Raw genomic sequence first — 71,587 nt, forward strand, 5'->3', positions numbered from 1 at the left:
GGGCCGCAAAATGGTTGTAAACTCTGTGGATTAGGAAACTAGAAGTGCCCCTGAGTAGAATGGACCCACTTTTACTGTGACACAATGTACAGGCAATTATATACGGTGTAATAAGTGATTATTGTGACTTTTAATTCTTCTTTGTGTGATAAGTAGTATAAAATATATAGATAATTGTGCACATTTACCATCATTTTTGCCCTAATTATTCATTTACAAAGTAAACAGGACAGTACTCTTATTCTGAAAGATTAAAAAAATCCATGATCCGGAAGTACTTAGTTATTCTTGCCTGCTTTACGGCTGTCAAAACACAAAGGTAGCTAGCTGCAACTTGAATTATCTAAAACTGTCTAAAATACAGTTGTTGAGGGTGTTTCTCAACGACTCAATATATATATATATATGTACAAAATAGAATGTTTCACAAATGCACAAAATATCATCTCTCAAATTACATAACTGTTACAACTGTTCAATAAACCAGTATTGTCTCATTAATAAATTGCAATGGCTCAATTAATACTTTTTTATTATCCCTCTTTTTAAATTGACACTATGAAATGCAAAGACAAACCTTTTAACCTTTTTAAATGCATCACATATCCCACTATTATCACCATGAATTAGCCTTGTATATGCTGTTCCTATATTTATTACATATGTATTAATTCCTATCAGTATGGAAACTCATCCATAAACAAAGAAAACATGTACAGTAAGGGAAAAAAGTATTTGATCCCCTGCTGATTTTGTATGTTTGCCCACTGACAAAGAAATGATCAGTCTATAATTTTAATGGTGAAATCCAGAAAAACGCATGTAAAAACGTTATAAAATGATTTGCATTGTAATGAGGGAAATAAGTATTTGACCCCTCTCAATCAGAAAGATTTCTGGCTCCCAGGTGTCTTTTATACAGGTAACGAGCTGAGATTAGGAGCACACTCTTAAAGGGAGTGCTCCTAATCTCAGCTTTTTACCTGTATAAAAGACACCTGTCCACAGAAGCAATCAATCAATCAGATTCCAAACTCTCCACCATGGCCAAGACCAAAGAGCTCTCCAAGGATGTCAGGGACAAGATTGTAGACCTACACAAGGCTGGAATGGGCTACAAGACCATCGCCAAGCAGCTTGGTGAGAAGGTGACAACAGTTGGTGCGATTATTCGCAAATGGAAGAACCACAAAAGACCTGTCAATCTCCCTCGGCCTGGGGCTCCATGCTAGATCTCACCTCGTGGAGTTGCAATAATCATGAGAACGGTGAGGAATCAGCCCAGAACTACACGGGAGGATCTTGTCAATGATCTCAAGGCAGCTGGGACCATAGTCACCAAGAAAACAATTGGTAACACACTAGGCCGTGAAGGACTGAAATCCTGCAGCGCCCGCAAGGTCCCCCTGCTCAAGAAAGCACATATACATGCCCGTCTGATGTTTGCCAATGAACATCTGAATGATTCAGAGGAGAACTGGGTGAAAGTGTTGTGGTCAGATGAGACCAAAATGGAGCTCTTTGGCATCAACTCAACTCGCCGTGTTTGGAGGAGGAGGAATGCTGCCTATGACCCCAAGAACACCATCCCCACCGTCAAACATGGAAGTGGAAACATTATGCTTTGGGGGTGTTTTTCTGCTAAGGGGACAGGACAATTTCACCGCATCAAAGGGACGATGGACGGGGCCATGTACCGTCAAATCTTGGGTGAGAACCTCCTTCCCTCAGCCAGGGCATTGAAAATGGGTCGTGGATGGGTATTCCAGCATGACAATGACCCAAAACACACGGCCAAGGCAACAAAGGAGTGGCTCAAGAAGAAGCATATTAAGGTCCTGGAGTGGCCTAGCCAGTCTCCAGACCTTAATCCCATAGAGAATCTGTGGAGGGAGCTGAAGATTCGAGTTGCCAAACGTCGGCCTCGAAACCTTAATGACTTGGAGAAGATCTGCAAAGACGAGTGGGACAAAATCCCTCCTGAGATGTGTGCAAACCTGGTGGCCAACTACAAGAAACGTCTGACCTCTGTGATTGCCAACAAGGGTTTTGCCATCAAGTACTAAGTCATGTTTTGCAGAGGGGTCAAATACTTATTTCCCTCATTAAAATGCAAATCAATTTATAAAAAAATTTACATGCATTTTTCTGAATTTTGTTGTTGTTATTCTGTCTCTCACTGTTCAAATAAACCTACCATTAAAATGATAGACTGATAATGTCTTTGTCAGTGGGCAAACGTACAAAATCAGCAGGGGATCAAATACTTTTTCTCCCTCACTGTATTTAGGATTTCCTAAATATGACAAACATTCTGCTGCGCACTACGGTCTTTCCGAGTTCCTTAAATGACAGAAGTTGTGGTTGAACATAGCACAGTCCTGGTAACTGTGAGGATTTGGAATTACTGTTAATTCTTTTACAGGAGATGTGGTGCATATTAGACTATTTTCTTTAATTTTATTGTAATATATTGTGCTCATCTATACCAATCATTGTTTAACGGCTCCTTCCATTCCCTTTCTTCTGCATTTGGTATGGCTCTAACATGTACAAGGTTTAGTGCATTTTCCCAAGGAATAACTACTTCTCCAACACTTCCCCCTGGAAATGTAGCACTAAGTACTACATCAAATTGTTTATCTAAGTCTTGGGCGGTTATCCTTACAGTGGGGAAAAAAAGTATTTAGTCAACCACCAATTGTGCAAGTTCTCCCACTTAAAAAGATGAGAGAGGCCTGTAATTTTCATCATAGGTACACGTCAACTATGACAGACAAAATGAGAAAAAAAAAATCCAGAAAATCACATTGTAGGATTTTTAATGAATTTATTTGCAAATTATGGTGGAAAATAAGTATTTGGTCAATAACAAAAGTTTCTCAATACTTTGTTATATACCCTTTGTTGGCAATGACACAGGTCAAACGTTTTCTGTAAGTCTTCACAAGGTTTTCACACACTGTTGCTGGTATTTTGGCCCATTCCTCCATGCAGATCTCCTCTAGAGCAGTGATGTTGTGGGGCTGTCGCTGGGCAACACGGACTTTCAACTCCCTCCAAATATTTTCTATGGGGTTGAGATCTGGAGACTGGCTAGGCCACTCCAGGACCTTGAAATGCTTCTTACGAAGCCACTCCTTCGTTGCCCGGGCGGTGTGTTTGGGATCATTGTCATGCTGAAAGACCTAGCCACGTTTCCTCTTCAATGCCCTTGCTGATGGAAGGAGGTTTTCACTCAAAATCTCACGATACATGGCCCCATTAATTATTTCCTTTACACAGATCAGTCGTCCTGGTCCCTTTGCAGAAAAACAGCCCCAAAGCATGATGTTTCCACCCCCATGCTTCACAGTAGGTATGGTGTTCTTTGAATGCAACTCAGCATTCTTTGTCCTCCAAACACGACGAGTTTACTTTTTACCAAAAAGTTCTATTTTGGTTTCATCTGACCATATGACATTCTCCCAATCCTCTTCTGGATCATCCAAATGCACTCTAGCAAGCTTCAGACGGGCCTGGACATGTACTGGCTTAAGCAAGGGAACACGTCTGGCATTGCAGGATTTGAGTCCCTGGCGGCGTAGTGTGTTACTGATGGTAGGCTTTGTTACTTTGGTCCCAGCTCTCTGCAGGTCATTCACTAGGTCCCCCCGTGTGGTTCTGGGATTTTTGCTCACCGTTCTTGTGATCATTTTGACCCCACGGGGTGAGATCTTGCGTGGAGCCCCAGATCGAGGGAGATTATCAGTGGTCTTGTATGTCTTCCATTTCCTAATAATTGCTCCCACTGTTGATTTCTTCAAACCAAGCTGTTTACCTATTGCAGATTCAGTCTTCCCAGCCTGGTGCAGGTCTACAATTTTGTTTATGGTGTCCTTTGACAGGTCTTTGGTCTTGGCCATAGTGGAGTTTGGAGTGTGACTGTTTGAGGTTGTGGACAGGTGTCTTTTATACTGATAACAAGTTCAAACAGGTGCCATTAATACAGGTAACGAGTGGAGGACAGAGGAGCCTCTTAAAGAAGAAGTTACATGTCTGTGAGAGCCAGAAATCTTGCTTGTTTGTAGGTGACCAAATACTTATTTTCCACCATAATTTGCAAATAAATTCATAAAAAAATCCTACAATGGAATTTTCTGGATTTTTTTTCTCAATTTGTCTGTCATAGTTGACGTGTACCTATGATGAAAATGACAGGCCTCTCTCATCTTTTTAAGTGGGAGAACTTGCACAATTGGTGGCTGACTAAATACTTTTTTTCCCCACTGTATGTCTATTATCCACCTGTCTTTTTCTTTGATTATCTTATGGTCACACTACCCCATGTAATTTCCCCATAACCCTTGTGCTGGTTCCTCCTACACCAATAACCAGTCGACCCTCGTATTTTAATAGCAATCCCTTTCTGTATTTTAGTTATGGTTCCTGCCTGTGCAGGAATATACATTTGAATCCTGTCTATATCTCTATGTCTTGATATTTTGCTCTTCACTACTGTCAGTATGCTATTCCCCTTATTTTTAGGGGAACTAATCAAGGGCAGAGAAATCAATGATGAGGATATCTGGTGCGTCTTGGATGTCTGGAATATCTTGGAGGTCTAGGATTTCTTGGAAGTCTTGGAGGTCTTGAAGGTATGGGATGTCTTGAAGGTCTGGCTCTCCGCCGAGGGAATCAGCAAGAACACGTAGCTCATCAGTAATTGCCATCCTCCCCCATCTCCTGATTCTTGCCAGCTCCAGCATCCTCAGCTCCCTCATCTCTAAGTCATCGGTTCCCTCGTGGTACTCTGGTACAATGGTTTTAGATTATACCCGTCACGCTCCCCTCTATCCGTACCGCCGTTGGTGTAACCTGGATGATGATATATGGTCATTTTAGCTGTTAACCTTCTTCCGTCACTAGGGTCTCCGGATCAGCCAGAGTCCCTCTCAATCCATCGACATCGGTCTGCGAAGAGTGTCCTTCTATCAGCCTACCCATAGGGAAGCTCGGAGTTACTACTGCAAAGACACAAACACAGACAAACACAAAAGACAACAATGCTACCCAATGGCGGGGCCATCTTCCTCTCCTGGGGTTGGAACACTCCTATAGTGGGAAACATGGATCTAAGTATCTGTGTCTGCCACTTTTACCATCATTGAGGTAGCCAACAACACCTTTTTATTTATTTTTTATTTTTTATTTAACCTTTATTTAACCAGGTAAGCCAGTTGAGAACAAGTTCTCATTTACAACTGCGACCTGCCCAAGATAAAGCAACCTGGTACGGGCCCCTCCACATAGGGTCTTTCCAGCTCTTCCTTCTGTAAACTTTTACCGTCAGGGCGCAGAAAATGCTCAGATTCTCCTACTCAGTTCAGCAGAGTTACCTTCACCCATGGGAAGAAAGTCTTAAGAACATTGTTAGGTTAGGTGAAACACAGAATGCTACTTATGTCCTCTCTTCTGTCAGGAGAAGCTTTGAGATTATGAAGCGCACCTGCTTGCAGCTTGTTGCAGTCCACTCATTTCATAGACAGACCACCTCTACACCCTGCCTCCTATCACAAAAAAAAAGATTTAACCTAACCCATAACACATTATTACTACTGCTCATATCCTTAATACAGTTTGCATATTTTACCACAAAAACATTAAAACCTCTGTAAGCCCAAAATACATTACAACCATTAAAACCCCTGTAAAACCCCTGTAAGACCAATTTTCCCCCTTTGGACACATGCATCACATCGTGATTCATGTGTTCAAAAAACAAAACAACAACAATATTGCTTGTTAAACCAAAAATAATAACTGAACTGTTTTCTTTTTGTCCTTTCTTGTCAGCTCTTCCAGCTGCAACTGTCCTAGTTTTCTCAGAATCTCTCTCCACTGTTTCGCCAATTTCCGTTCATCCCTCCTATATTTCTCCATTGCGTGGATAATATGGTCACATAATTCCTTGGGTGATTCTGACGTTAGTCCCTCTGTCTCACTCTGTCCTTGATCAGAGTCAGCATACTGTCTAAATTCTTCACCTTCCTCATCACTTGTCCTCTCCACATCCTTTTTCCCCATCATACTCTTGTTCATCCATCCCATAATTTTCCAGTTCCTGTAACATACCCCTCAGTCCTCCATAACAGTCTATATCTAAATGTGATTGTTCTCCTCTTCCTGGTGTGAAAACCTGCTGCTTCCTTTTTTCCTCTTCCATCTCTACATTCCCTGTTATTGAGACTAGACCTGTGACCTGAGAATACTGCCCCCTTCCATGTATGGTGGTGGTGTATTTAAGCCATCCTTTTTTGGTTCACTCTCCCTCTCCATTATTATCCTTCTATCCTTGGCTATGCTGTCCCTCCAACTCTTTCCTTCCTCACAGAATATTTTCAAGATTTCTCTCTTTCTCTCTCTTCTTCTTTCCAAAAAACGAGATTATCCCTTGCCTTTCTTTTAATATTCTTCTTATCCTTTGTTCCCTTGTCTCATCTCCCATTAACATAAGACACTCACTCCCCTGTGCTTTCAAACTATACTCTTATGTGCTTTCAAACTATACTCTTATTTTCCTTTGTTCCCTTATCTTATCCCAAACCTATAAAATAGCCCCCTCACTTTTCCTGTCCCTAGGTATTTTCCCAGTACCCTATTCGTTCTAGGTCGCTAGACCACACCCTACTTTCCCCGATCAATATCCTTACTCTACTTTTCAAAAACCCTCTCGTTGTATTAACGTACTCTATTTTCCACGTATCTGAACTTTTCTATCTGTTTCCCTGGGGTTCTCCTTCTAATCTTCCTTTCGGCTTTTATTCCTAAACCTTGGCTTTCAGCTTTCTCTTTTACTTGTTTATATCTGGACTGCTAGTCCCTATCCTACATTCTCCTATCTAGATTTCTATTATTCATCTAATCCTGGTCTCATTACCTAGGTAATAGCTGTTTCGCATTAGCTTGTGCCTTTTTCTGATAACGTTATAATTGTAGCCTATTGGATTAATTTAGTTAAAATATAAATGTATTGTTTAACAAATCTAGGTCCCACTATAAATTAGTGCTATTCCATCAGCATAATAGCTAAAGCTACTTGCAATCCACTGGTCCACGTAACGAAAACAAATTATTGTTTTTGTCATGAGCCTCTCACTCCACCGGGTTACCACCTTTATTTTCTTCCACTCTGTTCACCACTCTCTCTACTCAGCCTAACTAGCTCCACCTGTCCCTGCTCTGCTCTGCTCTAATTACTCTGCCAGCTGCGCTGCATTACCCACTACCTCTCCCAGTATTTGAGGCCCTGTCTTTCAGCTCTCCGGTGTCAGATCGTCTGCAAAGCTCACACCCGGAACCTGGTTGCTCGCGCTTCTGGCTCACCCTGGTTTTGTGACCCCGGACCTGCCTGATTTTTGGATACTCTTCTGCCCCAGGAGATCCAGACCTGCTTCTGCCATAACGACTCCTGACTACTCTTCAATCCCGGTAACTCTGACCAGCCTTCTGCCTTGCTACTACGTATTTTGGATTTCCCTTGAACTGTACTGCTGCCTTGTTTCATTCCGCCCTGTTGTGTCTGTGTCTCCCCCCCCCAGGACTTCTGGACCACCCACCACCGGCTTCATAGGACGCATCGCTGCCACTGGGGGGGGCACAGACCCAGCACATTGGACGGGATCCCTGTTACCCCTGGAGCCTTCATTCACTCCCTACTTCCCTTTTCCCTTAAGTTTTAATAAACTTTCTGGTGTGACGCAATTGTGGTCCTCTGGTCGTCTGTCTGAACCGTGACAGTACGATCTGACCATTATGGACTCAGCGCACACTTTCCCCGACATGGAAACCGATGAGCATGAGCAGCAGTTCCAGCAGCAGCAACAACAACTCGCCATGATCATTCAACTCCTCACCAACCTTACCCCAGCCAGTCTGCCCACCAGCCCTGCCCCCGAGTTACCTGCCCCGGTCATTGCAGCCGCTGCTCCGGAACCCAAGATTGGAAACCCCGAGCGGTTCAACGGCGATTCAACCCAGGTCCGGCCATTCCTGACTAGCTGCCGACTTCAGTTCTCCTTGCAGCCAAGGACCTTCGCCACGGAGGGGGCTAAAGTTGGGTATGCCATCACTCACCTGACGGGCCGAGCTCGACTCTGGGGAACAGCAGACTTCGAACGTCAAACCCCCGCATGTGCAACCTTCGACCTGTTTGCTGAGGAGATGCTGAAGGTGTTTGACCTGGATTCACCAACCGCAGAGGCGTCTCGTGAACTGTTCAGTATTCGACAAGGCAGACGTACAGTCGCAGACCATTCCATCGACTTCCGAACCCTGGCTAGACGAAGTTCTTGGAACACACCATCGTTGGTGGACGCGTTCTTCCATAGTTTGGCTGACTATATCAAGGACGAGTTGGTCTCCCATGAACTGCCTTCCACTCTTGATGAAGCCATCGCACTGACTGTCAGGATCGACAGAAGGATACAGACCCGTCGTCGTGAGAGGGGGCGCCAAGGTCCACCTACTACCGGCATTCGGAGAGATCCGACTGGGCTCCTGTCATCTACTGCCACTCACCCAGGTCAGCTTGATCAGTCTGAGCCTATGGAGATTGGGCGAGCCTCTCTCACTCCTGCAGAGCGCCAGCGCCGCTTCACCTCAAACCTCTGCCTCTATTGTGGAGGTGATGGGCATCGTGTGGTAACCTGCCCTTTAAAGGGCCGAAGCTCACCGGGCATAGGGGGAGTCCGGTTGAGTTCAATGACCATCCAGTCCTCCGACCGCAAACCCCTGCTGCAAGTTCACCTCCGCCTCTCTGACTCAACTCACACCCTGGCTGCTCTGGTGGATTCTGGCGCCGAAGCCAACATAATGGACATCAAGCTGGCACGCCAACTGGGACTGGAGAACCTCCGTTTGACACCTCCTATTCCTGCCCGGGCACTGGACGGACACTTACTCGGATCGGTCACTCATGTCACGGCCCCGGTCTCGATGGGTCTGTCCGGAAACCATCAAGAAACTATCCAGTTTCACCTGCTCCCCTCTCCAGGCCAACCCCTCATCCTGGGTTACCCATGGCTCCGCCGGCACAACCCTCAGCTCGACTGGGTGACCGGGGTGATCAGGGAGTGGGGAGAGGACTGCCACCGAACCTGCCTGCTTGCTGCCGCACTACCCCCTCGGCCAGTACCTACTAACTCCGCTCCTGACCTCTCCAATGTCCCAGAATGCTACCATGGTCTCAGAGAGGTGTTTAACAAAGCAAGAGCCACATCTCTGCCCCCTCACCGACCGTACGACTGTGCCATCGACCTCCTCCCTGGAACAGCCCCTCCAAAGGGTCGTCTTTATTCGTTGTCTGCTCCTGAAAGAAAGTCCATGGAGGACTACATCAATGGCTCTCTGTCCGCAGGATTAATCCGTTCATCTTCATCTCCTGCTGGTGCTGGCTTCTTCTTTGTGGGGAAGAAGGACGGATCTCTTCGCCCCTGCATCGACTACAGGGGACTCAACGACATCACAGTGAAAAACCGTTACCCTCTGCCTCTGCTCACCTCTGCTTTTGAGTTGCTCCAGGGAGCCACTGTTTTTACCAAGTTGGATCTCAGAAACGCTTACCACCTAGTGCGGATCCGGGAGGGAGATGAATGGAAAACCGCATTCAATACACCAACAGGCCACTACGAGTATCTGGTTATGCCTTTTGGCCTCACCAATGCTCCTGCTGTGTTCCAGGCTCTAGTGAATGATGTACTGCGGGACATGTTAAACAAGTTTGTCTTCGTTTACCTGGATGACATCTTAATCTACTCCAGAAACCTGTCTGAACACACCCGCCATGTCCAGCAAGTCCTTCATCGTCTTCTGGAGAATTCCCTCTACGCCAAGGCAGAGAAATGTGAGTTTCACGTCAAGACAGTGGCCTTCCTGGGGTACATAGTGGCAGAGGGAAGTATCCAAATGGATCCTGCCAAAGTATCAGCAGTCACTTCATGGCCAGTTCCGGAGAACAGAAAGAAGCTGCAACAGTTTCTGGGGTTTGCTAACTTCTATAGAAAGTTTATCCGGAACTACAGTACCGTTGCTGCCCCTCTCACTGCTCTAACCAGCACCAAGCAACCCTTCACCTGGACCCCAGCAGCCGACAAGGCCTTCAGTACCCTCAAGGTGAGGTTCACCTCCGCTCCCATCCTCCAGATGCCTGATGTGGACCGGCAATTCATTGTGGAGGTGGACGCCTCGGATGTGGGAGTTGGTGCTGTGATTTCTCAGTGGGCTGCGGAGGATAGGAAGCTCCATCCCTGTGCCTTTTTCTCACGTCGGTTGTCCCCCTCTGAGTGCAATTACGACATAGGGAACCGTGAGCTGCTGGCTGTGAAGCTTGCCTTGGAGGAGTGGCGTCACTGGCTGGAGGGGTCCACCATTCCATTTCTCGTTTGGACCGATCATAAGAACTTGGAGTACATCCGCACGGCCAAACGGTTGAACTCCAGGCAGTCCCGCTGGGCCCTGTTCTTCACCAGGTTTAATTTCACTCTGTCATACCGGCCTGGATCACGCAACACCAAGCCAGACGCCCTCTCCCGTCAATTCCAGAAGGATGACACCCCCTCCAAGGACCCTGTGTCGATTCTGCCAAGTCCCTGCATCGTTGCAGCTCTGACCTGGGCTGTTGAGGAACAGGTGCTGGAGGCTCTCCGTAACCAGCCAGGTCCCAGCACTTGCCCAGCTGACCGCCTTTTTGTCCCCGAAGACCTGAGGTCCCAGGTCGTTCAGTGGGGACATGACTCCCGCCTAGCTTGTCACCCTGGCTCCACCCGCACTTACAACCTGCTCGCCCAGAGGTTCTGGTGGCCCTCTCTGAGAAAGGATGTACGGGAATTCGTCCAAGCCTGCCCCATCTGCAACCAACACAAGTCGTCCTGCCAGCCCCCAGCCGGATTGCTGCAGCCCCTGCCTGTGCCCAGACGTCCCTGGTCTCACATCGCCCTTGACTTTGTCACGGGGCTGCCCCCTTCAAGTGGCATGACCGTCATTCTCACCATAGTTGACCGTTTCAGCAAGATGGCACACTTCATTCCCCTCCCCAAGCTCCCAACCGCCAAGGAGACCGCCCAGGTGGTCCTGGAACACGTCTTCCGGATCCACGGACTGCCAAAGGATGTAGTTTCTGACCGTGGTCCACAATTCTCCTCCGCTTTTTGGAAGGAGTTCTGTCACCTGCTGGGAGCCACAGTCAGTCTGACTTCCGGATTCCATCCCCAATCCAATGGGCAGTCAGAGCGGGCTAATCAGGAGCTCGAGAAGGCACTGCGATGCATGACTTCACGCAACCCCCACTCCTGGTCGCAGCAATTGACATGGGTGGAGTACGCACACAATTCTCTGACCTGCTCTGCCATCGGTATGTCCCCTTTCCAATGTGTTTATGGATACCAGCCTCCTCTATTTGCCAGCCAGGAAGAGGAGGTTACTTGCCCATCTGCACTTGCTTTTGCCCGTCGATGTCGCCGCACCTGGTCACAAGCCCGAGCCACACTCCTCAGATCCGTTGCCAGCTACACTACCGGGGCCAACCGTCGGAGAATTCCTGCTCCCACCTACCATGTTGGTCAAAGGGTGTGGTTGTCATCGAAGAACCTGCCACTCAGGGTGGAGTCGCAGAAGCTGGCACCTCGGTTCATTGGCCCATTCCCTATCATAAGAGTGATTAGCCCAACTGCTGTCCGGCTCCAACTGCCTAATTCCCTGAGGGTGCACCCCACTTTCCATGTGTCTAAGATTAAGCCCATCCATGAGAGTCCGCTGGTCCCTGCTGCGCCTTGTCCTCCTCCTCCACGGCTCGTCGATGGTGGTCTGGTTTACACCGTCCGCCGCCTGCTTCGGTCCAGACGGAGGGGTAGGGGTCTCCAGTACCTCATTGACTGGGAGGGCTATGGACCTGAGGAAAGGACCTGGGTGCCAGCTAGTCGGATTGTGGATAGGACTCTCATCACCGCTTTCCACCAACGGCATCCTGATCAACCTGCAATCCGTAGGGGCCGCCCCAGAGGGGTCCCTAACCGTCCTGCCCGCTCGGCTTCCTGTCCTGTGCCTGATCCTGTCTCGGGACCTGTCCCATCTCCCGACCACGGCCCTCCGGCTTCCTCCGAGGATGAGGACGTTCACTCGGACCGTTCGGAGGAGTTCTAGCCCTCCTCCGGCTCCCCTCCTCCCGCCCGGCGTGGTGTTGCTCTTGGGACTTCTGGGGCCGTCCCTTGGGGGGGGGGTTCTGTCATGAGCCTCTCACTCCACCGGGTTACCACCTTTATTTTCTTCCACTCTGCTCACCACTCTCTCTACTCAGCCTAACTAGCTCCACCTGTCCCTGCTCTGCTCTGCTCTAATTACTCTGCCAGCTGCGCTGCATTACCCACTACCTCTCCCAGTATTTGAGGCCCTGTCTTTCAGCTCTCCGGTGTCAGATCGTCTGCAAAGCTCACACCCGGAACCTGGTTGCTCGCGCTTCTGGCTCACCCTGGTTTTGTGACCCCGGACCTGCCTGATTTTTGGATACTCTTCTGCCCCAGGAGATCCAGACCTGCTTCTGCCATAACGACTCCTGACTACTCTTCAATCCCGGTAACTCTGACCAGCCTTCTGCCTTGCTACTACGTATTTTGGATTTCCCTTGAACTGTACTGCTGCCTTGTTTCATTCCGCCCTGTTGTGTCTGTGTCTCCCCCCCCCAGGACTTCTGGACCACCCACCACCGGCTTCATAGGACGCATCGCTGCCACTGGGGGGGGCACAGACCCAGCACATTGGACGGGATCCCTGTTACCCCTGGAGCCTTCATTCACTCCCTACTTCCCTTTTCCCTTAAGTTTTAATAAACTTTCTGGTGTGACGCAATTGTGGTCCTCTGGTCGTCTGTCTGAACCGTGACAGTTTTAGAATTCCTTAACTACTTACGCAAACTATAGAATAACGTAATAACAATTAGAATTCGTCAAATAAATATTTTCCATTCAACTATTCAGACTTCTACTTCAATAATAATAATAATAATAATATGCCATTTAGCAGACGCTTTTATCCAAAGCGACTTACAGTCATGCGTGCATACATTTTTGTGTATGACTTCAAATGGCTCTTACAGCTCGATTCTTACTTGCTAGACTGTCTCTCTTTTACCCGCGAACTAAAACATGGCATTAGTACAGTCTATTCCCAAACCACCAATAACTACTAGTATATTTGCATTCATATTACTAAAAGACATTACTTTCCTCTGTCTACCCAAACAATTCACTGTTGAATATCTAACTTCCCTATTAAATTACTTTCCTTTGTTATCAATTCAAATCACGGCCTCAGCTCTATCGCAATTGCCAGTCCGCTATCCAATTCCTGTAACTGTCCTTTCTGATTACGCCCTAATTAATAAAACAAATACTTGCTATCATTGACAAGCATACATTTAATTCACATCCATATTCAATTCAATATTCCAACTTACAACTATTTCCTCAGTAGTTTTTCAAATTATCAACTCATTTGGCGCCACAGAAAATAACTATCTTTCTCCCCCCCCCCACTATTCCTGTTGAATACGGGAGTCGTTCACTTCAAACCCCGCAAACTTCTAAATCCCAGTCTTACACTCTAATCAGAAAATCTAAATTTTTGTCAGTAATGCAGAACTATGCTTCATTGAAATGACAAGTAAATCCTCCTTTATTCAAATGATAAGGATCTGTAGTTTCAGTATCTGGCACCTACCATAATAATCTGAAAATAGCTTTAAAGGACACAGATCTCACAAGCTCATCGGAAATAACTTCGCAGTCAACGAGTCAAACCTACATTCATTGATTTGAAACAGATCTAACGAATTTACTCAACTGGATTACGTTCTTCCCCCCTAATATACTAAAATTCCTTTACTATATCACCTCTGCTTATGAAATGATATAGTTATTATAATGCTTAATTTTATTTATATCACATGATCTATGTATAGTCTCCCACCCCCCACGTACGTCTACGTGTTTGGGCGTGCAAGCCAGCACTTATATACAGTGGGGAAAAAATGTATTTAGTCAGCCACCAATTGTGCAAGTTCTCCCACTTAAAAAGATGAGAGAGGCCTGTAATTTTCATCATAGGTACACGTCAACTATGACAGACAAATTGAGAAAAGAAATCCAGAAAATCACATTGTAGGATTTTTAATGAATTTATTTGCAAATTATGGTGGAAAATAAGTATTTGGTCACCTACAAACAAGCAAGATTTCTGGCTCTCACAGACCTGTAACTTCTTCTTTAAGAGGCTCCTCTGTCCTCCACCCGTTACCTGTATTAATGGCACCTGTTTGAACTTGTTATCAGTATAAAAGACACCTGTCCACAACCTCAAACAGTCACACTCCAAACTCCACTATGGCCAAGACCAAAGAGCTGTCAAAGGACACCAGAAACAAAATTGTAGACCTGCACCAGGCTGGGAAGACTGAATCTGCAATAGGTAAGCAGCTTGGTTTGAAGAAATCAACTGTGGGAGCAATTATTAGGAAATGGAAGACATTCAAGACCACTGATAATCTCCCTCGATCTGGGGCTCCACGCAAGATCTCACCCCGTGGGGTCAAAATGATCACAAGAACGGTGAGCAAAAATCACAGAACCACACGGGGGGACCTAGTGAATGACCTGCAGAGAGCTGGGACCAAAGTAACAAAGCCTACCATCAGTAACACACTACGCCGCCAGGGACTCAAATCCTGCAGTGCCAGACGTGTCCCCCTGCTTAAGCCAGTACATGTCCAGGCCCGTCTGAAGTTTGCTAGAGTGCATTTGGATGATCCAGAAGAGGATTGGGAGAATGTCATATGGTCAGATGAAACCAAAATATAACTTTTTTGGTAAAAACTCAAGTCGTGTTTATAGGACAAAGAATGCTGAGATGCATCCAAAGAACACCATACCTACTGTGAAGCATGGGGGTGGAAAAATCATGCTTTGGGGCTGTTTTTCTGCAAAGGGACCAGGACGACTGATCCGTGTAAAGGAAAGAATGAATGGGGCCATGTATCGTGAGATTTTGAGTGAAAACCTCCTTCCATCAGCAAGGGCATTGAAGATGAAACGTGGCTGGGTCTTTCAGCATGACAATGATCCCAAACACACCGCCCGGGCAACGAAGGAGTGGCTTCGTAAGAAGCATTTCAAGGTCCTGGAGTGGCCTAGCCAGTCTCCAGATCTCAACCCCATAGGAAATCTTTGGAGGGAGTTGAAAGTCTGTGTTGCCCAGCGACAGCCCCAAAACATCACTGCTCTAGAGGAGATCTGCATGGAGGAATGGGCCAAAATACCAGCAACAGTGTGTGAAAACCTTGTGAAGACTTACAGAAAACGTTTGACCTGTGTCATTGCCAACAAAGGGTATATAACAAAGTATTGAGAAACTTTTGTTATTGACCAAATACTTATTTTCCACCATCATTTGCAAATAAATTCATTAAAAATCCTACAATGTGATTTTCTGGATTTCTTTTTCTCATTTTGTCTGTCATAGTTGACGTGTACCTATGATGAAAATTACAGGCCTCTCTCATCTTTTTAAGTGGGAGAACTTGCACAATTGGTGGCTGACTAAATACTTTTTTTCCCCACTGTATTATTCCACTTTTATCCACTCTCTACTAATCAATTACCCGCACATAACATACATAATATTCTAATATATTCATATTAACCAAACCATTCGTATTTCTAATAATTCTTTATCGCCACAAGTTAGTTTACCCTAATCTAGTCCCAGCGGAACATCAACTTAATTACCTAGACCCCCGTCCCTCAGTCATAACATCCTCTCCATCCCATTATCCAAACCTCAGAGTATGACTCATTTTCCACATTTATCCCATCCTCATTTCACATTCACACAACGTTGTTCTCAAACACGCTTAATCACTATTTGCATAACCTACAGGAATATTTTATTCTACCAACGGGCCCCAATTTGGAATGTTAACCATATCACAGTTATTATTTTACTGTGGTCAATTTTACCATAATCCTATATTACTTCTACATTTCCCAACTTTAATTACCCCCTAAAAGCTTGACCGAAATTCTATGTGTTGACGTCATATGATCACCCCCGTACACGTGACCTGTTCCTCCAACAGGATTTGTCATACCCCTCCGAGAAAAGACACACACACACACACCTTCTGATCTTCTCCTCCCAGTAACTCACGTTAGAAAATGAATATCCACATACTATTCATTCTCCTCTTCCTAATGGGAATGCCCTTTCTCCACCAGCTTTTAGAAGCTTCAAACGACCTCAAATATAGTCCCTTTCCTGTCACTTACAGAAAAGACTATTATTTGCAGGATTTCTTTTTATTGTCCGATCACTCACACAGATAAACAGCCACTCGCACTTAAATGAATCAGACAGAATGACCCGCAGGACGACCAAATGTATCAGGCGTTTGAACAAAGCTAATTGATCAAGCTGACCATATGAGCAACCTGAATGAGACAGATGAAACATACAACTTAATCACAAGTGAATGAACCACAGCCGCTCAAACAAACCATTCCCCCGTACGAGATGAGCAGACCTACTCTATCTTATTATTTCTCTATACTTTGAAGCCCTGGTGGCATTCACAACCGTTCACCTACCTGAGATGAACGGCGCGACTTCCAATTTATGGTGTCACCTACAGCGGATGACCTACTTTTTTACCCGATTTAGCTGTCTAATTTGTGCATCACCTCAACCAGGATAATGCACACAGTTAGCCACAAAGAATGTTAACTATATGTTCATGATTAACTCAGTTTTATCTCATAGTCCACTAAACAATTTCCAACACTGTCATCAAGGCAAAGGGTGGCTATTTGAAGAATCTCAAATATGAAATATGTTTTGATTTGTTTAACACTTTTTTGGTTACTACATGATTCCATATGTGTGATTTCATAGTTTTGATATCTTCACTATTATTCTACAATGTATAAAAATAAAAATAAATAAAAAACTTGAATGAGTAGGTGTGTCCAAACTTTTGACTGGTAGTGTATGGTGCTTTCAAAACAAGGTCGAATCATGATGACGTCATTGATCTTCAGGTCGTAGCTCTAGAAAGAGACCCGACTTCCGGATTTACAATTCTGAGTTGGATGACCGTTCAAAATGTATTTTCCCAGTCGGAGTTCATTTTTTCCCAAGTTGTCTTGAACTCACTGAAGTCAAGTTTTCGTAGTGCCGAGTTAACAGTTGTTTTGAGGGTGGCACAAATCATGTGTGGTATCTGAGGAATTTATGACTTTGCTAACGTTTTCAAATGGTATCTTGGAGGATGTTGATTCAGCTTAGGGAAGCATCTGGGGAGCAGTTTTATAGGGGCACCCCATAAAACAGAGGAAGTCTCATGGGATTGGTCTGTATGGGAAACCACCCATATCATGGTAAAGATTATAAATACTTGGTTGAGACAAAGGAGGTCAGAACAACATTATTTTCGAGTCATTGTTCTCCAGATGCCTGCAGACGTCTGTAAACTTATGCTGAAATCTTGTGATATAAATAAACCTTTATAATCAAAGTACAGTGTAAGCGGACTCCTTGGTCTCACAGCAAAGATTAGCATTATTCTTTATAAACAACACATGCTTCATTGACAGCATGGCCAATGTTGAATGTTTATAATTTTAAACTTGGAAAAGAGACCCTTAATCCCAGATTTGGGACCACACAGCCACTCCACTGAATAGCAGGCTAGTGATTGCTTTGCAATGCTTGCAGTTAGCCACTGATTCCTTCCAAACCACTCATTATTGAATTTGCGATTTCCAACTTGTTGTGTAATGTTTATGTCCAATGGCCGATGAGCACCGATATGTTTTATCTATAATTTATGTTCATTATTTATCTTCATATGACAAGGAATAAAAAGGATTTGCCAGTAGATTGTCAACTTGATTCATGATGATGACTGCTAGCTAAGATTTTGAAAGTATGATGTTGACATGATCAGGCCAATCAAAGCTACTGTAGATATAACGTGATTTGACATCATTTTATCTGTGGCCAATGACCTTGAGCCTTCTTGGATGGGCACTTCTAATGTAACTCTATGGCAGCACCCAAGGGGCTTGAATTTTCGAGCTCTACCCTTAGACTTGGCGGTGAGGTACTATCCCCACCAGTGACAGAACACTGAGCAACTAGAGAACATTACCAACACCTACGCTCTGTATTTTCCGCTGGCTGCCCCACCACCACAGAAACCACTGATCTAGGCTGAAACACCTGCATTTTGGAGCTGCCTTACTCAAGAAAGCAAAAAAGAGACCATGTTTGTATGTGGATTTATTAACTCAATGATAAAAATAAAAATACATGTTTTACATTGTTTGCAAACTGATATGTGACACGTATTAATGCCAAAATAACATGCAAAACAGGCAAGCCAAAACATAGATATATTTTATATTATTTTTTATCTAAAAATGTGGAGCAGAACCACCGGCCCTGAACGACGGGTCGCCACTGGTCATTTCAACACATTTATTTTATCAAATCGTAGCCTACAGTAGCCTACAATGGCATATAAATTAATAGGCTACTTGATGGCCAAACAATAATTCTCCACATTTAATGTCGTTTCATTGAGGACTTTTCCCCATAACAGAAACACGCGAGGGAATTCCATAACTTCCATTTCACATTTACACTCGCGCATAATGACAAGTTAAATAGCCTGGCTACAATTGTAAAAAGTTGTCACGACCTGCATGTGTGCTGCTCTGTCTCCTCTCACTCACATGACTCAGCCGATAGTGTATTTAGCTACACACACAGCCCTCCGGCACCTCCCCACCACTCAATCAATCACTCACCAACAGCATTGCCTGATAGTCAGCAGCAGCATGTCACAGTGAAATACATTTTTTTTTTAAAAAGAGAATTGCCATGGCGGTCGCGGTGTAATTTAGAAGTAGGCCAAAACCCTGCAACCCACGACCAATACATTAGGCCAATTGACAGTAAAACCACGAATTCCTATAGGAATTCCTAGGTATAACGAATCAAACCCAGATCAGACATAAATACAGCACAAATATCGTATTATCAACATTTCAATAAATGAATAGTATTTTACTTACTGGTACGCATTATGATTATGTATTATTATTGTGTTATTATTAAGGCACTTTTAATTATATCACACCGCCCTCCCGTCAAAGTATCCACATCTCATCTGAGAAGGTCACATTATAGGATTAATATATAATGTACAGATATGTGATTAGTGATACTTCAGTCAATATAGGATATGTCATGGGGTGCATTTTGTATTTAAAAATATTTCCATAAACTGAACGCTGAACCGATCTTGTCGTACTCCACTCCAGCAGGTGGTGATAAAGCAAAATGTGTTACCTCCTGCCAGATGAGGTGCGCGCGGAAACGGACAGAAACCAGGAACTAGCTAGCTCGGATGCTACTAAACGTAATCTAAAATGTCTAAAATACAGCTGTTAAGAGTGTTTCTCAATGAGCGATTAAGTGCTGCTGCTGAGGAGATATTAGGGGCAGTTGAAAAAACGATAGCAGAAGAAGTTTCCCGTTCAAATGAGGAAAATGACCGTCTACAGAGGCTGCTTGAAATAGCTCTCATAAAGCTAAACAGATCAGGTTTGTAATTACGTCTGTCTATTAAACCGTTATTGTATGGAAGTGGATAGAAAATATCACATCAGCTTTTACAGGTACATAGTTATGTCGTTGATATCTGAATTGGCATAGAGCTCGCCCGTTTGTAGTCCTAAAAACCGGAAATGAGTTATCTCTGGTTCGTTCAGCCGTTCCTACGGAGGGACATGAATGGGGAAAGAATGCAGGAACGGTAGGGTCTGATGCTTCTGAAATAATGGGGTTTTGGGATAAACGCCGAAAATAAGGTCCGAGGTTAACACATGCGTAGGAGATCTTATACAGTGCGTTTTGTTCTATGAGATGATATCAGTCAGTTAACATAACCTTTATGAATTAAGAAGCCTTTATGTGCTTCTTTTGATTACAAACATGCTTCACAATTCACAAAAACTGATTTTAGCTGATGAAGATGATCTCATAGAACAAAACGTATAAGATCTGAGCCTGTGTTTATGACAGACCTCATTTTCTGTGTTTATCCAAAATCCCTACCAAAAAAAACCCATTCATTTCCCCCATAGGCTTTGGCCAGCAAGCCATTACTATTGCTCTCTATTGTAGGCTTACAGGTTTTCTATATCGCATCCTTCCTTTCTACTTGCCTCTAGACATCCTCCAACAGTCAGTCTCGGAACAGGTTCCCCCTGGGCAGCAGCACTGTGTGCAGGAATGGAGCCCCAGTCTCGGACAGGAGGACCCAGAGCCTACGCAGATAAAGGAGGAACAGGAGGAACTCAGGACCAGTCAGTGGGAAGAGCAGCTTCAAGAGCTGGAAGATGATACCAAAGATGCCATATTCACTTCTGCCTTTATGGAAACTGACTGTGAGGACCCAACTCTGCACTCATATCTTTATCAAGCCCAGAATGAGGGAAAAGAAGAGAGAGACTCTCTACCCAGCACCTCAACTGCACATATCAAAACAGAAACTGATGGAGAGGACTACAGAGTATCAGAACCAACCAGTGATTCTCAGCCCATCTATGCAGGAAATCCATACTGTTTTGCAGCTCAGAGTGAAAACGTTGATGGGATAGGAGTCGGAGGGCCTCCGTCAGGTTTTAAACCAGTCAAATCAAAGACAAGATGGACAGTAAAAAGACAAAGCTCCCACATTAATACTAAGGGTAGAAAATCCACAGAGTCATCCAATCTGAAATCACCCAGGCAAAGGGATAATGCTCCTTGCCGTTGTAAAGTGTGTGGAAAGTCTTTCCAGTACATGGGTTCATTAATGAAACATGTGCAAACTCATACAAATGAGAAAGAACATATTTGTGGTGTGTGTGGAAAATGTTTTGAGTCCACAGAAAGTATGAAACATCACATCCAAACTCACATTGCAGATAGGATGTGTTGTCATGTTTGTAGTAAATGCTTCACTAGCAATAGGGATCTGATTGTGCACATGAGAACCCACACAGGGGATAAACCGTATCAATGTTCTGATTGTGGCAAAGAATTCAGCGTTCGCAATAGTCTGAAAAGGCACATGAAGATTCATGCAGGAGGTAAAGGATATAGCTGCAGTCATTGTGACAAGTGTTTCAGCACTAGCTTCCGTCTGACATTTCACATGATGAGGAGTCACAGGGGCGAAACCATACAGGTGTCCTGTATGTAGAAAAACTGCTTTACCCAATCATGTGTAATCAGAAAAGTCACACTGGGGAAAATGTGTATGAGTGCAATGATTGCAGTAAATATTTCAGTGACAGTGGCTGCTTAAACTTCTAAAAAGTCCACACAGGCCACTGTCATGTACGTTGCTCACCTAGATCTGTGTAGTCCTAATGCTGGAGTAACTCGCCATTGTGAGGCCTTTGAATGAGCCTGGCTCTCAAAAAGAGACAACCTGTGTGTTTTTGGAGTTATATTATGGTGGGAGGAAAGGAAATAAGCTACTAATGGTAATACATCTGAAAAATAATAAAAGTACTGTGAATTCAAGTATGTTTTATTCCATTGAAATTTGTTGAGCTACTTTTGAATGCCCAATAACTATAATAAGCACAAAGCATATACTCAGTTTGGACAGTATGTGTAGGGAGTTGAATTTTAGTTAGTGGAATTGTAGACAAGAATAATTGTTGGCAAAGTACATAGTCAACCACCAGGCTCTGTACATATGGACAGTAATTTAAATGGTTATAGACAAAATATACCACAGTGACACTTGTCTCAATACTATGCTGACACTGATGTTCTCTTCCAGGTATGTCAGGCTTAAAAATATTTATGTAAATGTGCAGTTAGTTGCTATTCCAACTGAAGGAACTCTTGGTCAGGCAGCAGATACCTCTGAATGACGGCCATCACATCTTTTTCAGTGCTGTGTTCAAAGTCATGTCTGTTCTTGAATGGTAAATGTCCAGCTAGCTCCCACAGAGCCACATTGAAGGCAGATTCATAATTGGCACCAAAGCAGGACCTCTTGGGCCACACAACAATAGGCATACCCCTCCTGGCACTCACATCAGACTCCCCACCTCAGATGAAAAACAGGTTGTGCGCCTTGTTCCCATCCACCAGTGAGTCTGTGACCAGACTAATGGCATGGACAACTTTCTCAAGGTCCTCAGTTTCAGTGTAGAACATAAAGCCGGTGGGGAAGTCTGTCAGACGGTAAGCGTACCTCCTGGTTCATGTAGTATCCGTGGAGATGATTGACCGATGCAAAGGCGTCAAGACTATTTAATCCCACCCAGAAGCTCGGGTCAGAACACAAATTCAAATCCGATTTGGATGGCAGTGGGGGTCAGGACCTGTGGAGAACACTGGGTGGGCTCTGGAACTAATAAACAGTGGCCAAATTTCCAAAGGTCTAACACTGACCACCACCATCATTCTTCAGAGTTAATTACCTGGGTGTCCATTTACTTTACAGGGGCCCCCACCTTTGTGATGAGTAAGCAAATGGAGCCTACTTCACATCTCAAAAATTACTTCCTCTGGATTGATTTTGTTGAAGTTGAACTGATTGGTGTCCAAGTTTTGTTTGATGCTTAATATTTCCTGAGGCTGTCTTCTAGATCCCTCTTTGAATGTTCAGTTTGGGCCACATAGTGAGATGGCCCAGGTAAAATGTGTGTCTCCAAGTCGCCCAGGTGATAATGGAACAGCCCTCTCTCTGCCCATCCTGTCGGTCCAGCCGGTTTGTGGTATTGTGTCAAATTTAGACAGAGGACGTTCGGTCATCAAATCCAGACCAACAAACATTGTCAACAAAATCCCAGTTACTGTAGCTGAAACGTGTTGGCGACTTGCTGTTCTCCATTTGGCTGTAAGAAAGGTTAACATTGGTAGCTACACTGAACAAAAATATAAATGCAACATGCAACAATTTAAAGATTTTACTGAGTTACAGTTCATTTAAGGAAATCAGTCAACTGAAATAGATTCATTACGCCCTAATCTATGGATTTCACACCACTGGGAATAAAGAAATGCATTTGTTGGTCACAGATACCTTAAAAAAAAGGTAGGGGTGTGGATCAGAAAACCAGTCAGTATCTGGTGTGACCACCATTTGCCTCATGCAGCGCGACACATCTCCATCACATTGATTATGGCCTGTGGAATGTTGTCCCACTTCTTTTCAATGGCTGTTCGAAGTTGCTGGATATTGGTGGGAACAGGAACACGCTGTTGTACATGTCAATCCAGAGCATCCCAAACATGCTCAATGGTTGACATGTCTGGTGAGTATGCAGGCCATGGAAGAACTGGGACATTTTCAGCTTCCAGGAATTGTGTACAGATCCTTGCAACATGGGGCCGTGCATTATCATGCTAAAACATGAGGTGATGGCGGCAGATGAATGGCACGACAATGGGCCTCAGGAGCTATGTCCCGTAGCTTATGCCTGCCCATACCATAACCCCACCGCCACCATGGGGCACGCTGTTCACAAACTGCTCGCCCACACGATGCCATACACTCTGTCTGCCATCTGCCCGGTACAGTTGAAACCGGGAATCATCCGTGAAGAGCACATTTCTCCAGAGTGCCAGTGGCCATCGAAGGTGAGCATTTGCCTACTGAAGTCGGTTACGACGCCAAACTGCAGTCAGGTCAAGACCCTGATGAGGACGACGAGCACGCAGATGAGCTTCCCTGAGACGGTTTCTGACAGTTTGTGCAGAAATTCTTCGGTTGTGCATGCCCACCGTTTCATCAGCTGTCCGGGTGGCTGGTCACTGACGATCCCGCAGTTGAAGAAGCCGGATGTGGAGTTCTTGGGCTGAAGTAGTTACACGTGGTCTGCGGTTGTGAGGCCGGTTGGACGTACTGCCAAATGGAGACCGCTTATGGTAGAGAAATGAACATTCAGTTCTCTGGCAACAGCTCTCGTGGACATTCCTGCATCTGTGGCATTGTGTTGTGTGACAAAACTGCACATTTTAAAGTGGCCTTTTATTTTCCCCAGCACAAGGTGCACCTGTGTAATGATCATGCTGTTTAATCAGTTTCTTCATATGCCACACCAGTCAGGTGGATGGATTATATTGGCAAAGGAGAAATGCTCCCTAACAGCGACGTAAACACATTTGGGGACACCACCACTCAACACACCCTGTAACTCTTCGGAATTCAAATCTCGTATACCCAAATACTTCTCTGCAGCTACCACCACAACATCTATTTTCTGTCATTTACGTTCAATTTCTGCCGTACAGTTGATAACCATTGCTATGAACGCTAAGAAGCCAACCTTACTGAAGCATACTGTATATCACTTGTTGGGCTATCCCTCTGTTCTGGCACAGATCTACTACTCACAGGGATCCTCTCAGGATCCCTCACCCTTGACCCATCCTCTACGTTCTTCACTGCCTCAGCATATGACACCTTCTGCACGACTCTAGCCACCTCAACCTGCCTCTCTCGCACCAGACAATTCTGATCCCCAGCAACATGGGCACCCCTACAGTTGACACACACAACTTTGTCCACCGAAACTACACAATCCTCTATTACATTTACATTTTAGTCATTTAGCAGACGCTCTTATCCAGAGCGACTTACAGTTAGTGAATACATTTTTATTTATTTATTTTATTTATTATTTTTTTACTGGCCCCCCGTGGGAATTGAACCCACAACCCTGGCGTTGCAAACGCCATGCTCTATCAATTGAGCTACATCCCTGCCGGCCATTCCCTCCCCTACCCTGGACGACGCTGGGCCAATTGTGCGCCGCCCATGAGTCTCCCGGTCGCGGCCGGCTGCGACAGAGCCTGGATTCGAACCAGGATCTCTAGTGGCACAGTTAGCACTGCGATGCAGTGCCTTAGACCACTGCGCCACTCATGCCCTCTTGCATACTTCCCACATCTTGGAATCTCCCTCCTACAAACTGTTGCACCTGAAACAGCGCAGTGGATTCGGCACAAAAGCTCTAAAAGGATAACTGATATCCTAACATGACTTTGTCGGGTAAAAACTCTGACTCAAAACTCAAAAGGACTGACAGTGACTCCTCTGTATCACCATGCTTACCACCGGGTCTGCGTAGCACCAAACGGCAGGCATCACAAACACCAGGAATCTTCAACTTCAATTGCTCCACCTCCACACTTAACGCTACTCCAGAAATCACTCCTTTCAATGATGCCATGTTCCTAAGAGCAAAGCAAGAAACTGATCTTGACAGGGGGCAGTGGCATGAGTTCAGCTAAACTTAAGGTATGGCAAAGTGGGGTGTGTAGAAATACATCCTCCAGTTGAAGCTAATTTACTGTACCTCTAAACAATTTTAAAACTCTAAAATGCTATTTGGAGAACAGTAAAAACAAACAAATGTTCCCCAGACATTATCACTACAATATTAGGTTTATATTAGGTTTAAAGGTCTGTGGAATGGCATGTACAATGTACTAGTCAACCTCATACATAGGCTACATTGACTCATTTAGCCTACTTGTGGAACAGTGCAACATGAAATAGATGCATAATACAGGCTATCAAGGCTGACTTCAAATACCGACATCAATGTCCCCTGTAGCTCAGTTGGTAGAGCATGGCGCTTGCAACGCCAGGGTTGTGGGTTCGTTTCCCACGGGGGGCCAGAATGAAAATGTATGCACTCACTAACTAAGTCGCTCTGGATAAGAGCGTCTGCTAAATGACACAAAACATTTTTTAAATGTAAATGTGAAGTAACCGAAGCATAAAACAGTTGATTGCGAATGCAAACTATGCCAGATAAATCCTACAAATGCATACATCAAAGGAATTACTTAGGCCTACAATCGACAAGTACGCATAAATGAAGAATGAAGAAAAATCTACACATTAAGGCTGCGCCCGTGATTCAGCACCACCTTGGTACAGGTAGGCATAGTGGAGCTCTGTGGGGTGTGGCTGAATGCACAGCGCCTCTGTCTAGTAGCCAGCTAGAATTAGGCTATTTAGTTTGTGGGCAGTTAGACATTTTCTGGGCACAGTTGAGTAGCCTACAATGCTTATATGAAAATCATAACTGGCACGCAGATCTTTAGAAATTGTAGGATCAATTGAAAATTGTCACTCATGAAAAAGGTTGCAGACCCCCTGCTATAGGCCATATGAAGCCACCCTTGTGGAACGGTGCATACAGTGTACTATGCCAGTGTTTTTGTGTCATGTGCTTCCCACCAAAATTGTTGCTCTGCATTCAGAGATGTTCCTTATAATGTGTGCGCCCAGTTCATTTTTGTATTTGCCGGTCTGCATTATTTGCCAGGGAAGGGAAGCATTCTGCAAATATTGAAGCACTGCATCAACAAGGTGTTTCTGAGAATATTGAAACAATGAATCAACGATTGAGGCTGCACACCACTAATACAGGATTGGTAAAGGCCCAGCGCACTACTTTTGTGAAAAAATGCACCCCTTCTTCCCGCGGCTATGACCCCCATCTCAATTTTTAAACCATCTTCCTCATTCAAATCCAACCTCTGCTTTCCTCATTCTCTTCGACCTCTTCCTCCTCCTCAGAAATCCACCTTTCTGTGTCCCTGTCCCAATATTCCTCTTCTCCCGACTTTGCTTGCGGCCGGTGGCATCCCGACATAACTCCCATCTCATAATCGTCCTGCTCACCACAGAAACGTGTCTTTGCTGGGCGCTAACATTTTGAGAGCATGGGCAGTGGCCACACTCAGAAAAACGACCCCCAAACTCAACTCTGTTCTACTCCTGTTCTATCAAACTTCTGGGGAACTCATAGCAAAATTCTTGCTTGCCACATATAGTGCCTTCGGAAAGTATTCAGACCCCTTGACTTTTTCCAAATATTGTTACGTTACAGCCTTATTCTAAAATGGATTAACTAAATACAAATCCTCAGCAATCTACACACAATACCCCATAATGACAAAGCGAAAACAGGTTTTTAGAAATGTTACCAAATGTATTAAAAATAGAAAACAGATACCTTATTTACATAAGTATTCAGATCCTTTGCTATGAGACTCGAAATTGAGCTCAGGTGCATCCTGTTTCCATTAATCATCCTTGAGATTTTTCTACAACTTGATTGGAGTCCACCTGTGGTAAATTCAATTGATTGGACATGATTTGAAAAGGCACACAACTGTCTATAAAAGGTCCCACAGTTGACAGTTCATGTCACAGCAAAAACCAAGCTATGAGGTCGAAGAAATTGTCTGTAGAGCTCCGAGACAGGATTGTGTCGAGGCACAGATCTGGGGAAGGGTACCAAAAAATTATGCAGCATTGAAGGTCCCAAGAACACAGTGCCCTCCATCATTCTTAAATGGAAGAAGTTTGGAACCACCAAGACTCTTCCTCGAGCTGGCCGCCCGGCCAAACTGAACAATCGGGGGAGAAGGGCCTTGGTCAGGGAGGTGACCAAGAACCTGATGGTCACTCTGACATAGCTCCAGAGTTCCTCTGTGGAGATGGGAGACCTTTCCAGAAGGACAACCATCTCTGCAGCACTCCACCAATCAGGCCTTTTATGGTAGAGTGGTCAGACGGAAGCCACTCCTCAGTAAAATGCACATGACAGCCCGCTTGAAGTTTGCCAAAAGGCACCTAAAGACTCCCAGACCATGAGAAACAATATCCTCTGGTCTGATGAAACCAAGATTGAACGCTTTGGCCTGAATGCCAAGCGTCACGTCTGGAAGAAACCTGGCACCATCCTTACGGTGAAGCATGGTGGTGGCAGCGTCATGCTGTGGGGATGTTTTTCAGCAGCAGGGACTGGGAGAATAGTCAGGATCGAGGCAAAGATGAACAGAGCAAAGTACAGAGAGATCCTTGATGAAAACCTGTTCCAGAGCGCTCAGGATCTCCGACTGGGGCAAAGGTTCACCTTCCAACAGAACAACGACCCTAAGCACACAGCCAAGACAACGCAGGAGTGGCTTCGGGACAAGTCTCTGAATGTCCTTGAGTGGCCCAGCCAGAGCCTGTACTTGAACCCGATCGAACATCGCTCCCCATCCAACCTGACAGAGCTTGAGAGGATCTGCAAGCTTGTAGCGTCATACCCAAGAAGACGCGAGGCTGTAGTCGCTGCCAAAGCTGCTTCAACAAAGTACTGAGTAAAGGGTCTGAATACTTATGTAAATGTGATATTTCCGGTTTTTTTCTATTTTTGCTTTGTCATTATGGGGTATTGTGTGTAGATTAATGAGGAAAACATTTTTTAAAATCAATTTTAGAATAAGGCTGTAAAATAACAAAATGTGGAAAAAGTCAAGGGGTCTGAATACTTTCCAGAGGCACTGTATGAGGAAGCTATAGAAAAAGGAAAGCTACCAACCTCATTGAAACAAGGTGTTAACTCTTATCCATAAACCACATAAGGACATATTATTTATTGATAATTGGCGTCCAATTAACCGCTTAAACAACAATAAGATACTAGCTTTCATTCTAGCAAAACAGTTAAAATATGGTCTTTGTAGTTTAATTAATGAGTGCCAATCTGGATTTTTGAAAGGGCTGGTCTTGGACTTGATGGAATATAGTGATTTATTAGATGACAATCCTGTTATTCTATTTTTGGATTTCAAAAAAGCATTTGTTAGCCATGAGTTTATTTTAGATACATTGCACTATTTCAAATTTGGTAATTTTTTTATCAACACAATTAAAACTCTTTATAATGGTGGTAATAGTTGTGTTATGTGGTCCTCTGTAGCTCAGCTGGTAGAGCACGGCGCTTGTAACGCCAAGGTAGTGGGTTCGATCCCCGGGACCACTCATGCACAAAAATTTATGCACGCATGACTGTAAGTCGCTTTGGATAAAAGAGTCTGCTAAATGGCATATTATTATTATTATTATTAAACTTTCCGTGGATCCTCACCTAGATTTGATATTCATAAAGGGATTCGTCAGGGCTGTCCAGCGTCACAATTTGTATTCCTGTTAGTATCACTAATTCTTTGTTCAATGGTCACCAAGAGTCAATTTGAAGGAATTGTTGTATGTGATAAAGAGGTGAATATTTCCTAATTTGCCGACGATACAACCCTGTTTTTGAGAAATTAAAATCAGGTTCCAGTAGCCCTACATATAGTAGAGCAATTCTCTCAAGTGTCAGGTTTGGTATTGAATATTGCAAAATGTGAAATTTTAGCACTTAAAGATGCAGTGAGTCCTAGAATATGAGACATTTCTGTCAAAGATAACGAAATTAAACACTTATGTAAATCCCGTAATTGAATCTATAAAAAATAAATGTAATTCATGGTTGGCAAGAGATTGATCTCTTCAGGGTAGAGTTCTCCTGTCAAAGGCAGAGAGAGGGTTTATCTCAAGTTTCTTATCTTTTTACATCTTTAGAGATTCCCAAGTCTGCATGTACCACTCGACAAATTAGTATCCAATTTCATTTGGAAAAATAAGCCACACAAGATCAGGAAGGATGTCATTACCAACAACATTTTAATTTTAATTTAACATTTGATGGTGGTCTTAATGTTTTAGATTTTACGCTGTTTAACCAGAATACAAAACTGAACTGGATTAAGAGGTATCTCAAAAAACCTTACAGTCTTTAGAATATAATACCACATTTTATTTTCTAGAAAATTAGGGGGCTTAATTTTTTACTCCAACGACCTTATGCTGTGGGTAATCTTCCTGTTAAATTAGCAACATTTCATAAACAAGCTCTAATGTGCTGGTCCTTGTTATGCAAGCACAACCTCTCTCCACACAAATATTGTATTTGGAATAACAGTGATATTAGATATAGAAATAATACCTTTCTTTTTCATAATTGGTTTAACAATAACATCTTCGTGGTTAATCAACTTATAAATGATAATGGTCATCTTTATACTTACAAAGAATTATTAGCCAAATATAACTTTTATGTTGTGTTAGGAATATTACATTTTAATGAAAGCTATTCCCAATGGAATCCTTACTTTACTGAAGGATGGATAAAAAATTTCATTACATGCACCAAGCTACAGTGATAGTGTAGAAATTAATGGCATCAATATATTAGAAAAGAAATTTAGTCCAAGAAATTATTAACAGGAAGTTTACCCCTGCTGCAATTTTTCAATGGGCATCTTCATTTGATGTGAAATGGCAGCGTGCATGGACTAATCCACATAAATATGTGATAACTAATAAAGTAAGAGTAAGTCTCTTACAAGATCCTTCAAAGATGTTATCCTTGTAATAGTCTTATTTCAAAATATGTAATTAATGTAGAAAAGGAATGTAGCTTTTGTGAATTGGAAAATGATTTGCATAGTGAAATATTTTGGACAGATATGAAAATATATATTAGTGATGGGTAAACCTATAAGCATTACCAAATGTGATATTATTTTATATTTTACATACATGCACAGTTACTGCCAATACATTGTGAATTAGTTCATTTTATTGGGAAAATGTTTCATCCATAAAATGAAGTTGAAGGGAAAACATTTTTATTTAATATTTTTCTAATTCATTTACAATATTATATAACATCCCTAAAATATATAAATACTACATTATCAAGTGTCTACAGTATTTGACAAAATGTAACTTGTCTATAGCATAATATACTTTTTGTGTCTCTCTGGATTTATTTATAATTTATATATATTTTTGTTATGTGTGATATCTGTATATTGTTTTGTACAATGTTCGTGTAATGCAATAAAAATAAATAAATATAAAACTCCCTTTAGCTCTCTCTTGGTACACAGCTCACAGCAACAGGCTGTGGAAGGCTGGTAGCGGTTTGTAGTGAGGGCGGCACGTGGTCGCCATCTGGTGTTGTGTTGGCGCGCTATATGCAAGTCTTGTTACTATGGTAATGTCAATCACATTACATCCACACATATCACAATGTGCTTATACAGAAACGCAGCCTAAAACACCAATGAGCAAACAATGCAGATGTAGAAGCACGGTGGCTAGGAAAAACTCCCTAGGAAGAAACCTAGAGAAGAACCAGGCTCTGAGTTGTGGCCAGTCCTCCTCTGGCTGTGCCCAGTGGAGATTATAAGAGTACATCGCCATTAAGGCCGGATCGTTGTTCAAGATGTTCAAACGTTCATAGTTGACCAGCATGGTGAAATAATAATCACAGTGGTTATAGAGGGTGCAACAGGTCAGCACCTCGGGTGTAAATGTCTGCTGGCTTTTCATAGCCGAGCATTCAGAGGTCGAGACGCAGTTACCGTAGAGAGAGAGGGTCGAAACAGCAAGTCCAGGACAAGGTAGCACGTCTGGTGAACAGGTCTGTGTTCCATTGGCGCAGGCGCAGAACAGCAGGTAGCACGTCCGATATTTCTACTTAATATTACATAGATTCCGGAAAGGGAAGTGACTACTTTGGAAAGTTATCGAAGCAGAAAGTTTTCTTTCTCAGAAGTTAGCTAGCTAAACAAACAGAAGGAAAACAACATGGGAACAACAGCAAGTCAATTAAGGAAGGATCTTCTCTCAGAATATCAGGTGACATAAGATATCTAACATTAATTAGCTATCTAGCCAATAAAATTTACACAAGTTGTTGGCCAGTGTCGTTACTAGGTTAGGGAATAACTAACGTAGATAGCTAACGGTATCTAAAAGCTAATAAAGTTGTTTTTAGCCAGACAACTATTTGGCTATGTATCGTTACTTTCTGCCCTCAAAGAGTCGCGGCTCAGCTTGAATTATTGCCTATATTAACTAGCAAGTGCATTTTCAGCTTTTGACGTCTGTTGTTAGCTAACGTTAGCTAGTAGGACAACTTGTTGAGCGCATTGCACAAAACTGATAAAAGCAAGAAGTTGGGGTAAAAAAGTATATCAATGTGCAATGTGTGTGGTATATTTGAAAATAATGTACCAACACTTCCCTTCCAGGAGCTGACATTTCTTACAAAACAAGAAATTCTGCTGTAAGTAACTAGCTTAATTCACAATTATTTCAATTTACTGATACTATTATTTTCAATATCCTATTTGATACAAATACAGTATATAAATACATAGGCTCTGGCAAAATGGAGCCTAACGTCCTTGACAACAAAGGGCTAAAGTCCAATTTACAAGGAAATTTGATAGGCAACATGGATTTACTTTACATGTTTGAACTAGGTTGGAATGGTTTGTCATTGTAGATATATTGCGAGAGACTTGATGAACAATGAACATACATACAGGCAGCGCTAAGGTTGTGTGATGCATCTTTTCTGTAGGGCACACAAGAGATTCAGTGAACTCCTTTCCAAAGAGGACAGAAACCTCACCAGAGTGCCCATGGAGAAAGTCCTTTCACTGACAGAACTCAAGGTGACAAGATTGCAATTTAAATTCTACTCCGTTACTAATACTTGAATGTTGTTTAAAAACATTGTAACATGTTGGATTTCCTTTGGTCCCTAATGTTTATGTTCTGTCCCCACCCTTTAGTCCAACCCTTTCAGGAAAAGGATTTGTCATGTATTCTCAACATCTGATATGAAAGATGGAAGTCTCACCTTTGAGGACTTCCTTGATCTTTTGAGTGCCTTCAGTGATTCAGCTACACTGGAAATCAAGTCCCACTACGCATTCCGCATTTTTGGTAATACAATTGTTGGGAATTCTTGGGGTATATGTATGTAATGTATTCATGGATGTCTGGCAGTGTGTGGGGTGCTGGTGAAAACATAAAAGGGGCATTGTTTTGTCTGTTCAGACTTTGATGACGATGGCACTCTGGATGGTGGGGACCTGGAGAAGCTGGTGAACTGTCTGACTGGTGAGACTGACGACACAAGGCTTACTCCTGAAGAGATGAGGCAGCTCATCAGCAATGTAAGTTTACAGATTAAGGCCACTATTGGTTCTTCCCAATGTGGGCCTACCTCAAGGAAGACCTGCTGTGTATGATATAGTCAGGTCTGCTGTGTATGATTTCAGGTCTCCATCTGCAATATCCAAGGGTAAGGCAACTACTTATTTCCTTTTCAATATTGCAGATTCTTGAAGAGTCAGATATAGACAAAGATGGGACAGTGAATTTGTCAGAGTTCCAACACGTCATCTCGAGGTCGCCAGATTTCGTCAGGTGAGTTGAAATCTGATTAGAATATCTCTCCATAATCTCTACATTGTAACTATGTACCCCCCTCTAATATTCCACATTTTTCTCCAGTTCTTTTAAGATTGTGCTGTGAAGTCTACAAATAACAGACACCAGGATATGGATGCTTTGGATTCTGTTCTATTGACACTAAGAGGACCTCTTATTTTATCATTGTAATAACAATAACTTTTAGAGATTTTGCCTTAAATTATACGCCGTGGCTTTTCCCCCCGGACTAAAGGTCCCGAATCTTCTGAACATGTGCAGATCACGTACTGCGCATGTTTCTTTACCTCTACTTTACATATACATTTTTGTGGTCACCTTCCCTTCACAGTTCTCATTGACAATCGTGAATGATAGAAATAGTAATGGCGCATGCACCAACTCCACCGTTGGACAAAGCCTAAGGGGAAATGAATGGCGTTTTTGGATAAATGCCAAAAATAAGGTTAGGTAAACACAAGCTTAGGAGATGTTATACATTTTGTTCTGAGATAATTAATCTTAAATCAGCTAACATCACTTTTTGTGAATTTTGAAGAAATTATATAATTTTAAAAAGCACATAGCACAAATGCTTCATAATTCATAAAGGTCATGTTAACTGACTGCTATTATCTCATGGAACAAAACATATAAGATCTCCTAAGCCTGTGTTAACCTCAGACCTTATTTTCAGCGTTTATTCCAAAATCCTATTCTTTCCCCATTAATTTTTCACATAGGGATGGCTGAACGAACCAGAGGTAACTAATTTCCAGGGTTTTAGGACTACAAGCTGGTGAGCGCTATGATAATTCTTCAAGTTTTACCAGTGAAACGTCCATGCAGCATCTGCATACCAACCATTTGATCTCAAATCAGTTTAATGGGATATGCATTTAGATCTTCTTGAGTTAGTGTTGTTTCGAATGATGGGCAAGTGAGCTAATTTTAGAGCAGATTATGTTCAACTGTAGCATAGCTTAGGCTACCTGTGTTTTTGCCTAGTGGCCACATGAGGAAAAATGTGATGGTGTTTTTTGTCTTACAGTAATGTTAAACTATTATATTCGGTTCTGTTTTGTAGAATACTATCATTGTGATCTTGCAGACATTGAATCAGCTTTGATCAAAGTAGCCTGTTCTCTATGAGTAGATCAGAGACTGTGCGTAAAGTAGAGAATTTTTCCAGGGGAAAGAAGGTCTGGGAAAAGTCTGATCCACGGCCTAAATTATATTTGGCTGTAGATTAATATTTTCTATATCTGTTTGAAAATGTATTTTAACAATGTCAGTGCAATAACAGCTCTTAACTGTAAAACTTTTTTTAATCTATAAATAGCTAGAATAAAAGTAATCAAGTCTTAGTCACTGACTTTACTTTATTTGTCTGAAAAAATAAACAGCTAATCAATCAATCTGTGTACCGTCCTTAGTGCTCAACTCCTACAGCCAGTTTTTCCATTCAATGTAGTCCTTGGTTACAGAGGATAAAGGATATTTGTGTCAGGATGGAGAGAGGGGTCCTTTTTGATAGCAGAAACAAAAGTGTTCCATGGCCCACACACTACATCCACTACACGCAGCCCTTGGTCCTTGAAAAACTCTACCCGTCTTGGCTCGTCTGAACTGCTCACAGTCCCCTGTCCCAGCTGGCCGTATTCACCTGAAACGTTGGCAAATGCAAAGCTTGTAGCCGTGCATGAGAAAAGGCCATGTCTATCCATTCATTGATATGAATTCCTAAGTGAAATACATAAGGTCTATTTATGCAATACACAGGCCTACTCAAAGCCACCTAGACTAGAATAGGTGACATTTGACATTTAAAGCTTACCCCAGCCCCAAGTGTAGAGATCACCTGTACCTGGAAAATAAATAGAAAAAAACTCATCTCTCTGAATTAGCAGTTTGCAGCAGCTTGTGTGAAAGGCTCTTACTTGTGACTGCCGCAGTGTGGCGCGACCCACAGCTGATCTTGCTGACCTCACATGACTGAGTGACATCCACCAGGGCTGGGAAGGCCTGGATTGATATGAACACTTCGTTGCTGCCCTCCTCTTGATCTTTACATGTGCTGGCACCACCTAAACAACATACAGCAGTCCAGATAGACAATATATCAATATTATGTTCTATATCTACGCCTGTCCAGAACCTCAATGTAGGTGTTTTGCAACGCAGCCAATTTGGGGTTTATGTAAGTATCATCCATTTGCCTGCATGAACACTGAATATTAAAACAAGCTGAGCTGGTGGATCTGCCCTCCCAAAATACAATACAGATTTCAGACAGGCAGACCTGTGCCCTGGCTCTTCTGCTGCTCTCCTCTTAGGGCTCGTGATGGCAGTCCCAACTGGCCACTCTCATTCCAGCCCCACACGTACAGGTCTCCCCCAGCTGTGGACCAGACTAGTGATCACATTGACTGACTAATGTAATGCAATCACTCTACTTTGTATCATTCTTTTGTATGTTCCATCCCAGTCAGTCCCTCTTACCACTGGTGCAGACAGAGTGCCAACCCCCGGCGGCCACAGTGCTCATGGGCATCCCCAATAGTGCCTCCATTGCTCTGGGCTCCTCCTGCGGGCTCAGGTCCCCATGTCCCAGCTGCCCATGGCTGCCAACAACACCAGGGTGCAAGGTTTTCAGAACATTTATTTAATACGCTGTTGTGTTCATTCTGCCATGTCTGATGTGCCCAAAATAATACATCAGTAACCTATGAAAGCTGTGCTGAAAAAATGCCTATTGACTAAACTGTTGTACAGTATTTGTTAATTCCATTACTAAACATGACATTTGTTGTCTACCTGCCAGAGCCCCAGGTATAGATGTCTCCAGAGGCAGTGAGGAGGACTGCGTGCTCTGTGCCCAGTGCCAGGCTAACAGCCAGTAGTTGTGGGGAAAGTGGGCGGTAAAAGGGAGGGTTGGAAGCTATGTACCCTCCTGGAACTAATGGGAATGCAAGTGAGGGCCCTACAAAACACACAAGAATACATTATGGTTACAACATTATTGAAATTCAACTATTGATTAGAGCTTCATTATATTTGCCACACACCTGTACTGTACATGGACCTGAGTGGGGGAAATAACAATATTTACTTAATTCTAGGGGTTGTGGGTGGTACCAACTATGCTGCTGTTCAACCTACAGCTCCAGTCAGTATGAATCAATACCAGTATTGTCTGGAATCTCCATACTCCACCCTGGTTTCTTCTCATTTCGCTCAGAGTTCCAGCACTCTACTCTGTCTGTGAAAGACAGGGCCAGATATCCCTCGCTGATATGTGCATCCTGGCACCCTCGGCTTTCCTCTACACAGCCGCCACACCCTCTCTGACTGGGGATCCCTACTCCAAAACCTGCCAGACACAGCCTTCCATCATCTGAAACGTAAAGAAACGATACAGCTAAGTGGAAACTTTGAAACTGTCCATATAGGTTGGCGAATTGAGGTACATGGATGCAACTTCATTGATTTGTTTATGCTGTGGAAACTTTAATACAGTTATCACCGTTAAACTGCGGTCTCTGGTTGAGCGGTCTGCATGGACTGCACATACTTGCAGAGTTCCAATCACGAGAAGGCATCCCTTACAAAAAAAGATTGCAGTTTTGTAACTGATGTCGACTGTGGCATTTTTGTTGCAGAATATGCAGTTATACTGCACTCTAACTGCAGTTACACTGCAAAATTACTGCAGTAAAAAAAACGTATTTTGGACGCAGTATTTGCAGCTTACTGCAGTTGTACTAAACTCTTAACTGCAATATTTTTTCGTAAGGGATGATAAAGTTGAGTACTCTGTAACGTTACTCACTATTTGAATGCAGAGCTGCTCTTCGACTCCAACTCGTCCTGATCCGCGTATCAACATGGCTACTATGTTGACAGATTTGGACAGGCTCCTCTTCCAAATTCCGACAAAGAATATCGATACATATTGGGTTAGTCACGTTGGCATCTGCGGCACTTTCACCATCAGTCAACTTTTCATTCGCTCGTATTTGCCCAAAGGCGTTGAAGCCAAATCCAAACCAATTCATCAGCAACTGTGTGTTTCGCGGTACCTTAAATAAACCAATCCGTACGTGAGCCCCAGCGATGGAAGATCAGCGCCACAGATAGAACAATGAGACAGATATTTCACCGGATGTATAAATATGAAGCATCCGCTTGGCGTTTCCAGTCACTGTGAGAGGAAGCCCACTGGCCAGTAGTGGGAGAACATAGAACGAGATGGGTTTTGGCCGACATCCTGCAAATTTTCTCATCGATTAAACATTTGATCTCAATACAATTTTCTGTTCCCAAAACAATAATCTGTTATGAACAGAGTGGACTACGTTTTGTAGACTTTACCCTTTGCAAAAGTTTTTAAAAATCGCGTTGTTGAGAAGGAGTGCGAATTGAGTTATTGCACACGCGCACTTCAGAGTAGGCGTTCCCTAACGGAAACATGCAGATGATGCTAGAACGCGCCTAGCTCGTGCATGGCTCTGCCCACCTATGACTAATTTGTTCCCATTGTAAAAACGAAAGGCTGTGGTCTATCTTGGTTTAGTTAAAAAACATATTTGTCAGCGCATTCTTCTTCTTCTTTGGCGTTTAAGGCGGTTGGCATCCAATATGTTGCATTACCGACACCAACTAGACTACAATATAAATCCATTAGGCTATACTTTGTAATATATATATATTTTTAAATAATATATATATATATATATATATATATATATATACAGTACCATTCAAAAGTTTGGACACACCTACTAATTCCAGGGCTTTTCTTTATTTTTACTATTTTCTGTAGAATAGCGCTGCTAAAACACTCAACCACTGCTACTCCAACTTCTGCGATGCCTACAAGGCCCTCCCCTTCCCTTCGGCAAATCTGATCACGACTCCATTTTGCTCCTCCCTTCCTATAGGCAGAAACTCAAACAGGAAGTACCCGTGCTAAGGACAGTTCCACGCTGGTCTGACCAATCGGAATCCACGCTTCAAGATTGTTTTGATCACGCGGACTGGGATATGTTCTGGGTAGCCTCAGAGAATAACATTGACGAATACACGGATACGGTGACTGAGTTTATTAGGAAGTGTATAGGATATGTTGTACCCACTGTGACTATTAAAACCTACCCTAACCAGAAACCGTGGCTAGATGGCAGCATTCGTGCAAAACTGAAAGCGCGAACCACCGCATTTAACCATGGCAAGGTGACTGAGAATATGTCCGAATACAAACAGTGTAGTTATTCCCTCTGTAAGGCAATGAAACAGGCAAAACGTCAGTATAGAGACATGACGTGAGTAAGACGGCATCCCTAGCCGTGTCCTCAGAGCATGCACAGACCAGCTGGCTGGAGTGTTTACGGACATATTCAATCTCTCCCTATCCCAGTCTGCTGTCCCCACTTGCTTCAAGGTGTCCACCATTGTTCCTGTACCCAAGAAAGCAAAGGTCACTGAACTAAATGACTGTTGCCCCGTAGCACTCACTTCTGTCATCATGAAGTGCTTTGAGAGGCTAGTTAAGGATCATATCACCTCTACCTTACCTGACACGCTAGACCCACTTCAATTTGCTTACCGCCCCAATAGATCCACAGACGATGCAATCGCCATCGCACTGCACACTGCCCTATCCCATCTGGACAAGAGGAATACCTATGTAAGAATGCTGTTCATTGACTATAGCTCAGCATTCAACACCATAGTACCCTCCAAGCTCATAATTAAGCTTGTGGCCCTGGGTCTGAACCCCGCCCTGTGCAACTGGGTCCTGGACTTCCTGATGGGCCGCCCCCAGGTGAAGGTAGGAAACAACACCTCCACTTCGCTGATCCTCAACACAGGGGCCCCACAAGGGTGCGTGCTCAGTCCCCTCCTGTAGTCCCTGTTCAACCATGACTGCGTGGCCAAGCACGACTCCAACTCAATCATCAAGTTTACAGACGACACAACAGTAGTAGGCCTGATTACCAACAATGATGAGACAGCCTACAGAGAGGTGAAGGCTCTGGGAGTGTGGTGCCAGGATAATAACCTGTCCCTCAATGTCGACAAAACAAAGGAGCTGATCGTGGACTTCAGGAAACAGTAGAGGGAGCACAGCCCTATCCACATCAACGAGACCGCTGTGGAACAGGTGGAAAGCTTCAAGTTCCTCAGGGTGCACATCACTGACGATATGAAATGGTCCACCCACACAAACAGTATGGGGAAGAAGGTGCAACAGTGTCTCTTCAACCTCAGGAGGCTGAAGAAATTTGGCTTAGCACCTAAAACCCTCACAAACTTTTACAGATGCACAATTGAGAACATCCTGTTGGGCTGTATCACCGACTGGTACGGCAACTGCACCACCCGCAACTGCAGGACTCTCCTGAGGGTGGTGCAGTCTGCCCAACGCATCACCGGGGGCAAACTACCTGCCCTCCAGGACACCTACAGCACCCGATGTCACAGGAAGGCCAAAAAGATCATCAATGACAACAACCACCCAAGCAATTGCGTGTTCACCCCGCTATCACCCAGAACGCGAGGTCAGTACAGGTGCATCAAACCTGGGACCGAGAGACTGAAAAGCAGCTTCTATCTCAAGGACATCAGACTGTTAAATAGCGATCACTAGGCGGCTTCCACCTGGTTACGTAACCCTGCACCTGGTCATATACATAGACTTGAAATCACTGGCTACTTTAATAATGGAACACTAGTCACTCTAATAATGTTTACATGTATATACTCTATTCTATTGTACTGTATTTTAGTCTATGCTACTCCGACATTGCTCATCCTAATATTGATATATTCCTTAATTCCATTCTTTTACTTTTAGGTTGTGTGTATTGTGTGTACTGCTGTGAATTGTTAGATATACTGCACTGTTGGAGCTGGATACGCAAGCATTTCGCTACACCTGCAATAACATCTGCTAAACATGTGTATGTGACAAATACGATTTGATTTGATCAAAACTATGAAATAGCACATATGGAATCATGTAGTAACCAAAAAAGTGTTAAACAAATCAAAATATATTTTATATTTGAGATTCTTCAAAGTAGCCACCCTTGGACTTCCGGCAATGGTGAAGCTCTAAGAAGATGTGTCATGCCTAGCGTCCCGAATTTTAGAAAATGTTTAAGGCATTTTGACACGGTTGACCTGTTCGTTAATAGTGAGTTGGAAGTTAAAACATATTTTTTATTGCCAAAACAAAAGATGCACAATCTTGCAAAGCCTTAGACGAGGCATAGAAATGTGCCCCCCTCTGACAGCCCGTATTCGGCGGAAGCTAGCTCGGAAGATGCACCAGCATGGTTCAGAATGGACATGGACAAGGGTATAACAGAAATCCAAGAGACACTTTCAGAACGCCTCATCAAACTCCACGAAGACCAGAAAGTCACAAAGGGACGAGTGACAAAGTTAGAAAAAGATCATGCTGACCACCAGGCTGCCATCCTGGATATCAGCGAGGATGTGGATCAAAAGTCCAAGAAGTTGGAAGACGCCATCTCTAAACTCAAGGAGAAATTAGATTCTTACGAACTTTTCCAAAAGCGCTTGAATTTGAGATTTCATGGTTTCCCGGAGGCCGTGGAGGGAAGAGACGCCATCTCCTTTCTACAGGAATGGATTCCCAAAATTCTGGATCTTCCCCCTTCCGCGCACCCACTGGAAATCGAGAGGGCCCATCGCACGCTACGGAGGCGGTTGCCTGGCCAGGTTGCACCCAGGGCATTTGTCATTACATTTCTACGGTACCAGGACACTGTCCGCATCCTCTCTGCTGCCCGAGCAAAGGGAGAGCTCAAGTACGGAGATTCCAAATTCATGATCTTTCCGGATCTTTCTCCCAAACTACACAAGAGGAGGATGGCTTTCTCCCCACTGAAGAGGCTTCTGCGGCAGGCTGGCTTGGCATACGGCCTGCGCTACCCGGCAACTTTGTGGATGGAAACCAAGAATGGTGAGCGCATAATTGACTTTATGAAGATGGCTGAAACATACATGAGGAAAGAACTCCCTGACTTGTTTATGCCTACTACATCATGAGGAACTGTCTTTTGAACTTGGATACAGTGGATAGTGAACTGTTAGAACATGAAGAAACAACTAAATGACTCATAGGATCGACTGGCTGGCACAGCTGGCTGGCTAGATGGCTAGCGCGATAATGACTGGCAAGGTAACGTTGGATCATAGTTAATGTTGGCTGCGCTATTTAGCTAGCTCGCTAAGTTTACAAGGGTGTGACCATAACTATAGCCACACTATGCCATCTTGTCTGTATACTTTTATTTTACGCATAGAGGTCCAGTCAGGTTTGGTTAAATTGTTATGTGGCTTTAGACTGGGTTTCAAGCCTAACTATGTTTATATTACTTCAGGGAATTTTAGTTACTATTACGTTTGTTGGCTTGTTTATTGTTAGAGATGTTTTTTTTTTTTTTTTTTTTTTTTTTTCCCACCTTTATTTAACCAGGTAAGCCAGTTGAGAACAAGTTCTCATTTACAACTGCGACCTGGCCAAGATAAAGCAAAGCAGTGCGATTAAAAACAACAACACAGAGTTACATATGGGGTAAAAAAACATAAAGTCAAAAAATACAACAGAAAATATATATACAGTGTGTGCAAATGTAGCAAGTTATGGAGGTAAGGCAATAAATAGGCTATAGTGCAAAATAATTACAATTAGTATTAACACTGGAATGATAGATGTGCAAGAGATGATGTGCAAATAGAGATACTGGGGTGCAAATGAGCAAAATAAATAACAATATGGGGATGAGGTAGTTGGGTGGGCTAATTTCAGATGGGCTGTGTACAGGTGCAGTGATCGGTAAGGTGCTCTGACAACTGATGCTTAAAGTTAGTGAGGGAGATAAGAGTCTCCAGCTTCAGAGATTTTTGCAATTCGTTCCAGAGATGAATGCTAGCGTTAGTGATAGCGAGGCAGGGATAAGCTACACACTGGCTGGCCGCCTAATTGCCAGTTAGCTGATAGCTTTACAGTTGTGTGTACATGTGTGTGTATATATAAAGTACCAGTCAAAAGTTTGGACACACCTACTCATTCAAGGGTTTTTCTTTATTTTTACTATTTTCTACATTGTAGGATAATAGTGAAGACATCAAAACTATGAAATAACACATATGGAATCATGTAGTAACCAAAGAAGTGTTAAACAAATCAAAATATATTTTATATTTGAGATTCATCAAATGGCCACCCTTTGCCTTGATGACAGCTTTGCACACTCTTGGCATTCTCTCAACCAGCTTCACCTGGAATGCTTTTCCAATAGTCTTGAAGGAGTTTCCACATATGCTGAGCACTTGTTGGCTGCTTTTCCTTCACTCTGCGGTCCGACATCGTCCCAAACCATCTCAATTTGGTTGAGGTCGGGGGATTGTGGAGGCCAGGTCATCTGATGCAGCACTCCATCACTCTCCTTCTTAGTAAAATAGCCCTTACACAGCCTGCAGGTGTGTTGGGTCATTGTCCTGTTGAAAAACAAATTATAGTCCCACTAAGCCCAAACCAGATGGGATGGCGTATCGCTGCAGAATGCTGTGGTAGTCATGCTGGTTAAGTGTGCCTTGAATTCTAAATAAATCACATACAGTGTCAACAGCAAAGCACCCCCACACCATAACACCTCCTCCTCCATTCTTTACAGTGGGAAATACACATGCAGAGATAATCCATTCACCCACACAGCGTCTCACAAAGACACGGCGGTTGGAACCAAAAATCTCCAATTTGGACTCCAGACCAAAGGACACATTTCCACCGGTCCAATGCTCGTGTTTCTTGGCCCAAGCAAGTCTCTTCTTATTATTGGTGTCCTTTAGTAGTGGTTTCTTTGCAGCAATTTGACCATGATGGCCTGATTCACACAGTCTCCTCTGAACAGTTGCTGTTGAGAAGTGTCTGTTACTTGAACTCTGTGAAGCATTTATTTGGGCTGCAATTTCTGAGGCTGGTTACTCTAATGAACTTATCCTCTGCAGCAGGGGTAACTCTGGGTCTTCCATTCCTGTGGCTGTCCTCATGAGAGCCAGTTTCATTATAACGCTTGATGGTTTTTGCGACTGCACTTGAAGAAACTTTCAAAGTTCTTGAAATGTTCAGTATTTACTGACCTTCATGTCTTAAAGTAATGATGGACTGTCATTTCTCTTTGCTTATTTGAGCTGTTCTTGCCATAATATGGACTTGGTCTTTTACCAAATAGGGCTATCATCTGTATACCCCCCCACCTTGTCACAACATAACTGATTGGCTCAAACGCATTAAGAAGGAAAGAAATTCCACATATTAACATTTAAGAAGGCACACCTGTTAATTGAAATGCATTGCAGGTGACTACCTCATGAAGCTGGTTGAGAGAATGCCAATAGTGTGCAAAGCTGTCATCAAGGCAAAGGGTGGCTATTTGAAGAATCTCAAATACACTGCTCAAAACAATAAAGGGAACACTAAAATAACACATCCTAGATCTGAATGAATGAAATAATCTTATTAAATACTTTTTTCTTTACATAGTTGAATGTGCTGACAACAAAATCACACAAATTATCAATGGAAATCAAACTTATCAACCCATAGAGGTCTGGATTTGGAGTCACCCTCAAAATTAAAGTGGAAAACCACACTACAGGCTGATCCAACTTTGATGTAATGTCCTTAAAACAAGTCAAAATGAGGCTCAGTAGTGTGTGTGGCCTCCACGTGCCTGTATGACCTGCCTACAACGCCTGGGCATGCTCCTGATGAGGTGGCGGATGGTCTCCTGAGGGATCTCCTCCCAGACCTGGACTAAAGCATCCACCAACTCCTGGACAGTCTGTGGTGCAACGTGGCTTTGGTGGATGGAGCGAGACATGATGTCCCAGATGTGGTCAATTGGATTCAGGTCTGGGGAACGGGCGGGCCAGTCCATAGCAAAGAATGAGGGAGATAAGTGTCTCCAGGGAGAGAAATGCCACCCCACACCATGACTGACCCACCGCCAAACCGGTCATGCTGGAGGATGTTGCAGGCAGCAGAACGTTCTCCACGGCGTCTCCAGACTCTGTCACGTCTGTCACATGTGCTCAGTGTGAACCTGCTTTAATCTGTGAAGAGCACAGGGCGCCAGTGGCGAATTTGCCAATCTTGGTGTTCTCTGGCAAATGCCAAACGTCCTGCACGGTGTTGGGCTGTAAGCACAACCCCCACCTGTGGACGTCGGGCCCTCATACCACCCTCATGGAGTCTGTTTCTGACCGTTTGAGCAGACACATGCACATTTGTGGCCTGCTGGAGGTCATTTTGCAGGGCTCTGGCAGTGCTCCTCCTGTTCCTCCTTGCACAAAGGCGGAGGTAGCAGTCCTGCTGCTGGGTTGTTGCCCTCCTACGGCCTCCTCCACGTCTCCTGATGTACTGGCCTGTCTCCTGGTAGCGCCTCCATGCTCTGGACACTACGCTGACAGACACAGCAAACCTTCTTGCCACAGCTCGCATTGATGTGCCATCCTGGATGAGCTGCACTACCTGAGCCACTTGTGTGGGTTGTAGACTCTGTCTCATGCTACCACTAGAGTGAAAGCACCGCCAGCATTCAAAAGTGACCAAAACATCAGCCAGGAAGCATAGGAACTGAGAAGTGGTCTGTGGTCACCACCTGCAAAACCAGTCCTTTATTGGGGGTGTCTTGCTAATTGCCTATAATTTCCACCTGTTGTCTATTCCATTTGCACAACAGCCTGTGAAATTTATTGTCAATCAGTGTTGCTTCCTAAGTGTACAGTTTGATTTCACAGAAGTGTGATTGACTTGAAGTTACATTGTGTTGTTTAAGTGTTCCCTTTATTTTTTTGAGCAGTGTATAAAATATATTTTGATTTGTTTAACACTTTTTTGGTTACTACATGATTCCATATGTGTTATTTCATAGTTTGGATGTCTTCACTATTATTCTACAATGTAGAAAATAGTAAAAATAAAGAAAAACCCTGGAATGAGTAGGTGTGTCCAAACCTTTGACTGGTAATGTATATATTTTTTCCTTTAAATATTTTAATTAGAGAGTACTAATGTTGCTGTCCCCACTAAAACAAACATTTAATTGAAATACTGTAGAATTCCATTCATTCCCATGGAGGACCGCTCCTACTAGGGAGAGCCAATGTGGCCAACCGGTGGCTTCAAAGCCTCTCAATGGCCAATACAAAGCATCAGCAATCTAGGGTTTAAATACATAATTGGTCCTATTGCCCATGTCACTGGGTCCTTGCAGAAGCACAGACACCATCTGAATGGCATGCAGCTCACTCTCCAGGCCAAGGCAACCAAAGTGCTGCCTGCTCAGAACAGAACAATAAGAGTAAAGGTATCCGAGTAGTTTTCACACACACACACACAAGCAGCTTGTTTGGATTTGTACTGACAATGAAAATAAGATGTTCACAGTTCATAAACATAAAATATATGACTATACAACCTGGTGGGAGGCATCAACAGACTCGAAAATCAAGCCAGAACAAAAATTCTCACTGGACGTATTCCTTACAGAGTTTATTGAAGTTCTACCTCTCTGCGTCACTCTTCAGGTCATCATAGAGTTTGCTGAGCAGCACAGAGCAGTTTATTTGGGAGTTGTTTATGTGGGGAGGTCCCTCAGACCCCTCGGGGACTGTCCCTGCTACCTCCAGGATCTTCTTTAGCCCTGCACAGGAGAGAACAGAGCTATGGTTGATCTTATACACCTTGATAGTCCAAGTTACATGTACATCTGATTCAAAATACTATACAGTACTATGTGAATCTGCATGACTGCATCCACCAAAGAGGAAAGTATAACATGCTCTGTCTCTAACCCTAGTGTATGACCCACAGTGTGAAGGAGTTGTCTGGGTTCCTCTGGGACTTCCTCTCGGTTCCTCCCGGACATGCAGCTTGCTGGCATCATCTCCACCAGGTGGTGCAGCATGGAGCGCAGCTCACGAGACAGCGCTGTATGGCACACATACACACAAGCACACACAAACGCATGCACAAATATATTTAAGTCAGTCACCTTTCTTTTCTTAATCTGTTTTATTGACAAGCCACAACCTGTAACCGAAATACGTTTTCTCACCAGGCAGTATGGCCTCATCCTTCCCTCTGATCTCACTCTTCATGCCCTCGGTCAGGGCCTCGAACATCACCTGCAGCAGGTGACAGGCAGCCAGGGACAAGGCCGATGCCCCAGAGCCCATCACCCAACACAGTGGCTCCATACCCAGTTCATTCACTACGGCCATTGGCTGAAGGCGAAGACAGGTGATCTAGGTCATGGTTGAAAGCAATGTCTCTAGAATCTCTATCTAAATAATGTCTAGTGCTTCATATGGAGAAGCACTAGATGTAATGTGGCTTGCCTTTGCTGAGTGAGGGCAGTAGAACTTACTCTGGACTGGTGGCCGGTACACGGGCCAACCAAGGTCCTGAGAGCAGACAGGACCCCCTCATCCTGCTTGGAGACTAGCAGCCTCTGGATCAGCTTCACCCCGTCGTTATGGAAGATCTGCTCGGCTCCCGCCTCCACACTAGAAAGTGCCACCAGATTCTGAGCAGCCTGGCATGGACATACAGGTACAGATAGTGAGCACAATACTGTCACGATCTGACAACATCTGACAACATATCGTCCAACTTCTCTCCGCAATATCACTTCTAGGCAAATCCCCGCCTTATCTTAGCTCATTGGTCACCATAGCAACACCCACCCGTAGTATGCGCTCCAGCAGGTATATCTCACTGGTCATCCCCAAAGCCAACACCTCCTTTGGCCGCCATTCCTTCCAGTTCTCTGCTGCAAATGACTGGAACGAACTACAAAAATCTCTGAAGCTGGAGACACTTATCTCCCTCATTAACTTTAAGCATCAGTTGTCAGAGCAGCTTACCGATCACTGTACCTGTACACAGCCCATCTGTAATTAGCCCACCCAACTACCTCATCCCCATATTGTTATTTACATTGTTATTTATTTTGCTCATTTGCACCCCAGTATCTCTATTTGCACATCATCTTCTGCACATCTATCACTCCAGTGTTAATACTAAATTGTAATTATTTTGCACTATGGCCTATTTATTGCCTTACCTCCATAACTTGCTACATTTGCACACACTGTATATAGATTTTCTATTTTCTATTGTGTTATTGACTGTACGTTTTTGTTTATTCCATATGTAACTCTGTGTTGTTTTTGTTTTTAATCGCACTGCTTTGCTTTATCTTGGCCAGGTCGCAGTTGTAAATGAGAACTTGTTCTCAACTGGCTTACCTGGTTAAATAAAGGTTAAATAAAAAAAATATATGATCCTAGCATGGTCATATGGCGGAATGTTAGAGCAACTGTACTATGGGTTGTAGCCTCAATGGCGCTGCTCATGCTGTCACAGACACTATAATGGCACAGATATAAAGATGAGTCCTCTCTTTCTATGCACTGACCTTTGTGACAGTAGCTACTTTTTTATGTTCTTCCTGGTGTGGGTGCACGATGATGACGATTAGGCAGCGGCTCCTCCCTCTACACATCCATGACCTTAAAAGGCAGAGAATCTCCAAATACTTCCTTTGAAAATAACTGTGACTTGCTTTGCTCTCTGGATCAGGGTGTTGTTGAAAGGAGTGATAACTTGGGTGACGTTAAGTGTTGAGGAGGGTCAACTGAAATTGAAGATTCCCAGTGTCTGTTATGCCCAACGTTTGGTGCGACGCAAACCTGGTGGAGAGCGTGGTGAAACAGAGAAGACGCTGTCTGTCCTACTGAATTTTTATGCAGTCTTTACCCGACAAAGTCAAGTTAGGATGTGTCAGTTCTCCCGTGAGAGCTTTTGTCCCAAAGCCATTACGGTGTTTTAGCTTATGGTCATGTTGGAGCAGTGTGTAGGAGGGCGATTCCTAGATATGAGAAGTGTGCAGGAGGGTTTGAGACAAAGGAATGTGTAGTAAAGGTGGAAAAAGTTGTGTGTGTTAACTGTAGGGTTACACATGGTGCTGGAGATCAGAAGTGTCCGGTGAGAGAAAGGCAGGTTGAGGTTGCCAGGCTCAGAGTAGTACAGGTGTCGTATGCTGTGGCAGTGAAGAGAGTAGTAGAGGAAGATGGGTCCAGGGTGTGAGTGGGTTGAGGCCAATACAGAGTGATAGGAATAACATGTGCTTCAGTAAGGTTGTTTATTTAGCATTCATAGCCATGGTGATCAACTGTACGGCAGAAATGGAATGTAAATCACAGAAAATAGATGTTGTGGTGCCAGCTTCAGAGAATTTTACTGCAGAAGAGTTACAAGGTGTGTTGAACAATAGTGTCCTGTCCTCCCAGGCTGCCTGCCTGGTGTAGGATCAGATAGGGCCAAAGTGGTGGAATAGTGGTGAGGTTTAAATGGGTGCAGTGTTAGTTGGTAGGGTAATTTTTTCACAAAGTGTAATGAATTCTCACTCCAGAACAGTAGGCTGATACACAGCCTACACAGTAGGTGGTGGCATGCACCTCTAACCTATGTTTGCAGACCACCATAATACCATAGAAGAAGAAGAAGAAGAAGAAGAAGAAGAAGAAGAAGAAGAAGAAGAAGAAGAAGAACGCTTTCAAAGTTGAACTGCAAAATTACTGCATAAAAAAAAACACCAGTCAGGCAGCCTTTGGACCCGCACAGTTGAACTTCTCTCTCCAGCATTTAATTTGGTAAAATGTTCATTGCAATCAAGTTATGAGTTGGACCAGTACTTTGAATTATTTTTACATAGGGACTGATAGAAAAAAGATGTGACATTTCAGAAAATGTTTTTGGATTACTATTCACTCCTCTCTGTTTTATATGCTAGAATATAGGGTTGTATTTGTTGTCTTTTTCCACTGAATACATACAGAGGCCTATATACAGTTGAAAGCGTAGATCAATGTCACGGTTTCGGCCGAGGCTGCTCCTCCTCCTGGTTCGGGCAGGCTTCGGCGGTCGTTGTCCCCGGAGTACTAGCTGCCACCGATCTATGTTTCATGTTCGTTTGGTTTTGTCTTGATGTTGTACACCTGTGTCTTGTTAGTCCTCGTTAGTGTCCTATTTAGTTCTCGTTGTGTGTGTTTGTCTTTGTGTGTGATTGCTCTTCTGTTTTGTGTTGGAGCTACGTACTTCCCTCCAGTGTTTTGGAGAGGTTTTCGCACATGTTAGTGCGCCGTTTGTTTGACGCCTGTGTGCGCCGTTATTTCGCCTTCGGGCTTATTGTGCTTATTTTCTACGTGAATATTGCACTAAAGTCTTTTGGACTGAGCTTCTGCGTCCTGCGCTTGATTCATGCACCACACCCACCTTCAGCACCCCTTAACAATCAAAGCCCGGTGCTTTACATTTATATCCATTAAGTCTGGGGTGTCTAACTCATTTTCCCCCGAGGGCCGCATTCGGTCTTCAACGACGTCCGGAGGGCCGCAGTGAAAATTTGTTATATTTCCTTGCCGTCAAAATTGGCAAAAAATTGTCCTCTATCCATAGTTTTTGGTATTTTCAATGCTCCCTGACTGTCTAGTGATTTATTAGCGAGCTGGACAGTCAAGAAATTATATCATTTCTACACAGTTTCGATTTTCTTGGGGTCATTTTAAAGTATATTGAGTTCGTTCCCCCCACCTGCGGACCATATGTTTGACACCCCTGCTTAAGTAATAAATGTGAGGGAATGTGCAGTTCCCCCAGGATATGAGAAGGCTTTCACAATCCCCAATGTCCCAACTAGCCTAACTCTTGTAATAACAAACACAGAGACAAAATATAAGGATTCACCAATTATTGTTTTTATCAGGCCTGTATTGTTGCATTTAATTTAGTATGCAGCATAATATTTCATTATGATAATGAAGTCATGACAAAAGGCAGACCATATAAATAATATGGTCCTATGATCCAAGATTCTATATATTTACCTGAAGCAGACACCAAATAATGGGCATTATGAGCCCTCTTGCTTTTGTCAGATAACAAATACCTTAGATCTTCTCCTTGTTTTTTAAGCAAAAGTATAGAGGCAAAGTAGCTTACTGTGTCTCATACAGTGCATTCAGAAAGTATTCAGACCCGTTCACTTTTTCCACATTTTGTTATGTTACAGCCTTATTCTAAAATGGATTAAATTGTTTTTTTCCCCTCCATCAATCTTCACACAATACCCCATAATGACAAGCAAAAACAGGTTTTTAGAAATCTTTGCGAATGTATAAAAAAACAACAACTGAAATATCACATTTACATAAGTATTCAGACCTTTTACTAAGTACTTTGTTGAAGCGCCTTTGGCAGCGATTACAGACTTAAGTTTTCTTGGGTATGACGCTACAAGCTTGGCACACCTGTATTTGGGGAGTTTCTCCCATTCTTCTCTCCAGATCCTCTCAAGCTCTGTCAGGTTGGATAGGGAGCATCGCTGCACAGGTATTTTCAGGTCTCTCCAGAGATGTTCGATCGGGTTCAAGTCCGGGATCTGGCTGGGCCACTCAAGGACATTCAGAGACTTGTCCCGCAGCCACTCCTGCATTGTCTTGGCTGTGTGCTTAGGGTCGTTGTCCTGTCGGAAGGTGAATCTTCACCCCAGTCTGAGGTCCTGAGCGCTCTGGAGAAGGTTTCATCCAGACGTGACGCTTGACATTCAGGCCAAAGAGTTCAATCTTGGTTTTAAGGGGGGGGGGGGGGGGGGGGGTTTAGTTACAATAGTTTGTAATAGGTGCCTTTATCAATATTACCGGGATAAAGAGGAGATTCTTACCTGTTGCAGGTCTACAGTATTCCCCTCAAATACAAGGCACAGTTTAGAGTAGAGGTCTTCTTGGGTCCAAAAAGTTGGACCTGAACCCGAGAACAATCAAACCCGAATGGACCCGACGACAACCAGACCTAGACCCGATACGCACCCTAATGGGTCCGGGTGTAGACCAGACTCGATTGGACCTGAATGACCAAAATATTATGTTTATCAGCCAAGTTGCTCTTCTGGTTCACGAATGGGTCTTTGTATGTTGGGTAGGCCTTCTATAAGTCAATATATTAACCTTATTGGCATAAAATAAATATGCTATAGGCTATGCAGAGCCATGGTCGGGGTACATTCAGGTCCACTCGGGTCTACATCAGCTGTAGTTACCAGTGACAATCAAACAGGTCCCGACCCAGACCTGAGGGAAAAGTTTTAATTTGGATTTGGGTGGACCAGTTTAGAGCCTAAGTATTGTACTTTGTGTGGATCATGTATGCTGTAGTGCAGGAACCTTACCTGGCATTCAACAGGGAATGCTCACCTAGGGATCTGCTTGCCACATGACAAAACCCTGCAAGCCCTGGCCATCCCTATCTAGTCCCTTATCATCCTTTATCTAATACTTCCTCCCATCCAGTCATCATCCATCACTGGTAGATAATTAGCTGAAGGCATTCTATATTTAGATCTCCTATTACTCTGTAATAAAAACGAATTACCTTTTTAATTTAACAAAACAACACGATCTCAGGTAGAGCAAATGTTATCAAATCATCTTTCATCATAGTGTGCCAAGTTCATATAGCGTGGCAACTTTTCTGAGCGTGCATAAAAATCGCCTTAAAATATAAATTGTTATTTATGAACCATATGAGTCTTTTGACCAATCATCCAATAGTGCAGGGGGCTAGTGCATGTTTCTTCAACCTTTTCTTGCCCAGGGACCCCTGCCCTTGCAAACTGGCAACCCAGGGACCCCCATCATATTATTGGGGATTTATTATTCTCCTAAATTGATGGGATGACTAACTTAGAAAGAATGCATTCTTGACTGGGCTAATGTAGGTTGTGACACCTGGCAAGCTGTGATTGATGTGAAGAGCTGTTTTAGGGGGTAAAGGGAGATAGGGATTTGTGTCTCCAAATGCTAGACAATACTGGTTCTTTGTGATCTGTGAACCATCCTTGGATGTAGGAATGGTGTCTAAGGGAGCTGGCTCTTCTCACTATGACAGGTTGTTATGATAAACGTATGCCTGGTAACAGAAGAGGCTGACAACAGGGGTGCATCAACGGATAGGCTGAGTAAGTCTAAACCACGCTCAAGTCTTTACTCTAATTGGTCAACAGAGAGGTGGGAAACTCTCTCTGTCAGAGTATTTGAGCAAGAACCGAGAACAATGGGTTAGTTCTCTGGGGTGCCCTGCGAGGTATTTCAGAGAGCCCGTATATACGAAACATCATATTTACCATTGAAGGTTTTTGCATTAATTAAAATAACTAGTATATCTTAGAAGTCGTGTTGGCCTCTTTTGTTCCTAATACCAGATTTGAATTGACGCGACTTTGACAATTGGTGACACTCCGACGTGATCTGGTAGAAGGGACTTCGCTGGGTAATGTCCGGCACATTTGGTCACCTCTTTCATCGAACCGTGTGTTTCACAAAGTGCCCGGGCTTCTAAAAAGGTAAGCAGATACCTATTGTTAAATAACTAAACTTCTGCACATTGGCTTTATTCAAATTAATTTTGTGAAACAACTGTCTGATGTAAGTGAACTAAATTATGAAACTATTATGAGTAGATAAGCACAATATTGTGATATGCGAACCTGTGGTAAATGTGATGTTAAACCATGGTACCACAGAGAGTTTTGGTTCTACCGGCAAGGTCCGTAACTATGGATACGGCTAGGTTCAGGAGACAATACTGACATCTACCGGCAAGGTCCGTAACTACGAGGATACGGCTAAGGTTCGGAGATATAGGGAATAATTGATTTAAGTAATTGCTATCGGCAAGGTTCGTAACTACGACAGTACGACTAAGGTTCGAAGAATTACACCGGCAAGGTCCGTAACTACGAAGATACGGCTAGGATCGGGAAATTTTAGATATAGGGAATAATTGATTTAAGTAATTGCTATCGGCAAGGTTCGTAACTACGACAGTACGACTAAGGTTCGAAGAATTACACCGGCAAGGTCCGTAACTGAGATACGGCTAGGTTCGGGAAATTTTTGATAAATACTAGCGACTGGCAAGGTCCATAACTTCGAGGATATGGCTAGGTTCAGCAGAGTATTTTTTAAAGATAGTAGAGGAGACTGTGTGCCCAAATAGAAGAGGCTGTGTGCCCAAATAGATTGTGTGTGGAGTGTAGGTGTGTCATTTATGACTGTGTGACATATTTGACTGTGTGATAGGATTATGACTGTGTATTGTGAGTGAGTGCGATAACTGTGTACTATTTTTGCTGTGTGATAACTGTATACTACGTTTAACTGTGTACCATTTTTGGCTGTGAATACAAATAATATTTTAAAACAGTAAATAATGAGAATTACAATTAGGAAATAAGGTTTAAATTGTGCAAACGTTAACAAAGGACACCCATAGGAGGTACTATAAAAAGTTAGACAGTGCGAGTGTTGTCGTATGCATGAAAGTGTGAATGATAAACCTGTATACCTTGATAGAAAACAAATTGGGAATCAAAAGACGTTTGTGGCTGTCCAAACGGTATAATTTGGGAATAAATGTTGGATTTGTGGTTACTCAAACCATATAACCCGTCAGTGACAATCGAAAACATGAAATGAAAAGTGATGAATGAGTGTGACTGAACTAAAACGTTTGAACTGATATATTTGAAATATAACATTTGATGTTTGACATAGCATAATACTGGTTTTAAATAAGTAAATTGAAGTGATATGGTGTGGCGCTTGATTTGATATAACAACCATTGGTTAAATAATTCAAACACTTGGGTTTATTCGTTCAATATACCATTTGATGTGTGGCACTGTAAGAATACTGCTTTCAAATAATTAAGGCTGAAATAAACGTGCACCAACTTTAACTAATTAGGTGGGAATTATTTGATTTAAATAAATAGACTAAAGTACTTTGAATAACGGCAGAATATTGGAAACGCGCTAAAACGAGAAACAGCTCCTCACAGCTCCTCAAAAAGCCTGTTCCCCCTGAATGGGAAATAAGTAGAGTTGCGAGGGGAGGGGCTGGAGAGAGCGAAAGTGTGGCTTTTGGAGCCAGGAAAGACTGTTGGCTGGGAACGCATGTGGGTATCTGACGAGAGAATGTTCTAAACTTGCTCACCCGAGCGTAGACGTGCGTCATGGGTGAGAAAGTAGAGAATATTTACATTTGCATTTTTGGTAATTTGGCAGACGCTCTTGTCCAGAGCGATTTATGGGAGCAATTGGGGTTGAGTGCCTTGCTCGAGGGCACATCGGCAGATTTTTCGCCTGGTCGGCTCGGGGATTGTAACCGGCGACCTCTCGGTTGTTGGCGCGGCGCTATTGATCACTAGGCTGCCTGCCGCCCCATATTAGTTTAAAGTTGTGGCGTTGTTGGATTATGTGATGGTGGAATAAACTGACCATAACTAATGTTGTTTTAGACGTAATGTATAATATAGTACAAAGCAAATAGAGGGTTAAATTGAACTAATTATCATGGTAGAGCTAACGTAGTACAGTGAGGGAACTTCATTTTGTGTCAGAGGGTAAGATGAGATCATTAATGGTACTATTGGTGGAAATCTATTTATCATTTCAAGGCATGGAGTAACAATCTGCATTTATGAGTGTAAATTCCACTGCTGATGTGTTGATTGAATGGGTACGATGGAGTATTTGGTTTGGTAATGTTGAATGGACTATTTGTAGCGTGTTTTGGGGTTAAATAGAAAAAACTCACTTATTCAATAGGGAATGGGTAAGAGAGAGAGAGTTTTTACGTGTATTAAAAGTTGCATAAGATAGCTTTAATGGTATTCTAGATGGATCTATGAAAATATGTTACAAGTACGAATGACATTATTTCCTAAGAAGGAAGATTGTAGGGAAGTTTCCCGCGCCTCCCCCATAATGCAGGAAGGACCAGGAGAGGGGGAGGAGATGTAAGAGACAGGACATAGTTCAGATGGTAGGAATGTCATTAAGCGTATGCTGATAAACGATAGCAAGTATTTGTTTTATTAATTAGGGCCTAATCAGAGAAAACAGTTAAAGAAATTGAATAGCGAACTGAAATGGGTTAGCGGGAAAATACAAAATAGTTGGACAATTTTAGAACGATAATTTATTTTGGTTAGGATGCAAGTATGCATTGGCTGTTGTGCTGGGGAAATAGCGCCAGCCTGTGGTGGGTTCTGGATTGGTGAAACAGTGGGGACAGGAACAATAGAAGGGGAGACAGATTTTCCTAGGGGGTTGAACAAATAATTGATAATGGATCATTTGAGATGAGATCACATGTAGCAGAGTTAGGGTAATCAATTAAATAATCATTGTATACTCGAGGAATTTTGAGTGGTTTAATGGATTAGTTATGAGGAGTTAGATTGATACAAACAATTATTGATGGGTTAAGACTGGGGATATCTGTATCATGTTTTGTGTGTACTACCATCTTTAGATTATAACCAGGAGAAAGAGATTAGCTCATCTCAGTTAGGCGGTATTTAGGTCATAAGAGGGAGCTACCAAATTAAGTTGAGCCTAACTATCTCTGATTGTTATTTTTCAATTGGGTTTTTCAAATAAATAAAAAAACACACCCAGCATGATGTTTATAAAGGGTTGTTATGTTGAATTTAGGGGGATTTTCAACAGATCATGGGTGGTGTTTACTATGCTGTAGGATGGAACGGTTTGTTGGGGGATATTTGAACCTAAATTAATGGAATAAACTGCAGTAATCAGAGGAATGGTTATCACTAGGTAAATGGATAAAACAGGGGAAAAACATTACTGACTGGCAGAATACACAAAATGGGGATCAGTATGGCCACTCCACTGGGAGATATAGAATAAAGTTAAATTGGAGAGCAAAAACCCAGCCCAGGGTCCACCTGGAGATAAGTTTTAACGGATGACAGGAAGAGATTTTCTTAACTCAGGAACAGGAGGCTGAGTTAGCAGCAATTCCGTTCAAATTATGGTCACAAGGACAACAGATGTAGGACTAATTAAGGGGGTAGCTCCAGTACAAGTGATTCCTCAATCCGATAATAGACCATAACAAAAGCAATACCTTATGAAAACAGAAGCAATAAAAGGGATAACACCTACATTTGAGCATTTACTTAAGGGAGGGGTGATAATTCCTGGAGATGAGGCACAATGCAACTCTCCAGTATTTCCTGTTAAAAAGGCGGCACCTAGCGCCGACTGGAGGATGGTCATGGACTTGCAGGGGGTTAATAGAAATATAATTCCCAGAGCTCCATGAGTACCAGATCCACATACATTGCTGAACCAATTGAAACTAGAGAACTCCTATTTTACAGTGATAGATTTAGCTAATGCTTTCTTTAGTATCCCAGTTCATCCGGATAGTCAGGGGTGGTTTGGCTTTACTTTTCAGGGAAGGAAATGGACTTACGCTAGGATGCCTCAAGGCTACTCGGAAAGTCTTACAATTTTTGTTCAGGCTATAACTAAGAATTTGGGAAAGTTTGAACCTAGGGAAGGAAGCAAAATGTTAGTTTATGTAGATGATATTCTATTGGCTAATCCCACTCAGGAGGGATGTAAGAGGGATACAATCCAATTGTTAACCTTCCTGGCAGAACAGGGACACAAAGTGAGCAAAAAGAAACTTCAACTTTGGCAGAGCGAGGTCATTTACCTAGGACACACTATAACTCAGGAGGGGCGAATGTTAAACTCATCCAGGAAAACTGCTATACTTGAAGTGCCAAAACCGTTAAACAAAAAACAAATGATGAGCTTTTTGGTAATGATAAACTGCTGTAAAGCTTGGGTACTCCATTATGTACTGCATACGGGTAAATTAAGTGATCTTATCTATGGGAAGGCAATGTTAGCCCGTAGTAAAGTAATTTGGAACTCTAAGGAGGCATATATACATCAGGGATGTTATCCAAATGGTAGAGAGTAAAGAGGGATATGACATTGGTCGTGATTTAAAGATGATGAGGTTTTTTGGTGGGCTATTAGATATAACTGGGTTAATCATGAACATAGAGATTTTTATTCTTTGTTGCTAGACAGAAGACTTAGGTGACCTAAAAATAGACTTGTCATGTCCAACAATCAGTCTTCAGGTCAAGCCCGGGAGAGCCTGGGTAGAACAGAGTTTGAACTAAACATGAGTGTTTTTACAAGATAAGAGATTGAAGATTGGATTACTAATTGATTCTGAACTGGATGAAAGTCGAATTTAGCTGCCATAAAAGACAAAGGAAGTGGGAGGAGCAATAAAGAAGCAAAGGACAATCTCAAAAATGAAAGGCATGGCAATTGGATGATAAATTACCTAAGGGATGGTTTAGAAAGGTGGTAATATTGACACATGGGCAAATCATGTGTCAAAAAGGGGGAGTGATAGGATTAAATAATAATGATAGGATTAAATAAAAAAATACTTAAAAAGAAAAAATACAACAATAGAAATTGAGAGCTCAACATGTATGTGTGAAGATAGTTTATTAACCACACCTGTATGTCAGAGGTTTTGTGCCCCACAGGTGAACTAAAGGAGAAGGTGACCCACTCTATCTCACCAGGAGACTGGGTGTGGATCCAGTCCCTAAAAGAAGAAAAACTGGAAGCAGGCCTGTTGGGAAGGGCCCTATCAAGTCCTATTAGATCCACCTGGGTGCATGTCACACACTGCAAAAAGGTAAACCCAGTTACACCTGATGAACAAACACAGAGTTAAGAGAAAGAACCGATCACCACTAGGGCTCGGGGGTTGGCTCCTTAACGAAGATTCCCTTACCCTGTCTGATCATCCCTGTGTGAGTTCGGTAGAAGGTGAAGCAATGGGTTGGCGTCTGACATGTTCTCAGGGCGAGGGTGGGGATTCACAGGTCTCCTGACGGTAGGTAGCTGTCTGATTGTGGGGGCCATATTCCTAACACACTCAAACCCTCCGGATCAGCCAGAAGTAGTAGTTAACCTAAAACAAGTTGATAAAATAATACCTGAGCACAGTCTATGAAGGCATAGGAGACAGCTAGACGTAGGGAAAGGGGAAGTACTAGGGACTTTAGGGGAGGACATCACCATATGTATGTCACCATGTACATCCTGGGATTATGTAGTTGCTCATACCGAGCGGGGGGGGGGATATGTAAATCTCCATACACAGTTTAGGGACAGGTGTAGTATTGTGAATGTAGGGAATTACCAGAAATGGCAGTGCGACCCATAGAAGGGTAGGTACTGTCTGAAAGTCTGAAGTACGCAAAAACAGGTTTATCCTCCATGCAAGCCACCTGGGAATGTGGTGAAAGAGTCTTGTAGTAACTTGAACTATCTATATCCCCCGATAACAAAGTCATTCCGACCTAGGTTGCCTACGTTTGAAGTCTCAGGGGATTCTAATTGTTTTTCTAGGACTAGTAAGATAGGATACAGAGTAGGGCATCTTAGCTCCTGCTCCTACACAGAGAATATCACAACTAAAAGAGACCATGACTAATCTCTCCTCTTTGTTGCAGCCAGAGGATTTTAGGAACCAAAACCAGGCCCGTGCTGACATCTGATGGTTGTGTGGTGATAACTGATTGTGAATTCACCTACATACGCAAATAATCAAACGTGTCAGAGACTGGTGAGTTGTCACGTAGAAAGTAGGACCTCCTCCCGGGATCCTTTGATGAAAGGATCCTTTGATGGGATAGGAGTACCTCGAGGGGTTCCAGAACAATTCAAAGCTAGGAATTAGATCGCAGCTGGGTTTGAATCAAGTATTTTTTGGTGGTCAACAATTAATAAAAACGTAGATTGGATGAATTATATTTACTATAACCAGCAAAGATTTATAAACCACACTTGTGATGCAATAAAGGGATTAGCTGAGCAGACAGCGGCAACTAGCTTAATGACATGGCAGAATAGAATAGCTTTAGATATGCTTATGGCTGAGCGGGGCGGAGTTTGTGTTCTGTTTGGATATATGTGCTGTATTTTCATCCTCAAACAATATAGCACCGGACGGATCCGTGACAAAAGAGCTTCAGGGGAGTAACTACACTGACGAACGAACTGGCTGAGAACTCTGGTATTGATAGCTCCATAAACGGTTGGTTTGATAACATATTTGGTAAATGGAAAACTATTGTTGTAACTATTCTTGGTGTAGTTATAGCTTCTGTGGGTATACTTGTTCTTTGTGGATGTTGTCTTATTTCCTGTGTCTGAGGTTTGGTGAGAAAGGAGATGGGGAAGGTGGTTTCCCAACAGATGGTGAGATACGGCCCAATCCTGGACTCCGACCTAAGGAATTAAGGATATGACCTACCAGGCTTGGTGGAGTGACACTAGAGGGTGTCTAAAGGGGGCCAAAATATACTTCTCTGTTTGTGTTTTATGTTTTAATAGTATTATGTTTTGTGTTTTATTAATCCTGTGTTTTATGGTTTGAAGTTCTTTGGTGACTGGTAACAATTTGCAAGTTGGGTGTAGATGGACTGAGGGTTTTTATTTTTTAGTATCATTATGGCCTATTAATAAAAGTGTGATTATTTTTGTTTGTATTGTATTATAATGAATGACACCCTGTGTTTTCTTATTTTTTGAATCACACCTTAGTAGGTGTGAAAAGGGGGATTATTGGGGATTTATTATTCTCCTAAATTGATGGGATGACTAACTTAGAAAGAATGCATTCTTGACTGGGCTAATGTAGGTTGTGACACCTGGCAAGCTGTGATTGATGTGAAGAGCTGTTTTAGGGGGTAAAGGGAGATAGGGATTTGTGTCTCCAAATGCTAGACAATACTGGTTCTTTGTGATCTGTGAACCATCCTTGGATGTAGGAATGGTGTCTAAGGGAGCTGGCTCTTCTCACTATGACAGGTTGTTATGATAAACGTATGCCTGGTAACAGAAGAGGCTGACAACAGGGGTGCATCAACGGATAGGCTGAGTAAGTCTAAACCACGCTCAAGTCTTTACTCTAATTGGTCAACAGAGAGGTGGGAAACTCTCTCTGTCAGAGTATTTGAGCAAGAACCGAGAACAATGGGTTAGTTCTCTGGGGTGCCCTGCGAGGTATTTCAGAGAGCCTGTATATACGAAACATCATATTTACCATTGAAGGTTTTTGCATTAATTAAAATAACTAGTATATCTTAGAAGTCGTGTTGACCTCTTTTGTTCCTAATACCAGATTTGAATTGACGCGACTTTGACAATATGTTAGCAAAAATGTTTTATCACGTGAAAAATGTGAATGATAATGGCAAGGAGAAGTAATCAACATTTTTAAATTAATAGATTTGGTAGATAGTTGTTCATTATTTTGACCTCCCCACATTATAATTGGAAGAGGAAGCGTAAACTCAAATAGCCTAGAAAGCTAACTCCAAACACATTTTCGCTAATAGCAGCTGTTTAGCTGGTTAAACAAAGGTTAGCCATGTGTTGGCAAAAATGTATGTCCAAGTCAAGAAAGCTTACCAGCAGACAGCTGCACTTGCCACTACTGGTTCTTGCAGGTGCTTTTTCAAAGCCTATTTAAGATACTCTGGTTCAGCTGTCTGGTTAGACTGTAAACTCTCCTTCCAGACTCACATTAAGAATCTCCAATCCAAAGTTAAATCTAGAATCGGCTTCCTATTTCGCAACAAAGCCTCCTTCACTCATGCTGCCAAACATGCCCTCGTAAAACTGACTATCCTACCGATCCTTGACTTCGGCGATGTAATTTACAAAATAGCCTCCAACACTCTACTCAGCAAATTGGATGTAGTCTATCACAGTGCCATCCGTTTTGTCTCCAAAGCCCCATACACTACCCACCACTGTGACCTGTACGCTCTTGTTGGCTGGTCCTCACTACATGTTCGTCGTCAAACCCACTGGCTCCAGGCCATCTATAAATCACTGCTAGGCAAATCCCCGCCTTATCTTAGCTCATTGGTCACCATAGCAGCACCCACCCGTAGTCTGCGCTCCAGCAGGTATATCTCACTGGTCATTCCCAAAGCCAACACCTCCTTTGGCCGCCATTCCTTCCAGTTCTCTGCTGCCAATGACTGGAACGAATTGCAAAAATCTCTGAAGCTGGAGACTCTTATCTCCCTCACTAACTTTAAGCATCAGTTGTCAGAGCACCTTACCGATCACTGCACCTGTACACAGCCCATCTGAAATTAGCCCACCCAACTACCTCATCCCTATATTGTTATTTATTTTGCTCTTTTGCACCCCAGTATCTCTATTTGCACATAATCTCTTGCACATCTAGCATTCCAGTGTTAATACTAATTGTAATTATTTTGCACTATAGCCTATTTATTGCCTTACCTCCATAACTTGCTACATTTGCACACACTGTATATATATTTTCTGTTGTATTTTTTGACTTTATGTTTTTTTACCCCACATGTGTTGTTGTTTTTATCGCACTGCTATGCTTTATCTTGGCCAGGTCGCAGTTGTAAATGAGAACTTGTTCTCAACTGGCTTACCTGGTTAAATAAAGGTGAAATAAAAAATAAAAAAATAAAAAAAGATACTCCAGTGAGTGTAATTTGCTCAATATTAGGACAATATTAGGAGTTGAGAAATAAGGTTGAGATCATAGAAAATTATATATTCTCATATTTTCTACTGTAGGTAGCTATGTAAAAATATATTTGTTTCACTTAAAAAAAAAATATATATATATTTATATATATATTTTCGTGGGCCCCTGCAGTACCTCGCGGACCCCATGTTGAATACCCATGGGCTAGTGCACTGCTCCTCTGGTTGAGTAGCTAACGTAGCTACATCTCACAAAGCTTTGCAGTTCTGAATCGCGCTACTAGGCTAAAAGCTTTACCAAAGTAGCCCCCACACTGACACACATATCCAATCTCGGGCTGACGGTGAAACAGAGAACCAACCATTCCGTAGCTATGGATAACCGTTCACGGGCATCATATAACGGTAATTCTTGACGTGTCCCTACAACAGCTATTCGGGATGATTCGACTCTGACTGGTAGGTTATCATTCCTTTGACACTTAGCTAGCTAACGCTAGCTAGGCTAATGCTAGCTAACTGGTTGTGTAGCCATGTGACTAGCTAGCAAACGTTACAGCGTTTTAGCGAGGGATTGTGTCCAGCAGTTAAGTGTCGGTCAGAGAAGAAAGTACAAGCTTCGGTAACTGAAGGCTTGCTGAAGAAAGATGGCAAGCTTGCTAGCTAATGCAGCAAGGTAACTAATGCAGCAAGGTAACTTTACCTGCTAGTTATCTGGCTAACAGGCTAAGTTGTTATGGTAACAGACAAACGTCAACCTGTCATTCTAGCTGCTATCTATCTATCTATCTATCTATCTATCTATCTATCTATCTATCTATCTATCTATCTATCTATCTATCTATCTATCTATCTATCTATCTATCTATCTAACTAGCTAGCTAGCTGACTACCAACGTCAGGCATGACAGCAAGAATCACATTTTATGGTGTCTGAATGATATCAGATTTGACCCCTTGAGCGACCTAGCTAGCTAACTCATTTGAAATTGAATGACAGCTGAGCTTTGACTAGCTAACTTAGCTAGCTGGTGCACTGATATCTGTTAGGACTTAACTAGCTAACTTAGCTAGCTGATTTAATGATTACACTAGACAATTATTATAACTAGCTAGATCCTTGATATATTGATACTGGTTTGCTTCACACCTTACACTAACGTTAACCCACACACAGGGAAATCACCATGACCTATTGAGCTTTATACCACTTCACTGATTGCTGCTGTTTTCATTCACAGGTTACTATACATTTCCACAAACAAGGATATTTACCAACATCGGTTTCCATCGTCTCAGTATTGATGAAGGGGAATCAGCAGTCAGTGGCCCCATCATTTCCATTTGTATTTAAAGCATAAATCGTGTTACTTTGGCACTGCTAATATCACTCTGGAGCCTGTCATTTCCATGTTAAGAGAGTTTGAGTCATCATCATGCACAGATGGCCCAACAAATCATTTTTGAATTGGGACCCATTTAGTTGTTTTGCAGCCAGCGTAGGCAAGTGTTTGGGTTTATCATCCAAAATCCCCATGGCAAGGCAAAGTCACTGACATCCTGTGAGTTGATAGGATTAAGATCATACAGGATTTGCACGCGGAGGGAAGTAGGATCACCTGTTTTAGCTAGCGCTCTGAAATCCAGGCCACTGCGCTCAGCTTGGTTGTTTTGCTTTTTGGTATACATTTACTTATCATCATCCGTCTGTGACTCTCTCTCTCCCAAAAACGTGCATTCAGCCTGTTACTGAGTGCTGACAAGCGTTATTCTGTTGCCTGGAAAGCGGAATTACATTTTATTTTTTGCCATGCCACGTTAAACTGAGATTATCTCTCCGGCTTCAGAAAAGGACCCTAGGACATAATTTAAACATCATGCGAACGTGACCAACGGAACTCATCCTCTTTTTTTAGTTTTTTGCCACTGTTGGTATGCTTCGGCTTTGTCACAGAGAGCATCGCAGTGACATTTGTCACATTCAAAGTCCTGAAGTGCTGTAAGCCAAGCAAAAAAGGCTATCTAAAGAGCTGCTGGTACCTGTAGCCAAGTCCCTCTCTCATTCATTCCTGTTTCTCTGCAGCTCTGTGCTTACTGTTATGGCTTTGCCCTGGTGGCCAACTGAGTGAAATGGGACTCTGGCTGTGCTGAATGATTAGACGCAGCCCTGGGAGTTGGACTGGACCAAAGGATCGCGCACACACACATACGCACACAGACACACACCAGACACGCGGAGACAGTAGGTTCCCTGTTTGAGCCCCTGCTGTTTAGAGCTTGTTTTTGTGTGTGTGTGTGTGGGGGGGGGGGTTCTCCTCTGCAATCTCAAAGGTTTGGAGGATGGTTGAGCACAAGGGCCACTTTGAAGGAGCCCGGCGGTGGCTGAGGTTTGGCGGGAGCTGACAGACTGTTTGCCAGCTACTGCTGATTAAGTACCCTGTGTCCCTCACCGCCTCTAAACCCCTACATCCCCCTCCTCTGCCAACCGTTCCGCCCCTGACTGCTCTGGTGAATGGAGGTCTAGAGGAGCACAGGCAAGGTTGGAAGGGTACCGTTGCTGACGCTTTTCCAGCCGGGCACTTTTTGCGCTCCATGGACTGCGTTCCACTCTGTCCTCATTAAGGACCCTTTCCCTCTGTCTTGGGAGTAAATACTACAAGTCAAGGTTGTTTTTTCTCTCCTAAAAAAGCTTTTCTACGGGCTGAAGGATGAAGCTGAAGAAGCAGGTGACGATGTGTGGAGGAGCCATATTCTGTGTGGCCGTATTTTCCCTGTACCTGATGTTGGACAGGGTACAACACGACCCTGCAAGGCGACAGAACGGCGGTGGGAACTTCCCAAGGGTAAGACATTATCTATAGACATAGCACCGCTTGTTAGTTAGCTTGTTAGTCTCTAAATCCTTGTCTGCAATCAAACACCATGTTGTTGTGATACATCTCACTGTGGTGTTAAAAGCCAGAGGCAGTACCTTCGAAACAGTTTTGTGAACACTTTTCCTGTGATATTGAGTTACATCAAAGCTTTAATTAACAAACGTTAACATTTATTGGTGAGATGCACACATGTTTGAATAATTCATATCTATAATCTATACATAATTTATTTTGTACTGTAACCTGAGAGGCAGTCAGTTAGTTATTTTCATAAACACACCTTATGTAGAGTCTAGAGGCCCAGCCACCACAGCTGAACTGTTTGGCAGCAACAAAGCTTTGTGATTGATTATGTTTACAGACCTGCTCCAGCAACAGTGTGTATATTGAGGCCTGGATTTGATTGTTTCTGACAGGATTTTAGTGATGTTACCCCAAACTAGTTTTGCAGTATTTTCTGTAGAGCTTTCGATGTGGCAGTTGGCTTGAATATAATCCATAAATATACAGAACACAAATATAAATGCAACATGCAACAATTTCAAAGATTTTACTGAGTTACAGTTCATATGAGGAAATCAGTCAATTTAAATAAATTCATTGGGCCTTAATCTATGGATTTCACATGACTGGGAATACAGATATGCATCTGTTAGTCACAGATACCTTTTAAAAAATGGGCCTCACAATGGGCCTCAGCAACTCGTCACAGTATTTCTGTGCATTCAAATTGCCACCATACCATAACCCCGCTACCACCATGGGGCACTCTGTTCACAATGTTGACATCAGCAAACCGCTCGCCCATGCGACGCCATAGACGTGGCCTGCCAATTTCTCTAAAATAACGTTGGAGGCGGCTTATTTCCTTTGGGGATGGGACAGTGAAGTAGTGTCAAATAAAACAATAAAAAATATTTCTCACATGCTTAGTAAACAGGTGTAGACTAACAGTGAAATGCTTACTTAAGGGTCCTTTTCCAACAATACAGAGTTAAAGATAAATAGAATAAGAAATAGAATAAATACACAGTGAATAACGAGTAAAAATAACATGGCTATATACAGGGAGTACCAGTACCGAGTCGATGTGCAGGGCTAAGAGGTAATTGAGGTAGCTATGTACATATAGGTAGGGGTAAAGTGACTAGGCAACAGGATAGCTTGTAGCAGCAGCACAGGGAGTGTGAAAGTGTGTGTGGCGTAAGTATGCATGTGTGCGCATGTTATGGTGTGTGTGTGTTGGGGTGTCGGCGTAAGTATGTGTGGGTAGAGTCCAGTGTGTGTGTAGACTCAGTGCAAGGGAGTTGGTGCAAAAATCCATCCATCCATCCATCCATATAGGCTAGCTAGTCCTGTTTAGCACCCCCTGTGACGTTCATCCCCATTTTTCCCCCGGGGTCCTTTTCCTCCTGCGTTCTAGAGCCAGATCTCTGTTCTGCAGAACCGCATAGAACAGCTGGAGCAGCTACTGGAGGAGAACCACCAGATCATCAGCCACATTAAGGACTCTGTTCTGGAGCTGACCGACACCGGCGCTGTGTCCCCCAGTGGACAGCTGCCCTTCCGCAGTGCCAATGGCTCCTGGATCCTGCCCTTCGACGGACGCCCCACCTTCCTCTCCGTCAAGCCCCAGGACTGCCAGTTTGCCCAGGGCCGCCGCGGACAGACCGACCTGCAGGTGACCTGCTCTCCAGGGACTGTCTGGTCTGGGAGGAACTCTGTTGTTCTGTTGGCCATCAGTAGGCCATACAGTTGAAGTTGGAAGTTTACATACACCTTAGCCAAATACATTTAAACTCAGTTTTTCACCATTCCTGACATTAATCCTAGTAAAAAATTCCCTGTATTAGGTAAGTTAGGATCACCACTTTATTTTAAGAATGTGAAATGTCAGAATAATAGTAGAGGGAATGATTTATTTCAGCTTTTATTTCTTTCATCACATTCCCAGTGGGTCAGAAGTTTACATACACTCAATTAGTATTTGGTAGCATTGCCTTTAAATTGTTTAACTTGGGTCAAACGTTTCGGGTAGCCTTCCACAAGCTTCCCACAATAAGTTGGGTGAATTTTGGCCCATTCCTCCTGACAGAGCTGGTGTAACTGAGTCAGGCTTTTTCAGTTCTGCCCACAGATTCTCTATAGGATTGAGGTCAGGGCTTTGTGATGGCCACTCCAATACCTTGACTTTGTTGTCCTTAAGCCATTTTGCCACAACTTTGGAAGTATGGTTGGGGTCATTGTCCATTTGGAAGACCCATTTGCGACCAAGCTTTAACTTCCTGACTGATGTCTTGAGATGTTGCTTCAATATATCCACATAATTTTCCTTCCTCATGATGCCATCTATTTTGTGAAGTGCACCAGTCCCTCCTGCAGCAAAGCACCCCCACAGCATGATGCAGCCACCCCCGTGCTTATTGGGATGGTGTTCTTGGCTTGCGAGCATCCCCCTTTTTCCTTCAAACATAACGATGGTCAAACAGTTATATTTTTGTTTCATCAGACCAGAGGACATTTCTCCAAAAAGTACGATCTTTGTCCCCATGTGCAGTTGCAAACCGTAGTCTGGCTTTTTTATGGCAGTTTTGGAGCAGTTGCTTCTTCCTTGCTGAGTGGCCTTTCAGGTTATGTCGATAAAGGACTCGTTTTACTGTGGATATAGATACTTTTGACCCTGTTTCCTCCAGCATCTTCACAAGGTCCTTTGCTGTTGTTCTGGAATGGATTTGCACTTTTCGCACCAAAGTACGTTCATCTCTAAGAGACAGAACGCGTCTGCTTCCTGAGCGGTATGACGGCTGCGTGGTCCAATGGTGTTTATACTTGCGTACTATTGTTTGTACAGATGAACGTGGTACCTTCAGGCGTTTGGAAATTGCTCCCAAGGATGAACCAGACTTGTGGAGGTCTACAATTCTTTTTCTGAGGTCTTGGCTGATTTCTTTTGATTTTCACATGATGTCAAGCAAAGAGGCACTGAGTTTGAAGGTAGGCCTTGAAATACATCCACAGGTACACCTCCAATTGACTCAAATGATGTCAATTAGCCTATCAGAAGCTTCTAAAGCCATTACATCATTTTCTGGAATTCTCCAAGCTGTTTAAAGGCACGGTCAACTTAGTGTATGTAAACTTCTTACCCACTGGAATTGTGATACAGTGAATTATAAGTGAAATAATCTGTCTGTAAACAATTGTTGGAAAAATTACTTGTGTCATGCACAAAGTAGATGTCCTAACCGACTTGCTAAAACTATAGTTTGTTAACAATACATTTGTGGAGTGGTTGAAAAATGAGTTTTAACGACTCTAACCTAAGTGTATGTAAACTTCCGACTTCAACTGTATGTGTGTGTAATTGTTAACATGCTGTCTCTTTTCTATGTGGCAGATTTAAGGTGATGGGTTACAGATATCATGTGATTTGCCTCTGTTCTCTCTACCCCCCCCCCCCCCCAAATAATTATTTGTTATTTTTTACTTTGGCTTATATTCTAAACCTAAGGCAGAGATAAGTCAGCCATCTTTGGTCTGTTGCCTTCCAGATGCTGGACATATACTCCCTGTTGAAGTTTGACAATGTGGATGGGGGTGTGTGGAAGCAGGGCTTTGAGATCCTCTATGAGCCTGGGGAGTGGGATAATGAACCGCTGCAGGTGTTTGTGGTCCCTCATTCCCACAACGACCCAGGTGAGACATGGCTCTAAAGCAAGGTTCTTCAGGGCACATCGTAGCAAACAACGTAGCAAAAGACGAAGGAAGGCAAAGTCTAGGGAAGCAAAAAAGTGATAGAAAAAAATAGTTTTTCCTTTTTTTATTCTAAGCAAAAAACTAAACCTTGATTGAGTTATTACCTGCAATATTAAGCAGATGACCTGATTGACAAATGGAGTGACACAATGACATTAGAATGCCAACTTCTAAGCTATTTTTAGATTAGAATGGCTGTGTATTGGCACAAGATTTGATTTTAGCCAGAGACTGACAGTTCCATTAGATTTGTTTACAGCCAGTGCAAGGCCAGCTAGCTAACTTGACAGTTATTGACTTGTTGACCATGGTAGAAACCGTAAAGTTTTGTCATTCAATAACAGGAATAGCCATTCAATATGGTTCAATTTTAATTAGTATAGACTTTGCTCTTTACCAAGATGTCACTGAGTAAATGTTCACATCTTGTCCTGGGTCTGTGGAGAGCTATGAGAGACCACTGAGACTGTTGTCAGTGAATTCAAAAAAGCAGTTTTCTTTGTTATGGGATGTTCTCTCTAAAGGCCAGAGCTTTTAAGGTTTAACAAGACTGCAGGTGAAGTGAAGTAGGTCAAACGGCAGGACTGGCACAGAGTCAGTCCTGCAGACAACGCAACGGTAAAAGGCCCCTTTCACTGTCGGTCCTCTAGTCTAGTTGGTTGATCTACTTTCTACCAGTCTGTGCATCCAGTGGCGTGGACTACTATGGTTTAGTCTGTTAGCATAGTGCTCTATAGATGAGTTAGTGCTAGGCTACTCTGTTGATGTATTGTAGAGTAATCAACTTCTCTCCTTTCTGAGAGATTCATGGACTTTTTGCCTGTGTCTCAGCCTCTTTGACAATACATTCAAGAAGTTCATTGTAAGGCACAGTTACTGTTCTGTTTAAATAATAAAACCGGGGTGTTAGTTGTAATACTGCACAGCTCTGTTTTGGTTGGTACTGTACCACTGACCTGCTTTTACCCCTCTTGTCATGGCAAAATCCAAAATACATGATAATAAATAGTACAGTACTGTGTCTGTCAGGGGGGTCGATGGTAGATTCACTCTTCTGACTTCTTTATTCTTCATCTTCTATTCATGTCTGAAACTGTATTGTTGCGCTCATCACCTCTGTGCTGCGATCTCGTGTCCCGACAGGCTGGATCAAGACATTTGATAAGTACTACACAGATCAGACGCAGCACATCTTCAACAACATGCTGGTCAAGCTGACTGAGGACCCACGCAGGAAGTTCATTTGGTCTGAGATCTCCTTCTTCGCCAAGTGGTGGGAGAGCGCCGACATGCACAAGCAGGAAGCCATGCGCAAGTACGTATCTCACAGTCACAGCACTAGCTCTCAAACATCTTACTACAACACAGTTTAAGTCTGCCACTGTTGGTTCTTCCCTAAAGTATTTGAGCCATCCTTTGAGGATTGCCCACACAGGGAAGAGTCAATAGTGGCAGTCTTGGTAGATTTTAATTAAGTTGTTGTAGTGTAGTAATACAGTATTTGACATGTGTATATATGATATTATAAATACCTCTCATGCGACTCGTAATTAGACTAAGCAATTAGCCTATTAAAATGTTTATCTGACTCCATAAGAAAAATAGCAATATGCAAGAGACTTTAGTTGAGTTACAGTAATATGCAATGAAGAAATGTCTTAGAATGGAATTCTAAATAAAGTGTATTTAATTACTTTATCAAATGAATGATAACATTATACAAGGCATAAGCTTAAGTTACAAAGCATTAACAAGCATTATAAGGCATTCTAAGCATGGTCAGAGAGAGAGAGACAAAGAAACCAAGGCTTGTGCCATGGCCAAGAGCTCATGGAAGAGAGAGAGAAAGGGTGTAGGTATCTCACCACAGCAAGTCAGGAACAAATAAGAAAGAACAGAGAATCTAAGACCCTTTTATAAGCATCTGAGTTGTTTGCATTCAAAAACTGAGTTGTTGACCAGTAGTATTACTAGTAGTAAAGTTAACCTCGAATCAGATATCAGATCTACAGGATGTAACCTCTGCTTCTCAGAGGTGAGACAATGGGGGTTGGCAAGATCAACACAGAGAATGCTGAATTCCTAAGACAACACAGAGGAATTTCTTGCATACAGTTGATAAGAAAAGTCACTTCGGGGGCTGGCCCTACATTGTTGTTTTCTGTAAGCAGGAACTCGCCCAGCTGTGAATGTCTACCCAACTTGCAAAACTGTATTTTTTCAGTATCACTTACCGCAGTGTAAACAACCTGCCAGGCCACATTAGCAGCGTGATCTACAGTAATTAGCTAATGAGCTCCACATCTCCCTTGGCAAAATAGCTTGTTATTTGGTTGAAGCGGTGGCTCTGAGTAAGCGTTGGCTTTTCAAATAATTTTATTTGTCACATACTTCGTAAACAACAGGTGTAGACTAACAGTGAAATGCTTACTTACGGATCCTTTTCCAACAATGCAGAGTTTTCCTCACCTCTCTACTGTGTGGATGTCTTAAATCCTCTATCTGTCTCAGGCTAATCCTGGGAGGGCAGCTGGAGATGGTGACCGGAGGCTGGGTGATGACTGATGAGGCCAACGTTCACTACTTTGCCATGATTGACCAGCTCATAGAGGGCCATCAGTGGCTGGAGAAGAACGTGGGTAAGGGACACGCTTCCCCTCTCCGAGATGCCTTCTCTCATTCATGCAAGGGGTTTTGCCAGCTGTAATGTTTGAAGCAGAAGCATTGGAAAGTTAATATGATTCAAACTCTGAGTGGATAACTTTTTAACGACACCTTTGCGCATATTGTGTGAAATCCTGTATGACTTCGGTCATAGTCCTGTTGCAGTAGGAGTTCCATTGTGACATAGAAACTGTGCACCATGCTCTGTTGTATTCTCCATGATGTTAACCCTCCTGTGCTGTGCCCTACTGTAGGTGTGACCCCACGGTCAGGCTGGGCGGTGGACCCCTTTGGCCACAGTGCCACCATGTCCTACTTGCTGAAGAGGGCCAACCTGACCAGCATGCTCATCCAGAGGGTCCACTACTCCATCAAGAAGCACTTCGCCTCCAGCCGCAGCCTGGAGTTCATGTGGAGGCAGTCCTGGGGTCAGTGGCTGGCTGGTTTGCTGCCAGGAAAACCATCTAATCTATTTACACCA

General features: G+C 43.1%; 5 protein-coding genes across 6 annotated transcripts in view; 3 read left to right on the plus strand and 2 right to left on the minus strand.

Moving 5' to 3' along the window:
- The first annotated feature begins 19,491 nt into the window (after window positions 1-19,491).
- LOC311135476 (uncharacterized protein) lies at window positions 19,492-21,655 on the plus strand. The gene is made up of 2 exons (XM_084169456.1): window positions 19,492-19,692; window positions 20,322-21,655. The coding sequence occupies exons 1-2, from the start codon at window positions 19,518-19,520 to the stop codon at window positions 21,335-21,337; spliced, it is 1,191 nt and encodes a 396-aa protein (XP_084025582.1). The 5' UTR covers window positions 19,492-19,517; the 3' UTR covers window positions 21,338-21,655.
- Window positions 21,656-21,939: 284 nt separating this feature from the next.
- Window positions 21,940-26,771, minus strand: gdpgp1 (GDP-D-glucose phosphorylase 1; the record flags this gene model as incomplete). Its single annotated transcript, XM_084169246.1, is given in 8 exon segments — window positions 21,940-21,972; window positions 21,976-22,177; window positions 22,438-22,529; window positions 22,531-22,561; window positions 22,646-22,747; window positions 22,749-22,765; window positions 22,767-22,852; window positions 26,654-26,771. Coding segments are annotated over 8 exon segments (681 nt in total).
- Window positions 26,772-31,498: 4,727 nt separating this feature from the next.
- On the plus strand, window positions 31,499-34,653 carry LOC311135482 (calcium and integrin-binding protein 1-like). The gene is made up of 7 exons (XM_084169465.1): window positions 31,499-31,648; window positions 32,044-32,078; window positions 32,379-32,472; window positions 32,593-32,746; window positions 32,861-32,979; window positions 33,144-33,232; window positions 33,320-34,653. Exons 1-7 carry the CDS (start codon window positions 31,598-31,600, stop codon window positions 33,339-33,341), a joined length of 564 nt encoding a protein of 187 aa, XP_084025591.1. The 5' UTR covers window positions 31,499-31,597; the 3' UTR covers window positions 33,342-34,653.
- Window positions 34,598-37,355, minus strand: rccd1 (RCC1 domain containing 1). 2 transcript variants are annotated; one of them, XM_084169457.1, is made up of 8 exons: window positions 37,068-37,355; window positions 36,423-36,632; window positions 36,053-36,218; window positions 35,738-35,859; window positions 35,538-35,636; window positions 35,176-35,322; window positions 35,073-35,102; window positions 34,598-34,901 (listed from the first exon to the last, which is right to left on the minus strand). In XM_084169457.1, the coding sequence occupies exons 1-8, from the start codon at window positions 37,291-37,293 to the stop codon at window positions 34,717-34,719; spliced, it is 1,185 nt and encodes a 394-aa protein (XP_084025583.1). In that variant the 5' UTR covers window positions 37,294-37,355; the 3' UTR covers window positions 34,598-34,716. The 2 variants fall into 2 exon arrangements, with proteins under 2 accessions (XP_084025583.1, XP_084025584.1); XM_084169458.1 differs by having other exon boundaries at window positions 34,598-34,924.
- A 26,785-nt stretch (window positions 37,356-64,140) lies between these two features.
- Window positions 64,141-71,587, plus strand: part of man2a2 (mannosidase, alpha, class 2A, member 2) — an 18,409-nt gene continuing 10,962 nt past the window's right edge. Inside the window, exons 1-6 of the mRNA XM_084169442.1 lie at window positions 64,141-64,653; window positions 66,110-66,367; window positions 68,238-68,382; window positions 69,586-69,757; window positions 70,954-71,081; window positions 71,361-71,534. Coding sequence (XP_084025568.1) covers window positions 64,519-64,653; window positions 66,110-66,367; window positions 68,238-68,382; window positions 69,586-69,757; window positions 70,954-71,081; window positions 71,361-71,534 — 1,012 coding nt within the window. The 5' untranslated portion in view covers window positions 64,141-64,518. The remainder of the gene's footprint in view (window positions 64,654-66,109; window positions 66,368-68,237; window positions 68,383-69,585; window positions 69,758-70,953; window positions 71,082-71,360; window positions 71,535-71,587) is intronic.

The sequence above is a fragment of the Coregonus lavaretus genome (assembly GCF_964263955.1).
Source record: "Coregonus lavaretus genome assembly, chromosome: 9".
In the NCBI taxonomy this organism is placed as follows: domain Eukaryota; kingdom Metazoa; phylum Chordata; class Actinopteri; order Salmoniformes; family Salmonidae; genus Coregonus; species Coregonus lavaretus.

Coding starts and splice junctions, on each gene's coding strand:
- rccd1 (XM_084169457.1), bottom strand. CDS start 37,293: ATGAATTGGTTTGGATTTGGCTTCAACGCCTTTGGGCAAATACGAGCG. Junction 35,860..36,052: donor TATACCTGGGGCTCTGGCAG/GTAGACAACAAA, acceptor TGTTGTTGGCAG/CCATGGGCAGCTGGGACATG. Junction 35,323..35,537: donor GCAGAAGAGCCAGGGCACAG/GTCTGCCTGTCT, acceptor TATGTTGTTTAG/GTGGTGCCAGCACATGTAAA.
- LOC311135476 (XM_084169456.1), top strand. CDS start 19,518: ATGTCTAAAATACAGCTGTTAAGAGTGTTTCTCAATGAGCGATTAAGT. Junction 19,693..20,321: donor CATAAAGCTAAACAGATCAG/GTTTGTAATTAC, acceptor ACTTGCCTCTAG/ACATCCTCCAACAGTCAGTC.
- LOC311135482 (XM_084169465.1), top strand. CDS start 31,598: ATGGGAACAACAGCAAGTCAATTAAGGAAGGATCTTCTCTCAGAATAT. Junction 32,747..32,860: donor CTACGCATTCCGCATTTTTG/GTAATACAATTG, acceptor TTGTCTGTTCAG/ACTTTGATGACGATGGCACT. Junction 33,233..33,319: donor AGGTCGCCAGATTTCGTCAG/GTGAGTTGAAAT, acceptor ATTTTTCTCCAG/TTCTTTTAAGATTGTGCTGT.